Raw genomic sequence first — 72089 nt, forward strand, 5'->3', positions numbered from 1 at the left:
AACTGGAGGGAAATGGATGAGGTTAATTAAGCCAGGCTAAGGGAAAGGACCTGGAGCTCTCAGCACTTGGAACATATCTCCAAGGGTTAGGCCAACTTGCAGCATGAGTCCCCTGACTGACAAAACGGTCAAGGGAGAGAAGGGAGACTGCCTTAGACAATGCTTCAAACTCTGACACTGGTTGACACATACCTCTAGGTTTCCTTGTGAAGGGCAGGTGCTTTCTCTTAATATGGCACTGCTTAGTGATCTACAGCGCTGATCTTCCTGAAAAGAAGAGTGAATTGCATTTCAGTAACAACCAGCTTTTAAAAGAGAAAATAATAAAAATGCCTTTATTTGAACACAGACCGTCTCCCTGAACAAAAAAGATGATTCCACAAAATTGGTATGTCTTTACTGTGGGCTTCATGCTGCTCTTCTACTTCAAGCTCCATTGTACTTGTTTAAGTTTGATCCACTGAAGAGTAAACATGTTTTAAGTGAGATGGAAATTAAAGTAATGTTTCTTAAACTACAAAGTAGCTTCTGATTTGGTTTCAGGCAATCTAAGAAGGATGAACACCTCTGTGAATACTGCTAGTGAAAAACCTTTCAAAATGAAATAACTGAAAACAAACTAGCTGGGCTGGCTCATGGATAACACAGGTGGCTTGAGGAAAACTGTTGTATTTTCTTGGAAATACTTCTACAGAGACCTTTTGGCATAGCCAGAATAGTTTAAAAAAATAAAATTTGAATGAATTCTCATATTTTAGTAAATTTGTCTTCGTTTCTGGGCTTTGAGAGCTGGATGCACCATGCTCTGCTGTGCCAGATAATGCAGAAAGGACATGTGATCAGGTTTCAGGAAAGATGGAAACAAACATCTGAGGTTGGGACCCAGCAAGTAATGCAGCTGCCCTGTGTGTGCAAAGTGAAGCACTGATTTGCAATCCTGAAGGCCTCTGCAAAAAATATTCAAAGTGAATAATGGAAGATTAGAAAAATCTTAATAAAAACTTGTGAGATATCATAGAAATGTATGCATGTTTGTTATTAAAGGATTATTTTTCTTTATGTCATCAAAACCTTGAGAAGAAAACTAGGGAAACCAAACTATGCTGAGGGATTGCCAGTAGCAGCTGAATTGCTCTAGAGCAGTGCACCTCTGCAACTGCCTCTCCTATCCCACCTTGAGGAACTGAGCTGTTGCCAGCAATTAAAAGTGTAAAGGGTGTAGCAGGGTTATCTCAAGAAGACAGGTGCAGTGGAAAGGGTTTTAGGCTTGCAAAAGTTTGGGGAATAGTAGTTTAGACCATCAAACTCCTTTGGATGCATACTTAGAAGTAGCAATGGATGCATCAACCGATATGCTTTGTCACCACAGGCAACAGACAGAAAGCTGGAAAAGGACTTAGGTCTTGTATTTTCTTAGCTGCCTTGCCTGCTGTTCTTCTTCTGGATTAGATTTAAGTTGGGAAAGTCTGTTTTAAGTGAGGGCTGCCTAGACAGTCCAATCTGCCCTTGAGTTGGTCTGGTAGCAATCAGAGTTCACTGGTTGCCAGTGAAGTGGACACCCTATGAGGAGACTCTTTTCTGGTATCTTTTTCCAGCATCTTTTTGAAAAGATGTTGATTCCAGAAAGGTCCCTGGGATTCCAGTGTGGTTCTGACTGGTCAGGCAACGGTAGCGACATGTCCTGACTTGCTGGGGACGTCAGGGAACAACTCCAACTTTCATCTCTCCACTTGCCCATGGAGCATGATGGCTTAAAGCCAGTATGTTTCGTTCCTAGGACAAAATGAAACATATTCTTAAAATGTTCCTTTTTTTTTTTTATTAGTATTCACTATGCTAATCTGGTAGCCTTAAAAAAAGCATTAAAAATAGAAAGAAAACTTGTAATTTCTAAAGTAGTCAAACTGTGTCAGCGTGTACTGCAGAGCAACATTTCAAAAGGACAGCAGTCTGTAAGGGCTGGGGCATAGGACCTTGTGGATTCTTACACCCCATCCTTAATCAGGGTCAAATATTTACATCTGGCTGCAATAATATCTTTTTTTTTCCTTTTCCTTAAAGACACTGTAAAAGCAGTCCATTTCCTCCTCCTCCTCCTCTCTTAAGCAGTGTTTCAAAGCAAGTTACAGCATGGTGCAGTTTTATAGGGCAGCAATTTTAGTGAGAAGTTTTACAACAGATGGAAACCATGAGCTCTTTCCCCTTTTCATTTCCTTATTTGGAGAGTCAAGAGTTGCTGTAAAATATAAAGGAAACAATAATTCAGTAAGATCTAGCCTTGTGCCATCATGGTGAATGAGAAAAGGAAAAAGTAACAAAAGTCACCAACGTCAAGAACTATACAGTGTTTTTATCAAACAAACAAAATCTGAGCAGTTTTAAGGGAAAAAACCTTCAGATGTGGATGGGCCCAAATAAACCAAAGACACGTATACAGTCACATGCCAGTCTGTTTATATCCATAAGAACACAGACGAAGTCAACACAAAGTAAATAAACCCAGAAACTAATTTCAGGATACGCTTCATTTCCTCAAAAGCCCATTGCTGCCCTAAGGGAGAACAGCTGGGGAACATGTAGCAGGGTCCTGGGGAAGCTGTGGCAAATAACATAGCAAAGGCAGCCCTGTGCAGGTTGTATTTTACCCCTCCTGTTTACCTGTGTTGTGCTAGTATTTAATCACAACATTTTATGGGTTTTTTTTTGCCTTAGGACACTCACTCACTGCATGCCTTGGATGGCATTCAGCTTATGAACAGGAAGTCAACATGTTATTCTTGTCTTTCTGCTCAGAGTTCACCCCTTGACACATGCTGCAGTATTTAAGCCCTGCTCTGACTGCCAAGATGTTTGTATGGACCCATCATTATCACATTGATTTCTTCACATGAAGCCCCTTTGTGTCACGGAGCATTTTCCCATTCCACAAGTTGGAGCAGAAGTGGCAAGACAAGACGCTGAGGGACATTCGTGAATTCCAAGTCCTCAGGTTGGGAAACCCAGAGTCGGATCTTTGAGTAGTTGATATCAAATAGCCCTGTACATCACAGTCCAAAAAAACCCATATCCCGTTGACCAAAGTTCCATCCCTTAGCATGCAGGCTGTGAGTCATAGTTCACCTATCCAGAAAATAAGGAGCATGTGAGCAGGGAACTGTTCAACTGAAAAACATTCATATCTTGCACCTATGGCAGAGGCAGGGTCAGAATCCAACTCCCCGAGGAAGCACTGGAACTGTTTCTCCATGCTCCCTGCTTTGCCCACTGCACACCAGCCAACATCTCCCACAGAATGCATGTTATAGTCCTGTCTTCATGGTCTTTTCAGAAAGCAGATAATTCGTTTTCAAGGTTTTATATGTGAAAACCTGGAAAATTGGTAAAAATCATTCCCAGCTGACATTCAATGAATGCGAATGTAGAGTTCTGTGGTAGAATAAACATTTAATGCACAGATTAAAAAAAAAAAAATGGGGGAACTCTTCTCCTAATATTTGGCAAACATAGTAATAATAGGGAACAATTCTACCTGGGTTCCTCACATAGCATTAGCCTCAACCACTGTTACACAAACAGGTGGTTTTGGTGTAAAACCTGTATTTCTTTTCTTTGGCAGAAAAATATATTACATCCTCTGTCTTTCAGTGGTGACTGCTCAGTTCTTTCAGTGACGCCACATCCCCTGGACTGTTTAGAGATGGAAAAGGTCATAATACCCATCGTCAAGACACTTTAGAGGCCTCTCAGCACATAGACATTTGGCACCTGCCCTTCCAGCACTCTCCCAGTGCTTGAGTTACAAGGAACATGGCAAGCAGTTACACTTCTCCAATAACCCAATATTTTAGTCTTGCATTGGCAACTGTGGGACAGTGGAGGCTTTGCCTGGACCTCAGTGTAGTTTTAAGCTGTGTGGATATCCTGGGATTTGCATGCTGTAGTAGATCACTTATTTGTGCATCCATTGTGTAAATAATACATGAGTGAAAGACACTTGAGGCTCCTTGTGCCATAATGAAAGTACATCCATTATAGCCTGCTGATTGATTCTTGAATTTCAGCCTGCCAACCCAAACAAACAAGGTAAACATTGTAAAAACAAAACCAGAACTTATGAATTGGCACTCCTCCACTGCCCACCTCCCTGAAACAGTGCTGACATTTATGATTATTTCTGCCAGTCTCTCTAAAAGCCTTCATCCTGAGCCACTACCTAGACTTTTGAATGCTTTCAGCAATGCCTTATTATTCACAGGATTAACTACTAAATAGCATCCTCAAATGCCATTGCATGAACTTTGCATCTAAAAGCATCTATTTATTCAGTCCAACAGCCCCCTTGAGTACCTAACATTGCCTCTTCCCATGTGTGCAACAAAAGAGACACAGGAGAGTTACTTTGAACTGTCAGCCTTGGATTTCCATGGCTGCTGTAGAGTCCTAATGTGAAAGCAAGGAATTGTATAATTCATGACCATGAGCTCTCTCCATTTGGGATTTTCTCCCAAGGACACTACTCAGACAACAATGCAAAAGGCAAAGCAGTTGCTGTTGCAAGAGCCTCACCTCCAGGCAGGATGCAGAAGGTGCAGATCTCCTTCACCCCCCAGTGAAGCCATGCTGAAGAATGAACACGCCAAAACTGAGAGTGCTCAGCTCCTTCAATGAGCCACCTGAACCACGGGCCTTTTATCTAAAGAAAAAGACTCACTTTCTAGCTGTGCGTGTGGTTTTTCTGACTGCTCCACACTGAATACGTACTTTGGCAGGGTTGGTATCTGAAGCTGCATGTTGTAAATCAAGCCATTCTACATGGCCAGTAAATGAAAAATATCACTCTGAGTAACAGGCCAGTGAGCCCACACTGTATGATATAAACTAAAAATGAGTTTATAATCCTTTTAATTTGTTGTGTAATATGTCTCTGTTTTGAAGGCATGGTCATGCAAATGCTTTCAAGCACAAGATGCTGAAAAGCCCTGAGCTGACATCAGTGTGTCATTAGCTACATTCATTTTACCTTTCAATGACAAATTTTCTGTCTGTGTAAGTGCTCAAAGCAGGCCAGTGTACGGCCACATGCTGTGCCACTACTTCCTTGTATTACCCACAGCCAGGCTGCTGTTTTTCATGCAAATATTCTTGCTACAAGATGTAGATGGTGCTCTCTGCTCAGAAGGAGCTCAGTACTTGGAGAAGACAAGAGTTGCCCTGTACATAGGAGCCTTGCAAGCCTGAGCAACCAGCAAAGGGCACAGGAGCTGCAAATGTGGGAAAACCTCCCAGCTCCTCCTCCTTCCTGACCCCAGCAGATACCTGCACCAGGCGTAATGCCTCCAAGCAGCTGTCAGCAGTATCTTCCTTCTGTGCAAGGGTCCAGCTTGCAGTCATGGAAGGCAACAGCTCCTTCTCAGACCCACGGCAGCTCCTGGGCCAAACCCTCATTCCATACCCTGTACCATGTTCTGTGGCTTAGTCATCCTGTCCTATACCCTTAGGACTGAGAGCCCTCAGGTTTTGGGTTAAACATCCTGATGGATGTAGGTGTTGAAGAAGGTCTGGCCTTGGTTGACAACACAGGACAGAGGAGATTTCCGGAGGGCACCTTCTGTCTCCTCCTATCTCACGTCTCCATCTCTTTATAGTTGCAACATTATCATAATGCAGCGTTTGGAGCCAGGCTTTTCCATGGGTTAAGTGGCTACCCTCAGTGGATTTTTTTTTTTAGCTATTTTTCTCTGCAAGTTTTAGCAAAAATGCAAAAAGGGCAACATAGATTCAAGCCTTTTTAGGTTAAAGAGGACTTAGAAACCATGTCTTTTATTTCCTGAGCAAGAACCCAAATGAGTTACTAAAAAGTGTTCAATCTTTTCTCACACCCTCTCTTTTAAAGAGAAGAGGAGAAGGTCTCAAGTTATGCATATCAAAGAGCAGGTATAAATACCATGGTAGCAGGTAGAGAGTTATTTCAGGAATACCTTCATTCTTTCTCATTTCTCCGCTCCAAATGATAAAGGATGCTAATCCTGCTTTGAGGCACACAGCTCTCCCTCCTTCGCTGGTTAGGTGTCACTCAGCCTTGTGAATTCCCCTCCTGGAGACAGCAGCTCTGTTCTGGGCACTGCAGCACTTGAATATCACACTACGGAAGTCCGCTTTTCACACGTTTCTTCAAACAGCCACAGGAACAGAGTTTTATTTTTGATGCTAAAGATGCTCCCCGGGCTTCTGGCTTGAAGCATGTTGGCAAGGTCTACCAACCTTCATGCTACAGGGATGCCAGTATAGAAGATAAAACTTCATGAAATGAAGTGGATGAGAACAAGAGAAGACTCTGCTTTAAAACAAAATAAAGCAGCTGGCCTAGAAGAATACCCTTAGCTCTCCTGGGTGTGTGGGTTCTTGCTGCATATTTTTTTTAAAAAGCAGATTTTAGACATTATTTCCAGTTGTCAGGAAAATATTATTGTAAATGCAAAGATGATCATGAATGGGGCAGGTGGCAGAAGGAGGCAGAGGAAGGAAGAAAGGGAGAAAAAGATGAAGAGTAGAAGTGAACATGATGTATTCTTGTCCTGGATGCAGATGGCTCCATGCATAAGCACTCACATGGACGCTGAAGCAAAGATTTTTTTATTTTTTTTTCTTCAGGGTATTGAAGTAAAAAGCCTTTCTCCAGCTCTGGCAAACCCAAGGTCTGATGCAGCCTCGCCCCTAAAACCATCCAACCCTGCTGGACTGGCCACAGCACCTTTGCACTTTTCCACAGACACAGACGGCCCATAATCTGGGAGATCTAGCCCCAGTGGAGAGAGCGGATCAAAGACAGAACAACAGTATTGCAAAAGCCCCTCTTCACCTTGCAGCTTGAACAGGGTACAGGGAAGGGTCTCCACTGTGCCTGACACTCTTTGGGTGTCATCACGGTTCCTTGGCTGCACTGATACCAGCCGCAGATTCCCAAATGCACAGGCAGCTGGGTGGGGGAAAGCCAACCCCAGCAGCTGCAGTGCTTCTCCTCCTTTCCCAGCTTCACTGTCCACAGATGCTGGGGATATTTCCACACAGCCACCTCTTCCCCAGAAGATTCAACACTGACCCAGATGCTCAGCATGCTGGATGCAAAGCTTTCTTTCAAAATACTTCTCTTTTAATAGTAAGGCATCATAATATATTGTGCACTATTAAATTAACGATTTTTTTCTTTCTCCTGCTGTCAAAACTAGACAGTATCTGGAAAAACTCAGAGGAATGAATGAAGGTTCACATACAAGAAATTATCAAGGTTCATAGGGAGAGATAGCAATCCTGAGGAGTTTGGGTGGGTGCTCTTCCACATAGACTGAGCTAACTGGTCCCTTCCTCCTCTGAGCAGAGGGAATTAGAAAGAAGGCTTTGCTAATTGGATTGCATCTCTGCACATTGCACCAGGCAAGGCACTAAGTCTGAACAATAAGGTAAAACTCAACACTGCCATCCAGCAGCAGCTTTTTCTTGAAGGTCTACCCATTCCTGTATCAAAAATAATCTTTAATACATAGAAATTAAACAAGGAAGCACCTACCATGCTCATTTGATCTCCCTTTCTCCCTTGAGCTGTGTCGCAGCAATAGCTGCACATTTCCTAATGATTTCTTCCTTATGCCTTCCTTCTTAATAATGCTATCTCTGTGCCATGGTTTCAGTTTTCTTTAATTTCCTTCCTTTCTCTAAGGGAAGTTACATTCTTACCACCTTTTTCCAAAGCATGCATTGGGTTATTGTGCCCATAATTTCATTTTGCACTAGTTCTTTTGGACCATAATCCACAGTTCCCTTGGAATGGAAGAGCGAGCCATAGCTCTTTGAACCACATTATGTAGCTATTGCTTGGCTGCACTTAAAGGAAAAGGTCAGCCTGAAGGAGGACACAGCCTCGCAGTCAGTCCTAACCTCGTGCCATGTAGTACTTCATTGCATTATTCATAAATAATGACCTCCTGCAGAGTGGTCAGGAGCAGAGCTGAACAGATAATGCTGGGATGTGCCACGATGGTGCAGCGAGACTTCAGCACAAGACCCTTAGAAAAACTTTTAAGAGGTGAACTAGCACTTTGTCGATGGACAAAACTGGTGGGGGGAGAATAGCAGGAGTTCTAGGAAACAAGAAAACAGGAAAGTTAATTAATTAAATTTAATTCATTTAACCACACAGGAATTTGATCCCCCATGTGTGACTATTTTTTTCTTCCCCACAAACTAGACATTTCTCTTTTATTAATTGTGAATCTTTTACCACTTGACTGAAAATTACATTGACTTGATACACAGGACCCCAGAAACCCTGTGTGCCAAGAAACTTTAGAAGAGCAGGGTAGAAATCCTCCAGTAACACTAAGAGCATTAAAAATTGAGTTTTTACTGAATAAAACATGAAAATGAATAATGTAGGCTGCACAGTATTCCTTGTGTTATTAATTTGATGATAAGTTTAATTACCTTAATGCTGCCCTAAATTTTCATTTTCCTTCTGCTGTAGAATCTGAGGCTAGAAATGCGAAAGGGCATTACTGAATTTTTAGAGAAATCACCGGGTATTGGTGTGGGTGAAGAGACAGCCGGAGTTGTTGGGGATGTAAGGCACAGGCGACTGTGCAGGAAAAGGGAGCACAAGCTTTGGTACCTGGGTCTTCCAAAATCACCAGTAATTAAACAACACACAAGGCTAATGCTGGCGGGGACAAAAAAACCCACCAGCTGGGGTAGGCTGAGGTATGTGGGGAGGATATGGGTGCCCCATCAGCCTATGCTTAAGGAGGGTTGCCAGCTGAGATGTGTGTCATTGGAGTCACATAATGATTATTGTTCCAATAAAAATTTACATTTCTGAGCCCAGCACGGTGGCTGACTCATCACAAAGTCCAGAAAACTGACAGGTGTCAGCAGGCAGCGTGAAGGGCAGTTTTTTATGAGGAGACTGTCCAAAAGAAAGCATGCTGTAGCAGCAAGGGCCATCATTAATAAAATGGTCTCTCCCCAGTCGCTTGGATGTGAGTGTCCTGCTGATGTGGCCTCTGAGATCTCAGCAATGCTGTGATCTGACAGGTTTTATCTCTGTGACGACTTGCCCACAGGGCTGCAGTCATCATCCTGCTGCTGGCACTGGTGTCTGTGTACAGACATCCAGCCACTAAAGATCTGATGTAGGGAAGATTTTTCACTTGCTTTCCAGGCAGTGAGATATTCAGGAAAAAAAAAAAAACAACATTCAGGAAATTACCTGTTATCTATATATTTATTTGGCAGGGCTCCAGGTGTAGCGGGCTAGAACCAGTGTACCCTTATACAAAGGAGGTCCAAGGTAGTCCAAGGGCTGTCAGTCATGGACAAAGGACCCAAGAGGGGAGAGACTAAGGTAAATGCAGAGTTACTCTGCACACTCTAGTTACTCTAGCAGCTATATCTTTTGTGGTTCAGTAAATCCGGGTACACAAAATATATTCCTGTGACCCTTCAAATTTTTCTTGGATTTTCTGTTGCATGAAGGAGAAACAGAGTCTGTTGTATTGCAGAGCTGCTTTTAGCAAACTTCCTCCATTTCCTTAAAGTGTTCATTGGCAAATTAAGTAGCTGTGCTTCTGGCTGGCTGCCAAGCGGCTTATTTCATTTGCAGCTACAAAACAGGACCCTCCTAAATAGGAGCTGTCACTGACAGCCAAGAAATTACTTTTGTCTAGAAAACAGCACATCTGGCTCTATGAGAAGCCAACCTTTTTTGCCCTGGTTTTCTAGGCCAGTGGAGCACAATTCCAGCATTTTCATGCATATCTGACTCAGTGGGTTTTGATTCCCAGCCTTCATCCTTCCTGCATTACAACAAAGATGCTTGGCCCCCATCTGCAGTCAGATGGTGGGTCCCTGTCTCCCAGGTCCTCCCAAGACTGGGGCTGCACTGTAAATGAGAAAAGCCACCACAGTCCTCTCCCTGTTCCCTCTGTCACAGTATATATCCCTCTGAGCCAGAGACAGCTTGGCAAGAAGTCACTTACTCCCAGCTGGTTGCTACTTCCATGAGGCAAGAGGATACCAACATGCCTGGTCTCAGCCAGAAACTAGCAGTAAACAACTCATATTAATTTCTTATATCAGGTATGACTGACAGCTTATACAGTAATAGGAAACATAAGGTCAAGAGCTTAGAGATATTTCACTTTGCTATTTCCACATTGCCTTCCCAGGGACAGGAGAACCTTCCAGCTCTTGGTAGATTAATGATTTGTTCATGATCTCATTGAGAACCTAAGAGGATACCTGTTCTGCTGCAGGAGTATGAGTACTTCCCATATAAAGAAGCATGACCTCCACCATGGGTTAAAGATCCATCAGAAGTGGAGGTGAAAGAGGGACCTGGGGAAGATGTAAATCCAAAGGGGATCCCATGAAGGCCTCAAAGAAAAGTTTAAATACTAGCATATTTAATCAGTTTTAGAATACAAAGTGTGAGCTGGGCAAGCAAGCATGGCCAAGTGCAGAGAAAAAGGAGACATGATATTAGAACAAATCAGCAAAATGTAGTTTTCTTTTGTCTTCCTAACATATCTTTAAAGACCTGTATGGCAGAACCACAGAATCACAGAATGGTAGGGGTTGGAAGGGACCTCTGGAGATCATCTTGTCCAACCCCCCTGAATGAGCAGGCACACCCAGAGCAGGGGGCACAAGAACGCATCCAGGCAGGTTTTGAATATTGCCAGAGAAGGAGACTCCACAGCCTCCCTGGGCAGCCTGTTCCACTGCTCTGGCACCCTCACAGGAAAAGTTTTTTCTTATATTGAGGTGGAACTTCCTGTGTTCCAACTTGTGCCCATTGCCCCTTGTCCTATCGTCGGGCACCACAGAAAAGACCCTGGTCCCGTTGTCCTGACACCCACCCTTTAGATATTTGTAAGTATTGATGAAATCCCCCCTCAGTCTTCTCTTCTCCAGGCTGAACAAATCCAGGTGTCTCAGCCTTTCCTCATAAGGGAGATGCTCCAGTCCCCTGATCATCTTGGTAGCTCTCTGCTGGACTTGCTCAAGCAGTTCCCTGTCCTTCTTAAACTGGGGGCCCAAAACTGGACACAGTGCTCCAAATGTGGTCTCACCAGGGCAGAGTAGAGGGGGAAGATAACCTCTCTTGATCTGCTGGCCACACTCTTTTTAACGCAGCCTTATTGGCCACAAGGGCACATTGCTGGCTCCTGGTCACCTTGCTGCCCACCAGCACTCCCAGGTCCTTCTCAGCGGAGCCACTTTCCAGCAGGTCAGCCCCCAACCTGTACTGGTGCCTGGGGTTGTTCTTCCCCAGGTGCAGGACCCTACACTTGCTTTTTTTGAATTTCATCAGGTTCCCCTCGGCCCAGCTCTCCAGCCTGTCCAGACTGGAGACGCTTCTTCTACAGACTTCTCTAGTTGAGGTCCATTAAATAGCTGCTTTTATTTGCTTTAATTAGAACCTGGCTTGCCTTTTAGGGTATTTCATTCAGTTTCCACCAGCGGAGGGACTGGCATTTTAAGGGTGTTCATGCAAGGCCCCTGAGGTCTCTCCAGGGCATCCAAGAGCACCATGTTACATCACAACCCAGCTAGACAATCTGCAGGGCTTACTTCTGCTCCTGGTATTTGGTGTTCCCCACTCCTAGTAAGTACCAGACATTTCTTCAGTAATTGGGTGGCATTTACAGTGAAACCAAGAGAGAGCAAAGGGCCTGTCTGTTAAAGTTACTTAGCTACCCAAATAAGCTGCCAGGCACTGGTAGCTTCTGAAATCAAAGAGAGGCATTAAGCGTAATGCTGACAGACTCTCATATCATCAGCAGAGACAGGCTCCTCTTAAGCACAGACTTAGGACAGGGGCCTGACTTGGGAGATCGCAGGCACCTTTGGAAGACCTGGAGTGAGGCTGCTGTTCCCCTTGATTAAGTTCAATTTTCCCCTCTGATTATCAAGAGAAACAGACATTGGCCTCCTGCCAATGAAATTAGCTTTTTATCCCTTCCTTCTCCCAGTACAGCATATACTTGCAGATATAGTCAGCTACATGTACTACAGTTCTGTGCAAAAAGCCCTCATATCTTGAAAGCAGACTTTCAAAATCTAGAATGAATATATTTTAACTCAGTAACATTTAGTCTGACTCCAATATTAACTCCAGCATAAGCAAGAGAAGATGTACCCATAGCACAGCTTTGCTTTATGTATTTCAAACAAGTCTATCTGCAGTTATAATAGCTCTGGTTTTACCTTAAAACAAATGGTTGCCACTTCTTTTAAAATTTATTCTTTTCATTTAGTTCCTTTTTCTAGAGGATGGTGGATATTCCTTCTCTTCACGCTTCTGTGGGAAGGTGAATAGCTCCCTCAAGTGCCCCATTCAGTCCCTCTCCTGATGGAAAAGTAGAGCTGACACCTCCCTTGGGAATCCCTCTGTCTGTTCTGCAATTCAGACTGCTACTTGTGACCCAGCAGCTGGAATATGTATCAAAAACAGCCCAGGAGAGCAATTGCCATCCAAGCTGCAGCTTTTCCCTCCTTGTTTAATTGCAATAAAAACAGGGAAAATGCTCATCCAAAAATCTGGAAGTTTGGGTAAGTGCTGGTTTTGGCTGGGAAAGAGTTAATTTTTTTCCTAGTAGTTAGTATGGGGCTGTGTTTTGGATTTGTGCTGGAAACAGTGTTGATAATACATGGATGTTTTCGTTACTGCTGAGCAGGGCTTACACAGAGTTAAGACCTTTCTGCTCCTCACCCCACCCCACCAGCGAGTGGGCTGGGGCTGCACAAGAAGCTGGGAGGGGACACAGCTGGGACAGCTGACCCCAACTGACCAAAGGGATGTCCCACACCATATGGAATCATGCTCAACATAAAAAGCTGGGGCAAGAAGAAGGAAGGGGAGACACATTCAGAGTGATGGCCTTTGTCTTCCCAAGTAACCATTACATGTGATGGACCCCTGTTTTCCTGGAGATGGCTGAACACCTGCCTGCCCATGGGAAGGAGTGAGTGAATTCCTTGTTTTGCTTTGCTTGCGTGTGTGGCCTTTGCTTTGCCTATTAAACTGTCTTTATCTCAACCCAAAAATTTTCACATTTTTTCCCTTCAGATTCTCTCCACCATCCCACCAGGGGGGAGCAAGCAAGTGGCTGCATGGTGCTTCATTGCTGGCTGGAGTTAAACCACAACAGCCTTTACATTTAAGGCCAAAAAAACCCCTAAGAATATGCTTAAAATAATTGTTTTGTTACAAGAAATTTTTCTACGTCTCATTTTGGAAGTGAGAATATGAGAATCCCGTGTTTCAAGCTAACCTTTCTTGGTCCAGCAAGAAATACTGGTAAAATAGATATGACAAAAATAAATCATGCTAAAAAAGCCTTTTGTCTCATTGGAAAACTATTCTTCATTTCAAGCTGAATTTACCAGCATGCCAATAACTCTCTTTCACAAAGACTCCTTTCACCCAGCAACTCTAGAGGTTGCTCAGGCGCATGTCCTGGCAGGTTTTTAATACCTCCAACCCTGGAGACTCCACAACCTCTCCAGGAAACCTGTGCCAGTGTTTGACTGCCCTCACAGTAAAAAAGTCTTATATTTAAACAGAATTTGCAGTGTTTCTGTTTGTACATGTTGCCCCTTGTCCAGCCCCTCAGCACCAATGAGAAGAGCCTGGATCCATCTTCTTTACTTTTCGCATCAGGCATTCATCTACATGGATAAGATCCCCTGAGCCTTCTTTTCTGCAGGATGAACAGTCCCAGCTCTCTAAGCCTCTCCTTAAATGAGATGCTCCAGTCCCTTCATCATCTTCATGACCGTGCACTGGACTCACTAGAGTAAGCTCACATCTCTCTTGTACTGGGGAGCCCGGTGCTGGATCCAGCACTCCAGTTGTGCCTCACCACTGCTGAGCAGAGGGGAAGGATCAGCTCCCTGGACCTGCTGGTGACCCTCTGCCTAATGCAAACAGGAGGCTGTGGGTCATTGCTGCAAGGGCACATTGCTAGCCCACAGCCAGCTTGTTGTCTGACAGGAGCCTCAGAGCGTTTTCTGCAGAGCTGCTTTCCAGTCAGTCTTCCCCCAGTGCATAGTGGTGAATGGGGCTGTTCCTCTCCACGTGCAGGACTTTGCATTTCACATGGCTGAAATTTATGAGGTTCCTGTCAGCCCATTTCTCCACCCTGTAGAGATCCCTCCAGATGGCAGCACAACCATCTCATTTATCAACTGCTCCTCCTAGTTTTGTCATCAGCAAACTTGCTAAGGGTGCACTCTGCCGTCCCTGTCTTTAACAAAGATGTTAAACAGTATTGGCCTCAGTATGGACCCCTTGGGTCACCACTAGTGACTGGCCTCCAGCTGGACATTGTGCCACTGATCACAGTCCCTTGTGCCCAGCTACTCAGCCAGTTTTGAATCCACCTCACTATCCCCTTACCTAGCCTGCATTTCATCCCTTTCTCTATGAGGATGTTATGGGAGACAGCATCAAAAACCTTGCTAAAGTCGAGATAAACAATACGCACTGCTCTCCCCTTGTTCTCTGAGCTAGTCATTTCATCATTTCATTGCAGAAGGCAGCATTTGGTCAGGCATGATTTCTCCACCATGTCCCCTCCGTTTTGGAGACCAAGAAGGTATAACAGCATGGGCACAGGCAATCCCATGCCAGTCAGCCTCAGAGCCAGAGGTCCCATGGCCATTTCATTGACTGGTGTGCACCTGGCCATATAGGTTTAGGTGTGCTGAAACAGAGCTTTCCTGAAGCAGGCATAGCTGTGTGCTGCACTTGACTGCTGTTCAAATACCGCAAACAAGGGGACAAGATATGTTTCTGTTTTTTTAATTGCTGCCTAGCAGCTGCATCAACTTGGGGCATTTGGTTTATTTTCATTATCACTCCCAAAGATAATCCATTTGCTCAGCATGTGCATGTGAATGCCTCTACGCATGAGGCAAAGGTAGAATACCAAGAAAAACCAGTTGCTGATGAAAAACTCACTCTGGAATGTGACCAGAAACTCATTCTTGAATTCAGTCAGGTTTCAGATATTTGAACAAGATGAAAAGAAGCAAAAAAGGCAAGTGTCAAAACTTTATTGCTTCTGGCCTTAATCAGTTTGAATACTTATATTTGCTAACAGGTAAGAAATTCATCACGACAGCATTGTGTTTTGAGTCACTTAGCATCATCTCATCTCAACTCTAGTCTTGAGGCCAGAGATGTGTTCTTCGCAGCCTACTCCATTCCTTCAGGATGAACTTCTAATTCCGGAAGGTATCCAGGAGAACAGCACGCAGCCACAATGCTGCTCAGCCACTTCACCCTGGCCTGCATGGCATGTGGGACCTTCGAGAGCAGGAGGACTGGGTCCCTGGCATGCAGGACCTGCAGGACGGCCGCCTTCCCAGCAGGCTGGTGCTGCAAACAGAAATGGTTTGATGGCACAGACCTCCTACAAGATGTGGGACTGTTAAAACTGTTCTCTGCAGCCTGGTTTCTATCTGCCAAATACTCCATTAACTTTCCAGGCTGCATCCAAATGAAAAGCAAGAGAGTTCTACTTATTCCAAGGAACCATTGCCATACACTTGCTGTTTGCTCATGCTTAGGGCAGAAGGTATTGCCTGAAGCTGCCAGAAAGCTCCAGACTTGGCCAACTCCCTACTAACTAGCCAAGTCCTGCATCCCCTGCCCCTCTTGAAATGGGCAAAATACCTCAGAATGGTCAAATATGGACACGTCCAAATTAATAGAGGACATGAAAAGGTGGCGAAGGTGGAAGAAAATTAACTCTGAAGATAGATAGAGCCTCAAATAAAGTTGTGTCTGTGTATTAATCTAATGAGTGAGGTAATTAGAAGGTACTTCTGAACACTAAATACAAAGTCACACCACTCCAGCAGGTTTGGGCTGATTTAATTCCCTCAGTGTGCATGTCAGCTGGTGAGAATGCTTAAATGAAGAAAACTACAGATCTGGTATGAGAAGCTGTGCTAACACTGATAATACCAATGACGTTGTGTAATTACAGGCGGGAACTAGTAAAGCCAGGATGTTTCCAACTGACTTGCACTTTTCAGAGCAACGTAAATGGGTGGACGTGTAGGAAGCCACGTTAGCCTGCGTGAAGTGTGCGAATCAATGAAACAGCAAATGGATAATACAGTGCCAATGCAATATAGTCTGCATAAAAGGGGAGGCAAACCTCTCAGCTTTTGGTCTGTTAGCTGATAGAAAATGATGTCATGTGCTCTCTGCCCCTGCTTTTGCTTGCATGTAACATGCCCACGCTCTGCTGCCAGGCACATGACTTGAACAAGGGAAACCTGAGCCCAGCAGCCATGCTGTCCAGAGGAGTAGGTGGCCAGAGAGAGCTGATGGCAGAGGCAGAGTCAGCTGCCTTCTGACAAGGTCACAACTTCCCACAGTGGAGGACAACAGAGCAACATGAGCTTGGAAAGCAGGAAAGACTTCAGTAAAACATTTGAATGATGTCACCGAATATGATGCAGCTAAACCCAAGGGTCATCCAGCTGTAGGACTAACCCACTCTCCTCCATTTTTTCTGCATTATCATCTTTTTACATCACAATGGTTCTCTCTCCCTTTAAATTCTCTGTAATTAGGGAGCACGGACCAGCTTTTTGAAAGCAGGAGTCTCAGGGGATTTGAAGGGATTTATTTTTTGCTGTCAAAGCGGCTGAATATTTGAGGGAGGCAATGGGCTTCCCTGCCAGCTAGGAACAAGGAAGCATTTTCAAACAAGGAAGGATGTGCTTTGGGGGAGAAGTGAGATCTAATGTAAGTCTGCTCTGCCAAACCAAATTAAGCTGAAGATCCCTCACTGCCCACCCTGATTACTTTTTAGACCACTGCCTTTCTGTTTCGGACTGCTCTAACCTACCTTCTCCAAAACATATCTGCCCTGGTGAAAGATATGTTGAAAATTGCCTATGTTACCCCATTGAAGATATCAAGGAGAGCAATCCTTCTCTTTATTTATCCTTTTAAAATGTGCTCCTTTTCTGCAATAATACACCTCAGCTACCTCCCCTTCTGCCTTTTCTGCAACTGCTGCCTAGCCACTGGTTCCCTGGTGTTTGTTACCACAGTCCAGGTGAAACACCTCAAGTTTTGCCTCTCAAATTTCACCCTGTAAATTAATTTTGAATTTTGTTCTTGTCTTCAAGTACACTTGCAGCCTCTCCTAACTTTATGGCACCTAGACATTTAATAAGCACATGCTCCCATCACAAATGCTATTAAGGAAAACACCAGCTAGAGTCAGACCCAGGACAGACCACAGCACGATCTCACTCCCTGGGTCTTTCCACTCTGCAGTGAACCGCTATTCCCTGACTGTGGGCCTGCCCAGCTAAGAGTTTCATCGCACCAAGCCCTCTGCTTGCATAGGGAAATATTGTATTGGGTAGCGCCAGAAACCTCACGTAACTTGAGCAAAGGGAAGCTGTAGATGTCATGTTATCTACAAGACCTATTACTCTGCTACAGAAGGAAATTACATGGTTTGATGCAAGTCATCCAAGGTCTTCCATCGAAAGCCATGAGTGCTTATTTTCCAGCATGTTTCGTTGTGTTATATTTACATGCCATTAAGACAGATCCAGACTTCCCATGAGCTGGGAAAGCATTTTCGATGGCACTGCCTCACAAGGCCCTGGGCCGATGGAGGTAGCAGCTCTTCAGTGGGACATCTTCTGTAAAGAGGATACACATCACAACTACTAGGAGCAGTTACCCACCAGCAAGCGAGCACAAGTGGGATTTTGGCTGAGATAGCACTTCAGAACCAAAGGTGATTGAGATGGTTTTAGCTTTACTTTCAAGAAAGGACAAGGAAGAGGTTGATAAACAAATGGAGGGTGGCTGGGAGATGCCTTGGCTTGTGAAGATGAATGTTAAATATGAAAGAAAAGTCAGCTGCCAATGAAAGGTGAAGAGAATAGAAATAGCTAAAAGGAAGGGGCTAGGAAGAAGGTGCCTTGTTCCTACTGTTGTCCCCTCTGCTCTGTGAGCTACACCTCTCTTCCTCGCCCTTTATTCTGGTTGAACTGGAAAGAACTGGGCAGCAACTGTGCGTTCTCACATGTGTATTACAGTTAAGTAATACAGAGCCCTGATTACATCTAGGACCCCCAAGCAACTCCATCACAAAATATCAGAGAAATTAGTATGTGTTGGTGAGGTCAAGCATACAAAAAGGGGGAGACAAAACAGTCCTTGACACCACACCATCTAAGTTTCCAAAATTCAGGCACACACTGAGATAGGCAGGTCATGCTCAAGCATGGGTCAGTTGCTATAAAAATAAGCAATTCAGATCTCAGTAGCCCTGTCTGTGCAAAGCCCTAGGTCAGGGGAGTTAGGTGATCCTTTCCCCTTGAAACATTCAGCCTGTGACTTCAAAACAAATAGGCAGCACTCACATCTAGCAGCTTAGCCATTTACAAAAAGCTAGGTAGGAAACAGGCATATTTCTCTCAACTTGAGAATCACTCCAGCAACAACTGGATTAGCCTAACACTTCTTTATTAAAAAAAAAAAAAAAACACAACAAACACCACCAAAACAACTAGGAACAATCTCTTTAAAGCACAGCTGTACAGATCTAGGAGGAAGCATCTTTTAACTTAGACTTAAATACCTCTTCACAATATACATATTCCAAGTGAGCTCTGAAGAAACAGTCTTTATGATGGGTAGAGCAACACATTTCAAGCAGGACATTTCCACAACTACACAAGCATCCACACATCCCCTCACTCACTGTCCCCCTCCCCAGAAGGTTGGGGGAAAGAACAGGAAGACCAAAAGCAAGATGACTCATGGGTCAACGCAGAGACAGTTTAATAAGTGATGCAAAGGCAGTCACTCACCACCCCCCACAAGCAGACCAATGCCCAGTCTTGGAGCAACCATCAACTTGGAAGACAAAACCCCCAGTGTTATTGCTAAGCATGATGTCATACGGCATGGGATATCTCTTTGGTCAGCTGGCATCAGCTGTCCCAGCCGTGTGCCCTCTCAACCTCTTGCTCATCCCCAGCCCACTCACTGGGGGATGCAGAGTGAGAAATGGAGAGAGCCTCAACACTGTGCAAGCACTGCCCAGCAACTGTCAAAACCTCAGGGCGCTATCAACTCTCTTTCAATCACAAATCCAAAGCATGGCACTATATGAGCTGCTCTGAAGACAGTTAACTCCATCCCAGCCCAGTATCTCTTGATAACAGGAATTTTAGATTAAGAAACCCTTTGCATAAGGCAACAATATATTAGGTATTACCTAAGGATATGTACACATGGATAACCTAACCAGCAAATGATGCATTGGTTAGGAAAGTGGGGTTATGGCATTACTTGTACTAGACTTGGTGTATGAAAGCAGCACTTGACAGACAGCTGTGGGGGAAAAACAATCAATTAGCAAAGTGACACAGTGCATGTGTATAGGCAAGGTGCAGAGAAGCAGCGGAGGAGTCAAAGGAAGGAAAGGGGCAAGTAAAGTAGTCAGCTTTAAGCACACAGAACATGCAGCTAAGCTGTTCTTGATGCAAGGAACTAACACCAGAAAATAGGAATATGTGGTTAAAAAGTCCGGTTTTGGTTTTGGGTTTGGTTTTTGGTTTTCTTTTTTTTTGGGGGGGGTCGGGGGAGAGGAGAGGATAGAGAGTTTTTCTTGTTTTCCTTTTGTCAGTGAGAGTGTCTGACAGAGAGCTGTGCTGTACTGGCATTAGTTTCCTTCCAGGAACACCAAGGACAGGAGCTGCTTAAAATCAATTTTCTTTCAAATGGATTTGCTCCAAGTGATTTGGTGTTTCAAGGACCCTGTCTGATAAGAGGTCGTGGGCCGCCATTGCTCTGGCAGGAAAAGAAACGGCAGGTGTCAGAGGTAATCATGTCTGGTCACTGCAGACACTAATCATGGGGCTGCTCCAAACTGCAATGGACCTGCCATGGCAACGACAGGTTGAGGACATGCTGGGGAGGCCAGAAGGATGAAGGGTACATTAGTCTTGTGACAGCAATGAGGGCACCATCCAGTATCCCACAGCTGCAAGTTTCACTAGATTTAATTTCTTTTCTTCTTTTTTTGTCCTTTCTAGTGTGAAGACAACACAGCAAGCTGTTTAGAATCATAAATAGGAACACTGCGGCTTGCTTACCTTCAGTATCATGGTAAATTAAAAGTGAATATAAGGAAAACATAAGAAGCATACTTGCTATTCCCCTGAACAACTTAGATCATCAATTCAGAGAGAAGGGGAAAGCAGCTAGCAAAGACTGCAAATTGCTGCTGAAGATTGCTGGCCAGGAAGCAGCTTTGGGCCTTCCAGCAGCTTTGGGCCTTCCAGCATCAGCCAGCTTTGCAAGGACCATGAATGCTGTCCACCTGCTCAGCACAGCGAACAGACCCAGCCAAGCCACAAGATCAGCTTACATCCAATACCTGGTATGGCTCTTTCCAGTGAAAAGATTTGATGTTGCCTAGCGCAGGGAAAGTCAAAAGTGTGGAAAAGAAGAGGAAACAGCTTTCTTGCTGCTAGCTTATAGGACTGAGGACCCCCAACTCCTGGTTTTGTCCTTCAGGTATGGTGTTATTTTTCAGTGAACAGAACTCTCTACAGCCTGAACTTCCCAAGTGCTGAGTGCACAGCTTGCTCCCAGAGCTACCACCAGCTCTGCTGGCCCAGACCTTCTGCAAGCAGTGCTTAAATGGATAACAAAGTTAGTAGTAGCAGACAGATGCATAGTGCAACAACAGTACATCACCTCCCTCTCTTAGATGATGCTCAGAACAACAAGCAATACTGGCTCTTTCCCCCAACCAATATATCTTCCCTGTTTAAATGGGCCATGAATGATGATAACACTTACCATTAACACAATGTACTTTGTCCCACAGCAAACTGATAAACACTGTTCCCAAATTCATACATATTAATTTCACTCTCAGTATGTTTATACATATACATCCACAGACACATGGACATACATAGACACATAAAACTACTAGCATGTTCTCTCTCTCAGAATCTGGGTGAGGTACAAAACCAATACAAATAGTAGTTTAATGTTTGCAGTGAAGTCTTTTATTTAGGCAGTAACCATTCAGATCCCTTCTCATTTCCCTCCATATCTTGCGCCTCGACATTTGTGGAAATCAGCCATCGTTGAGAAGGAAAGGACAGACCAGTGAACATTTCAAGCAGCAGCAGGAGCTACAGCAGGAGACACAAACTGGAGGAAATAGACACAGACAAGGCCCCTCACAGTGTTTTTTAATTTCCATGCAGATGGAGACCAAACAAGATCATTTTAGTCCAGACCATGATACAACTTCAGAAGAAAGGGGGGGGGGGGGGGGGGGGCCAAAACCACACAAAATGGTGGAAACTAATACACAGCACCTCGGACTCTCTTCTTGCGCTTTGAATTTCTGCTTTCCTACAGCCAAGGACCTAATTACTGCCTGTGAAGCCAAAGACAGCATTCCAGCAATTATCTGCCCTGCAGACACAAAAGACTACAACTCTGTATTAGGAATAAACTCTCCCTGTTGCTGTGTATCTATTGCTCACATGCCATTTCACCTGTCTCTCTAGACATCTGTAGTGTTTCTTGTATTTTAACACATTATATTAAGAGTCAGGTTAAAAAAAAAAAAACCAAAACCAACACTTTGTCAAGAAATCAATTCTCAGTAAGGTCTGTCTTTTAGATTTTGTTTTGGTGAACAAAAATGTTTACTGGCCACATATCATCTACCACACCTGAGTGACTTTACTCCTCTGTTCCCTGTTCTTCATGGGCGAAACCACCTGACTGCCTCACCATTCCCTGCTTACGGGAATATGTTGCCACTGGTTGTAATGGGAGCAGAAAACCCCCCACAAACCAAGCAGCTGAACACCTGTGTGTATAGGCTCTTCATTAGGTTTCTTGCACTTTAACACACACTTGAAGAAAATCTTTCATTACATTTTAAGGATTGCTTAATTATGACATACCGTCTTACAAAACTAATTATTTCATTTGCCTAAAAAAAGCCTGTAGTTTAGTTTGCAGGGTCTTTCAGCTATTCACCTCAAATGAAAATAAATGCACCTGATGTGCTACAGCTCACCTGCCGAATAGGAACTCCAGGGCACAGCCGCTGCCAGTATTGAGTAGTTTTGCCTTAGTTGTGTCTACCTCTGACTAACAGTACTCCAAACCCCAAATCGCTGCTGACTGGCAGAGTATATTTCCAAGGCATTGTTATTGCTTATCCAGACCTAATACCTTTCCCAGGCATCCCCTACCAGGTGAACCTTTTACCTGACCCATGCAGTCAGTCGCTGTCATGTAGACATGGAACTGTATGTAACATGTAGGTAACAGCAGTAACAATTTCAGTGGTGTTTACAGTTCATATTTCAAGTTTTGCAGAAAGGACACTCCAAGGCTGCCGATGTCTACCCAGACTGGCTGGAAGCGCAAGGCTTCAAATTAGATTAATAAACTCTTCTCTTTCTTCCTCAGGTGGTCAGTACTTCAGCTGACTGCCAGGTAACTTGCTGGGAGGAGCAGACAGTTGGTATCTCCTCCTTTCCCTTGGCCCCAGTCTCTGCTCACTGGGAAGGTCGAGCTGCACTTGCTTCTCTTCCCCACCTCCCCTCCCAAGATGAAAACCTTATGACACATCTTTCACGGAACACTGGCCAGTACAGAAGTTTTCTTACACTGCAGCTTCCCATGACTGGGGTATAGCAGATATTAAAGATACCACCTGTGGTGTAGTCTATCAGGCAAAGAGGTTCATCAGGCAGACTGACATAATGATTTAGAGGCAAGCCTTGGTACACCAAGGCACGGGATCCCCACTGCAAAAATAGTGGCAATTCATTACCTTCTGCCTACAGTCCCTGCAAAACTCAAAGGTGAGCTATTGCTTCATGCACATCCTACATCGACCTTCTCTTCTGTTCGTATCAACTTGATATTTGAATTTAAATATTTGTTTTTAAACTATTAGCTTGCAATTAAGTCTCCATTCAATCCAGATATTCTTTCATCTGCAGGAGGTAAGCAGCAAGCTAGCTACTTAAAGTTTAGCAGTGTCACCTTCATGAAAATGGAGTTTCTCCTTGCTGCAGGGAGTTCAAGGGGACACTTTACAGGCCTTCCCCACATGAAATGCATTAAACCTATTCATAATTTGACGTACAGCTTTATTCCCATCTCCTTCAGAGCTTCATTTTTTACTTTTCTTTCAAACTGTTCCACATTGGAATCCTAGCATACAATTGGTTGTTTTAACCAAATCTGAATACGTCCACCAACAGTATCCATGTTAATACTACTTAGAACCCTATTGCCTGGTTTTCTGTGAAGGTCAGTTATTTCACTGAAGTATCACAGTAGAAAGTGGTTTAATGCATTAAATAGAAACTGCTTCAGTAGATAACACCAAAAAAATAAAATGAGTCAATCTTTTTGAATATTTATTGAATAAGATTCACCCTTAATGTCCACCAGAGCCGTCTTCAAGCACGTTGGTCACAACGTGCCACAAGTGTAACACTAGAGGCAGCTGCCGAACACAAGAACAGCTAATTTCTGAATTTCAAGGTTGGTAGCGGTTATACTGTTCTCACAAAAAGGCATTTGCTCTTACGATATCTCAAAACAGTTACAAAACTCTGCATTGATAACAACTGCATCAAAAGGCAGCAAGTCATCTATCACAAACTCCTTTTACTGCCATTAAAATTCCTGTTCCTTTGAAGCTCTTATCTGTAAGAAGCTGTTTACACATTTTTCATGTTTTGTTTACTTTGGCAGAAATTTTGCTTTTGGCTATATAGACTAACTTTAAGTTTCCATTCTTATACATCTTTGATTATTAATATTGCAATACAGTATGGGTAAGGAGGTTGTTTATAAGGCTTTAGGTAGACTTAGATAGTTCCTATATCAGCTTTGGGCCTTTAAATTACCAACTAAACACCAAATGGATTAACATTCCTTGGTTGCAACATACTTTGATTTAGGTGAAACGGTCTGAAGTATGATTAAAACATACACATAATTAAAAGAATTAAAAGGTCCCATAGCACTCTAGTACCTTGTTAATTAAAGCAATCTCCATATGCCTTAGTTTCAAGATACTTAACACCAATCAGTCAATTGCTAATTCTGTTTCTTCATTAAGTGAAATAACAAGAAATAGTGTTTCCAGACCCCTAGCTTTGGAAAGGGGCATGCCTGCCACCTATGTAGGCCATCCTGGTCAGTCCTTCGTATTACTGTTGAGACTCCTCCCGTGCCTCCCACCCCATCCGTGACACCATATTCAACCCCTTACACGCTGCTATTTCCCAAGGGAAATTCATTTTTCTTCCAATTAGGAAGTATTTGGATTACAAAGCAATAAGCATTGCACAAGTAGCTTAAAGCAACTACCTTCCACTCTATAGATTGTTATTTCAGCATTAAGAGTGATTTGGTACATTCTGAACACTCTGGTCAGGAAATCATATGCAGCCACCTTCCTATCCTACATCTATTCTTCATCCTTTGCTAAAGGAATACTGTGAGCTTTAGAATTACCCTAATGGCAAAAACACTGCTTTCCGTCGAGTCTATTACCTGTGAATACGTTACTGAGAATGTCAGTATTTTACACTCCTCTCAAAGATGGAAATGACTTTGCCTTGGCTCCCTCTCCCCTACTCAGCTACATTTAACTGTTCAAATACGGTATAAGAAAATTCTGGACTAACAGCAGGATCTAGTTTTGCCTCCATTGTAGTCCAGTATTTGTACTAAAAGACCATTTCCATTTATGTCATTTATGGCAAGTCAGGTCACTTTTGTCATGTTGCCCCTCCCTCTCATTTAGAGAGAATTAGGCTGGTATTTTAGGTATGTTTAAAAAAAAATTACCTCCTGTTGAACCTGGAACATTATCATTCCACACAGATTTTAAAAGTAAAAAAAAAAATAAGGCTAGAACCAAACCCACGTGCCAGAAATAAATTATATTTTCTAAGTTATTCAATGCTTAACAAATCTTTTCAAACTAGTTCTCTGCAAATCTATTCAAGGCCATTAAATAAAAGCAATTCCAAGCATACCCACAATCCCAGTCAACAGCATGCAGCAGTCAGTTGTGAGAGACCAACTAGGATCAAAAATAATTGTTTAAGTTCAGAGCGAATTTAACTTCTGCTGATTTTCTTTAGTAATGCCAAAACACTACTGAAATACACCACACTAGTTTAAAGTTTCTTCATTTATCACCCTATCTACCTCAAACCCCGTATGGTTGACTGTAAGTTTCCCCACATTTCATATAATCCTTTTAAGTCCGTAGTTCATGATTATACATTTCCCATTTTGAAATCCCACCAGAGAAGCCTTCATTATTTTGTGATAAAACTACACTATCATTAGCCAAGAAAACAGCATTTTAAATTAAAAAAAACACAACTAGAAAACACAAACACAAAATGAGTAATAGTAATTTAACCTTGTTTAGAAACTAAGTGGTAAATGGCTCACCATCCAAGTTCCAAGTTCTATGTAATGCCAAAATCAACAGCATTGTAAGGTGACAAAAATTAACGGTTAACACTATATTTGTTAGTAGAAGCAACATTTCCCCAAAAAGCAACATTTTCCTGCATATTTGTGTGTGCAGAGATCAGTTATGGCCATTTGAGTAAGATGTTATATGTATGATACCTGTCCAAGTTTTCCAACACAGGGTGAGTTCACATGTTCTCAGTCACACAATGCAATTTTTTTTCCTCCTTGAATAACATATGTGTTATTGTAAATTTACTCCTAAAAAGCTTTTAGCTTGCTAACTTAAATTATGGCTTAATCCAAGAGTGTATGTAAATTATCAAAATGGTGACATATCAAGAAAAAGACAGTAGAAGTTTTGAGAGACGTTTTATTAATGTACAATTTTTTTAGCAATGTACAATAGACTTTAATTCTCTATGCATTCTGCCTCCTTGAAGTTTGGTAAATGCCTGTTCATATATAAAACTACAAGATGCTTTTTTTTTTTAAGGACCAGAAATCGTGAAAATCTAAGTGCTACAGTATATTTTGTAGTGATTAAACACGTTGTCCAGAAGAGTTACCAGCCACTCCAGTGAAGCACTTCTAAAAACGTTTCTGATCAAGTTCAAATGCACCTGTTCATAAATAATGATTGGTTTGCTCATGTCCATTATTATACTGCTAAGTAGAACTGCCTCCAATATAAAATACCGTTTCAATACATTTCTCCACATGGACAACTAGATAATCTAGTCATATTTACTTTTAACCAAGGCTAATACAAATTTACAAGTAAAGTAACTTCAGAATTTATTCAGAATAATTATTTTTCAACCAGAAGCTTTACTTTGGACAACGCAGAAGTATATTGCAAGTGACATTCTGCAGCAGAAGCTTGAGGCTTGAGAACAACAACTAGGAAGGACTATATTTCAGCAATACACGCTTTTACAAGAACTCAGACCATTCTGAATGTTAACATTAAAGACCAGGTACTTCAGTTTGTGCGCCTGTCAATCAACACCTCCACACAAAAAAAAAAAGAAAAATATCCCACAGAGCACAGTATTTCAGAGAACATGTTGGACACTGGCATGACATTCCTCAGATCAAATTGGCAACTGAAATTTAACATCCACCTGAGCTTGTTTTGCTAAGGTTACTATTTCAGAGAGTTTCACCACCTGAAAAACAGAAAATAAAGACTTAATTTTAAAAAAGATCCTAACTTGAGTGAGCTTGACCAATCTTTTTAAACAAAGTAATGCCAGAGAATCATCAGCAAGATCTTAAAAGGAAGAGGGAGGGGATTCTGTTTAGTGCAGTTCTTCCTAATCACTTTTAAATGAAAGATCAGTCAAATCTTTTAGAAAACATCTTACACAGTCATACAATGTCTGGTTCTCATTGACAACCAAATATCTTCATAAAATGCTACAGGTTTTAAAGTTTATGTGCCATCTTGTTTTCTTGGGAGGTGCTGGGGTACCTAACTCACAAGAGATTCTAAGTATATAGAAGCGATTTCCCTTGAGTTTTTCTTGCAAGCATTTCTGGATCTTATTTTGACACCTTATGGAGCATCAGCTTCTCTTGCATTGTAGCTCAAAACTTCTATGAATTTCCTGCTTGGAATCAAATATTATAAGTAAGTGGTTCTTTAGGAAAAAAGATTCAGAACTGTAAGTTTCCCCATGATACAAAATCTACCAGATGCCCTCTAATTTTTTGCAGATCAAAAATTTTCATCTTCACTGTTGCTACATATTTGTAGTATGTTTTTCTTACCCACATTACTTAAATTCAAAAGCACATAAAATACTAGTTAGCTAGAATAATTTACAGACATCTGTTGAATATTTAGGTAGGTAAAAAATACTTTTAACATCACTGGTTATAACCACTGCTTTGATGCTCAGTTTATTACTCTGATCTATCTTCATCGCTTTGTTTATCCCACTCACTGCATCATCTTATATAAACCTGTTTAAGGAATTACCTACAGGCAACATACAAAACCAACTATAACCCTTTCAAAAAGTGCTTCCACAGATACAGATAATTTAAGATTACAAAACTAATTTTAACTCCATGTGCATGGCTCCGTGATTCAGCTGAGAATTTCAGATTCAGCAGCAGCTTTAGCAGATGCATTATGTAGATGCAATATAGCTTGGACACCTATGCATACTCCCCTAGGGAAGACTTCCATTGACCTAACCAAAGCTCAATCAGCCTAGCAGGACGTAATATTATTCCTTAAAACAGAGGGCCATACTGCCAAGCTAAGCAAGTTCTTCCTCCAAGCAATCCACAGCTGCTTCTAGAGCTTCAACCCCAGGAAACAAAGCAAAACAAAACACAGACACGCACCCAGAAAAAAAAATCACAACCAACCTGTGTCAATGATTTTTCAGCTACCTCAATTTAAATATTTTCTCCAAATAAATACAGCTAAGTCTTAGCCATTCCCCTAGCAAGGAGAGGGACTGATCTGGTCATTTACCCTTTTTTATTTTTTAAACTTATTTTTAACCTGCTTTTCAAAGGGGGGGTAAGAGAAAGAAGAGTCCTAACCACAGAAATTTCTGACTGTGTAGTTCTTTCCTTTCAAAATATGTACTTACTAATTTGTAAAACATTTGCTTCAGGCCCTGATAATAACTGGCACTGTGACTTATCCTAAGCAACCATTACCTGATTGAATGAAGTTTCCGCAACAGACGCTACATTCTGAAAAGAACATTAGTAACGAGCTATCTTACCATTTTTGCAGCTTCATCCAAGTCATCACACGCAAGGATTTTGAGGCCACTAGCTGTTATTAAAGCTTTGGCATCATCAACCCGTGTACCTTGAGAAACAGATAAAACGCCACTCTTACTGAACAGGAGACTACTACGAGAGTATTCTCATATTTTCTGGGAAGCCTGTTCGAAAAGTTAGTCAGTCAATAAATCTAGAAGACAACAACTTTAGTAGTTATAAAAGCCAGAAATCTCTTTTTATTAACTTGCTAATCCTCACCATCTAAATTCACAGTTTCCGTTATTTTTCCATTGTCTTCAGCTTACAGGCAACTTGCTACGCAATATATAAGCTCAAGGACATTTGCCAATATGGACAGAAATATATTTAACATGTTCTGAAGCACACTCACTCACCTTGCAACCGTACCACAATAGGTATTTTTAGGTCCAAATCCTTTACTGCCATAACAATGCCTTGTGCTATCACATCACATCGCATAATGCCACCAAAAATATTTACGAGAATAGCCAGTACCTACAGAATCAATGACAATATTCACATTAAAAAAAGCCAGAGACACATTGAAGAAAAGCACCTCTCAGCCTAAGGAAAGTTCAAGCTCCATAAGTACAATAAGGGACTCTGCAAAAGAGAGGGAACATTTCTGTTCTAGAGAACATCAGCAACAGAAGTAGTTCTATGAAGTCACATACAGCAGAACAGTTACCTCAGGAAAACCCTACTGCAAAAACGCCCATCTCAGGAAACTTCCACATTGTCCTTCAATCCAGCATGTATGACAGGCAATAGCCATTTCTCTTACTCAGAGTGTATAGACACTTGAAAAGACACACACCCATTTTCTGTACAAAGCCAACACTGTACATTACTTCAGAATATTCTGAGCATGATTAAAGAAAGCTGTTTGATTTGCTTGAAGAAAATCAAACAGATGAAACTTAAAGTCATTTAGCAACTTCATTTGTCAACTGTTTATCTTTTCATTTTTGACATTGCTCCAGCAGAGGTACTTCCCACACTAGTATCTCCACGTACTGAAGAAGCCACGCTAAAGAACACAGAGAATTTACAAAACTCATACACAAGACACTGTTTATACAGTTTACTTAAAAGCTAGCATGCTTAGAGATAAGCTATCTGGAAATATGTTGCATTCAGGAGGACTAAGCTGAGGTTAAGGGAAAGTCTTTTCCTACTCAAATGGTAGAAAGGAGGGGTAAAAAGATTGCAGTCAATGGTGAAAGCTGGAATAAAGTAGGAGCAAAAATGGGTAGGCAGCCTTGGAGAACAAAATAAAGTTAACAAGACAAAACATTAATATGCAACTGGTTAATAAACTGTAGCTTGCTTCTCATTATCTTGCAATTAGACCAGCTCATCTGTGTGACAATGTTCTTCCTCCTGCTACTAATGGGTAGAAGCAACTTAGACTGGCACCCCAGAAGGCTGTTCCAAATAACCCCTGAACTGAACCCAGAGCACAGTCCATGACACCAGTGTGCTGTACTGCTGTTTGACTTTACCAGGAATCCCAGCTACAGTCATCGTTTTTAATAAAACAGTGAGCAGCTGAAGGAAGGCAGAAAGGGAAAGATATATTAAGAACTCTGGACACCCTCTGCCCATGCATCAGCAGAGAATTGGCATTGCATGAACTTGTCCCAAACCAACAACCCTCATTCTTCCTTGTTTCTTCTCTTCTCTCTGTAATTCAGGTGCTCTGTGCTTGTGTCCTTCACTTTTCCCTCAGTTTGATGAAACAAGATAAAGAACAAGACTTATGAGGAACAGCTGAGGGAGCTGGGGTTTTTTTAGTCTGGAGAAGAGGAGGCTGAGGGGAGACCTCATCGCTCTCTACAACTACCTGAAAGGAGGTTGTGGCAAGGTGGGTGTTGGTCTCTTCTCCCAAGTAACAAGCAATAGGACGAGAGGAAATGGCCTCAAGCTGCATCAGGGGAAGTTTAGATTGGATATTAAGAAAAATTTCTTCACTGAAAGGGTCACCAAGCATTGGAACAGGCTGCATCAGGGAAGTGATCAAGTCACCATTCCAGGAGGTATTTAAAAGATGTATAGATGTGGTGCTTAGGGACATGGTTTAGTGGTGGACTTGGCAGTGTCAGGTTTATGGTTGGACTCAATCTTAACATTCTTTTCAAACCTAAACTATTCTATGATTCTCTAACACTCTTGCAGAGTGTGTCAGACACTGCATTTGTTACCAAGTCTTACTAATGGGGAAGAGACTAAGCTCCCCTGTAACATCACTAACTGTTTCTGTCCCTTTTCAAAGATGAACAAGTGGTGCATGAAATTCTGACACAAAACTAGTATACCATTACCAGGTCTGCAAGTCACTCCCAGCTTTTTTGGTTGTCTCTTTTTCATATTTTTCTTTCTTTTAAAAAAGGTCGCAAACTTTCATTGAGTTCCCACTGGGATTAACACCTCTATTTAGACCACCAACCCAGTCCTCACAGTTTTTATGGGGTGGTAAAGCTCGTATTCTAGTTTCAACTGATTTATTATTTTAATAATAATCCAACACTTCTGATAAACTTTCAATAGGATAAAACATTAATGCCCCTTGAAGCCAGTTACAAAGTTATTTTATCTTACATTACATATAATTAGTACCTTAGAAACTTGTTTGTGCACAGCTCAGTGAATATTCATCTCTACAATTCTATGCGCAAAACAGACCCAGCTGCAAAACAGGCCCAAAAGCAAAAAGAAAACAAAACAAGAAGAAATGGAAGCCAATCTGAATATGGGTTTCTCTTTAAACAGCAGGCGGGTGCAGTTTCTGACTCAAAGATTTCTGGAAAGATTCAAATACAGCTGTAACCTCAACCAGAGGACACATAATTGCCTATTCAGTACACAGCCAGAGAACCTATTTTTGAAAAAGGGAAAAAAAATTCAACAGGTTTTCAGGCCTTCTTCATTTGCACCAAGATTAAGCTAACATCTCCATTTTCTTCCCTCTTTAATTCTGTGCTTATGAAAACATGTTTTCTGGAGAACATGCATTGTCTTTCAAATCACAGCCTGTTTTACCACTGTGTAGGACCTTGATATGCCAACTCTTCCCTCACCTTTTTGTCAGAGGTAATAAGCTTAAAGGCTTCTGTCACTTGCTGCACTGTAGCACCACCACCAACATCAAGGAAGTTTGCTGGAGTTCCGCCGTGAAGTTTAATTATATCCATTGTGGCCATAGCTAAGCCGGCACCATTGACTATATGAGAATAAAGATAACATTTAGGAATTCAGTTTATAAATCCATTAGGTCATTTAAAATTCATTAAACAGAACATACCTAAGCAGCCTATGTTTCCATCCAATCCTATATAGTTGAGATCTGCTTTTGCAGCGTCCCTGTCTCTTTGATCTTCCTGTGTCCAATCCTGCATATCAAAGATCTTCTTCTGACGATAGGCTGAATTACTGTCGAAGTTTATCTTTGCATCCATACACATCACTGAAAGGAAAAAAACCGAAATCATCATTTAATACTAGAATAATAGCTCAACTGCTACATGAATATGTATGATCAGTCGAACTTGGCAGCTAGCTCATGCAGTCCAAACAGTTTTGCTGAAAAGACACACTTAGCACTGTGTGCAAATACAAGATTCTCTCCAGTTTACCCGCACAATCAGTTAAGTCCCTTTAACTGCACAAAAAGGAAAGATAACTGTATTTCTTGAGACACTAAAATCAAAGCAGCTTACAACAAGCTGTTTGATAAGTCTGGACAAGTTATGTTTCAGTAATTAGCATAAAATTAATCCCTATGGAAGGTCTCTGTTTTGAGGGTTTTTTTTAATCCCTCTTAGTTTTTTGCTTTCAGATTAAATATATAGTGTGTACGTGCATGCATGTAAGCACACTGAAACACAACAAAAAAATATCTGAGTTGGAAGAAAAGGTGTCAGAAGAATACACACAAAAGTAACTTTCACTTAGATATAGGCGGTGACACATAAAACCTAGAGTATTCTTTACATCAGAATTTAGTTTCTGTCTGTACAAATGCAGGACTTCACTGCTACCCCTCACTACAGATGATACAAAAACAACAAGACATGAGAAACAGATGGGAGAGACGGCTCCATACTGTTCATTTAAGCAGTATTATTTTAAAAACCAACCCAATAACAGTAGAGTTACTGTAAGCTTCGATGAAGGAGCTACGTCCATGTTTAAATTTAAAACTGTTGTACCTGAGTTCAAGTACAAATATTCTCCACAGATTTATCTTTCAGTAAGAGGGGAATTGGCTGTGATTGAATATTAACTAACTATTCTACAGCTAGGTATGCTAAAACACTGATAACATCAAGATATCACTTAAACACTTACAGTCTTTCAATACATCAAACATCAAACTCAATCAGTCATTCTGATGCCTGAGTAGTAAAGGCAGGAGATTTCTAGGAGATGCTACTATTCTGGTTACCTTTTCAGTACCAACTCTGAATACAGATGGTGGCTCAAGTTTCAATTCATGAATTTTGAAAAGACCCAATTTCCAGGAATGCCTTATGCTGGGTAGCCAAACACTCAAGAATGGAAGATGTGTTCTTTTTAAATAAATAACAAGATTTTAAAAAGGAAGCTATTTAAACTTAAGATCCTACTTAGCAAGTAAGAGCAGATATCTACTATGCTTAGATTCTCAAATTTATATGGCTTATTAAATTTGTTTTTCAGCATACCATGTTAATGCTAAGTCCTCTTGCTGTACACAGCTGAAGTTTTAGAAGTGCAAAGCAACTAAGATATACAAAAATGTCAAGCTATTACACAAAGAACAAAAAGAAGAAACGTTACCAACTCCTGATGCATCTTCCACCATAGGATTTATTTCTATCATGGTAGCATCATACTTCAGAAAGAGATTATATAATTTGATCATATTTTCAGCTGCTTCATCTACCAGATTAGGAGGAAATCCCATTTTTTGGGCAAGCTGAAAGTAAAAGATTGGTTATCAGTTAACTGATGTTCAGGGTTTGATTTAGTTACAAATTAGGAATGTCCCAGTTTAGCTATTATTTCAGCATCAACTGAATTTGTAGATGTAGAACCTTTCCTGTCTTCCGGGGGGGGGGGGGGGGGGGGGGAAGTAACTCTTGAGTTTGAAAAGATTGTTTTCAATACAAAACACTGCACTTACCCTAAAAAAGAGCCAGTAAAAAGTCATCATCATATGCCTTTACAAAGCTATATAAAAGTTAGATAATGCACTGCCAAGCAGAGTTGGATTAACATTGACTATCACCTGGAAGTACTTAAATATCTAGTTCAAATCTGTTCCAAAATGTCAAAAAGGTTTAAGACAGCTCAGCAGGATGAATGCACGGACACTTTACAAAATTTAGAAGCAACCCTCCCATCCTCACTAATGTGTACTTTTCCACATTAACAATTACCCTAACAGCTTGCTCCTTTTTTATGCCTTCTACTATATCAATGGGTTCCTTAATTATCGCATCAGGATTCTCTGCAGCAACATCTTCAATATTAACACCACCCTGAGAACTGCCTATCAGCACAGGTCCCTAGAACAAAAAGAAAAAAAAACCATAAGTAATTTTATACCACACAATTGAAACTTAGTTCTTCGTGTAAAATACCTCACAGCAATAAAACCTTGTTGTTAGATGGAAATTTTTTTATTTGGGCATTTTACTTGAATGCTCTGAGGATAATGTTACTATCTATTCAATACATCTATATAAAGCCTTTTGATAATATTTTCCAAATTTTAAGGTGTATGTTGGGTCCAATTTCTTTTAACAAGGAAAACTTTTCGTTGTATACACTGTAGCAGAGCAATTAACACAGACATCCTAGTTTTAAATTTTGATAGAAAGATTCAACTTAGTAGTCACATGCATTTTATCGTCTAGGTTGTCACCAGAAAAAGAACAGCCTTCTCATCTCCCCCTTCTCCACTCACCCCTACACAGACACACACCGAATGCCAGACACACCCTTATTCATTTCTGCCATGCTCCAACTCCAAGGACAAATCCAGGTCTGCAGAACCTAGTGACAAATTACTGCAAACTATTCCTGTTCAGTAGAATCCCAAAGCTCAATAACTATAGCCATCACTGAAAGTAAGCCACAGAGCTCTGACAAAACAGTGCTCAATTATTCAATAACAGAAGAAATTAAGAAACCAGAATTTATATTTGCAGCAGAGATTTTTTGAGAAAGCTGTCTAAATCTCAACAAAAGCATCAAGGACTCTCTGCCACGGGACCTAGAAATCTCTCCCCATGGGAACAGTCCTCCAGTCTACAGTAAAGACATACTCTCTTGTATCATCTCAACCTACCCTCCCTTATTGCCACCCATGCATGGATTATGACAGCTGGTGTACTAAGGCAGCATTTCGTATCAGCACAGGTCTTAAACATTAAAACAGCCTTATAACTGCTGACAGTTAGCTGGAAAAAGTATGACACTGGTTCAGAAGACATGCTTAATAACCATACCATTCCCCTCCCACCACCATCCTTTCAAATTGGAACTTATAGATGGTGAACTATCCTACATCTAATAGCAAGGTTCAACACAATGAACATTTCTGGATTTTCCTATCCTGAACAGTCAGGAAGCTACAAACACATTATGAAAATAACTCATCACTCCACAGAATTGACCAAAGTGAACAGTTGTGCTTAAAAATATAAGAAGTCTTGCCCCTATTGGCAAATAACATCAAGTTCCACTTTCAACTATTTTACAGACTTTTTTCCCCACTTTAAAGGAAATGGTTTGCAACAACATCAGGAATACACACTGTGTGCTATTCAACCTTCATGCTTCCTTCTTTTGAAAGGCATTTCCTCATCATAAGCATCCTAGACAAGTTAAAGCAATTACAAGGACATTTAAAAACATGCCTTATGAAGTCAGCGGTAAAAACAAAGCACGTCCCTATCAAAGACAATAATTCACACAGTTATGCTCAACATACACTAATAAGATATTTTTTTTATACAACAGCAAGAACAAGTCAGGAAAATATGTTTCGCTTCTTTATCTAATTTGCATAAATCAGTTACAGCAAACCTCATTTCCATAAGGATGCTTGCTTATTGCTTACACAATTTTAAGATTAGAAAATCCAGCTCTTAACAGTATTTTAATGCCACCTTGTGGTAAATCTAGAGTGCATACTGTAACTTTTGTATCTTCCCTGCTCTATTACGAGTACAACAGAATGTAGGTACCCAAGTCACATAACTGTACTAAAAACCAATACAAGTGATACTTTCCTATCAGAAAGAACACTACAGAGGAAGAGGAAGAAACAAGTATAACATTAAACTCCTAATCTTGCAACAAAAAAAAATGACTAAGACTAGTTTCCTCATTCCTCCACAGAAAATTATTTCACAGTCATGTCAGCTACTCTTCTAATTACTAAGCACAGTGCCTCTGCAAACTCTTAAGCATCTGGATAAACCAAACTCAGTTTTTGTTGAGTTTCAGAAAATAAAGTTCCAAGGTCTGCTTTGCCCTGGATTTGCTGAGGTTCTCTTGTAATTCATTCATCCAGTAATGAATGGAATCAATTATCTAGTAATTCATGCTCCATAAGGGAACATGTCTGTCAGAAGACACACTGACACATTTCAGTAACTGGGTTTGAATTACAGCCTAAAAAACTACATACCCACACATACAGAACCTACAAGCAGGAGAGACTATGGCTTTCATCATCTTGAAAGCTGTGAAGACAGACCTCTAGGCCCAAATCTTCTTATCCATTCCTGAAGAATACTGGCATAAGAAGGCTACCAACACTCTAAAAACTGAGGGCCACACCTGTGCACCTCTAGGAGCTCCACGCACTGGAGAAAAAGGATGTTTGTTTTATCCAGGACCCTTGGTTCTTCCAGAAGACTTTTATTTATCTTGTTCCTGACACTCTTACATAGCATGTACACATACATGCACACACATAACTGTATTTTTACTAGGAGCATCTGGTCGACAAGTGCAAACTAAAACCAAAAGGAAAATAACGCACTCATTCCCCCCATCTCCCCTTCAGCCGTATGACTCTGAACTTCAGCTGGGGCTGCCAATACTCACTTATTATTCCTTAAATTTAAATTGTATCATTACATTTTTAAAGCATTTAAACACTAAGGCAATCATACAGTCAGAGATACTAGGAAAGAAAATTTAGTTCATGTATATTTCTGATTTTCAAAAGCAAGTGATCAGTACAGTAAACAGTTTTGTGGGTTTGGTTTTTTTTTTGTTATTATTTCAGCTATAAAAAGTTAATTAGTTTAGTTCTATTTCTAACATTACTCACTTGAAAAGACCTTTCCATTGTTATTGCAAAATAGTATTCTCTCCTGGGATATCTGCGCTCACAGATAAATACTTGATTGCATATCCTGCCCTTTTCTCCTGTCTGCTTGGTAAACAACTTCTTTCCAATCATTCTGGAGGAGATATCTTTTGCTTCTTCTGGACTAGAATAAAAGAAGCTCAGAATGTGACAAAGAAACTGCTGGAAAAAAGAAGTAGCACAAAAAAATCTTATCTAATTTCTGTTATTTTAAGGTTAATAATTAAAACACTGATTTTAATCTAAGCAATAGGTTCAATTCATAATGTGAAACTGAAGTTTTTCCACTTGGTCAGATAATTTAGAAACAACTTACGAAAAAACTATTTTCACTCCTCCTTTGAGGCCACCTTCAAATGTTCCTTTTCCTCTACCACCAGCTAAAACCTGTGCTTTTACCACAAGATCCTTTGAACCTAGAATGAAAGAAAACCCAAAATTTGTCATCTGTGACTACACAAACGAATTGCCACAGGTAGAATAATAAAGGCTGTTTTCATTTTATTGCACTTTTCCATCCCCACACCCTCCCGACTCAAAACACAAATATGTGAATCAAAGGCTGTACTGTAACTCACGTAGGTTATTCCAAAAGTCTCAAACCATCCACAAATTGCAGCTTTAGGCTGTTCTGTGAACAAACCTTGGTGAGTCAGTATCCAAAACTGTTGATACATTCAGTGTTCTGATACAAATGATTAAGCACACAGTAAGAATTGGTTAGTACCTCACAGACTATTAACAAGACTAAACTGAATATCTGACACACCATAATCCATGGTTTGCCTCAAGTCAAGTACAAATACCCTATATCTGTAACCACTATCTTCTCAGCAATGATATGTAGCTATGGCACTTACCCAAGTCAGCTTGCGGGTCCACTATGGCTTCCATTCGCAGAGCACTGATGCATAAGCTTGAGTGCTTTGCAGAAGTCAGAGGCCTAAGCAAATCCACTATTTTTCCCAGAACAGGCAGAGTAAGCCCTTTAGCTGGCAGTAACTGTTTAAAAGTCCTTTACAGTATATTCTTCTAGGTAGGGGAGACCGTGCATTTGAGTTTAAGAAGTGAAGTATGAGAATATAATCAAAAACAACTGGGATATTCTGGAGTGTCATTGAAAGTCAAAAAGCACAGAAAAAAGTTCATCAAGTCATTCAAGGTGATAAAGGAAGAAAAATACAGCCCTGAGTTATTATTCAAGTTCAATTGCACTGAATACACTGCAGAGAGCAGCTAGACTGCAAGATGTTAAGAGTTGCCCCATTCACATTTGTGCAGCAAGCCCCATCTTTTCTCATGCCACCATTAGCTGAGCCACTCTGGTCTTTCTGAGCAAAGACAGACCTTGCTGTTCTCTTTGATATGAAAAGGCAACCATGGAAAAGCATAAAAAATACAGTACTCGAGCAAAACTAGCCACTATGCATACTGAAAAAGATGATGGCAGACACAAAAACAGTTGTGTTGATTCTCATTTTGACCTGCATCCTGCCTGGCCAGATAAAATTAAACTTGCATAATATCACAAGCTAGGGTGCCTATAAGCAAAGGGAATGCTCAAGTTACTACTCCCAACTAGCTACCGGTAGATTTTACTTCTTGACTGTCTACCTAACAAAAGATCTCTGAATTCACAACTGATATTAAGTTCTTTGGCACAAGAATCATGAACGTTATAAACGCACAAATATATGTTGATTTACTATGGTCTATTACATAATATTTAATTCACTTCCTGAAGATAACTACTTTTATTAGAAGTCCTAAGCTACTAAATACTAGCAAACACGTAAGTTAACATGCTTTATAGAAGCCACGCAAAACATGACTTAACTTTTATGCATTACTTTAAGTACAAAGCTTGCTTTAGGAAACACTAAGCCTCATGTATGAGTAAGATTATAGTGGCTTCATGGATAAATGAAGCCACATACTGCAACATGTGAGCTTAAAAAAGTTCCATCCATTTGAAAACAATTTCCACTGTATGTACATACAAACACAAAACTGGGACAAGCATAACTTCTTAGTGTTAGTATAAAAGAGAGAGGAAAATACTTTCTCTTCTGTGAAGAGATTTAAAAAAAACCACCACACAAATCCCACACTTGCTCCCTTGCTCACAGAGTTTCCACCTGGGCTCCTTCACAATGATCTGAAGTGACTTAAATATTTGAGATTTAAAATATTCACAGCATTATTTTACTATTTTGAACTTTCTACAGAAGTTTTGTATCTGAAAGATTTGGAAGTTATCTACTTAGTAATCAAGACTAAGAGATTTAACTTACAGTCTGCTAGGAAGTTCAGAAGAGATGGTGCTATTTCCCCACCCTACTTTTCAGCTCCTACACTAAGTCCAGAAGGTAAAAGCTGCTTCTACAGAGAAGTTTTCAGGAAAGCCATGGATTTCACCCACAAGCACCTTCTTTTTTGCTAGGAGGAGTAATTGCGACAAAAACCAGAATCTGAACAAGTCAGGACCAGACGACAACTAAAGCTCCGGTAGGATCTCAGCTGGAACAATATGTTTAGCTCTGGGCATGATCATAGTTTTCAATGGGAAAGACTGGTTAGTAGGATGATCACTGTAATGAAGACCTCCCTTACAAGAATAAACTAAAGGAGTTTGGCACTTCTTTAAATCTATTAAAGGAGAATAAAGCAAGAACATGATCATGGTCTTTAGCCATACCTGGTGAGGGACAAAGCAAGTACACACAACTACACGTACATCATACATTTAGTTGCCTGCTCTACACCAGCCAAAACCAAAAGTCACCTACCAAGGGAAGTCAGTTTTTAAATGTGCAAGAAAAAAAGACATTTCTTTACACAGAAGATAGTGAAGCCTGCCAGGAGACATGAAGGAAGAATAGGAGATTCAAAAGGAACTGGGCAGAGATGTTCCCTCTGATACTCCTATTGGGCTAGATGCCCTGATACCATAGGATATTTCTTAAGAATTTAATTATTACACATGACTACACTTTAGCAACATAGAAAGACAAAAAAAAAGTGTCTGTAAAACAACTTTAAGCTTTCTGCAATCAGTTTTGGCCATAACAAAGTTGTCATCGGACTATCTCTTATGGAACAGAATGCAACGATTGTGGCATTAAATAAGCAGGGTAATAATGATTTGTAATTTGTTCTCCTACAGCACTGCAAGCAAACTAGCTGCTTGACTGCATAAACACATAACACTTTAAGGGTTATTTGACCAGCTATGTTTACAAGCAATTAAGCAGCATAGATGTACCTGAAACAAAATTTAAGATAACATGTCCTGAGAAAACCTTAGCTTAACCCATGCAGAAAGTTTATCGTTCCATAAACATTTTTTGCTACAGCTCCTACTTAAAGTGACCCTAAAACTAGAGGACAGAAACGTTTGGTCACACACCTCATCTGCAGTGTTACAGCTGCAGCACTGACACAGTCTGACACAGCAGAGAACTGCTGATACGCAGTAACCCAAGAAAAAACGTGGAAACCAGCAGCTAACATAGTTTCTACTCAGTATCAAGAGTTGTGCCCTTCTGTTTTGCCTACGCTGCTTTGAAATCCTGCTAGGCTTTTGTTTCAACGAAAAATAGCAGTTTCTGCCCTAGAGCAGGTATCCACATCCAAAGTTAGGACAGTTTATGCCAGCCAACGCTACACCGCAGCAGTTGCCCTACCCTGGAGTGAAAAGCTTAGGACAGGAGGCAGTCTCCTTTCTTGTGCCAGCATAAGCATTTGCACAATCATGCCTTGAAGCATATCAGAAGAGTGACTCCGCTGAAGACAAAAGCTCATCCAGCGGACAGTACTTTTGCAAGCCTGCGCACCGTGTGACAAGCACAGGGACACTGAAGTGAGCAGGACAGAAAGCAGGACATCTGCTTTCAGCAGCTGTAAAGCCTTAACACAGGGCACTAGAAAAAAAACAACAAACCTTTAGTACAGCTGTCTCAGGCAAGCAAGCTACAGACCAATGCACAAGACTCAGAACAAGAGTTTGTTAAGAGCTGCATTTCCATATTAATGGAAGTTGGCTCTAAAAGCCTATGTAAGCAAAACAGCCTGAAAAGAATCAGGAAATGTTTAGAAATCTAAGAGTAGATACCAATGAGAACAGGTGCCTGAAATCAGCAGAACACTGTGTTAGCGTCTGTCTCTTCAGGACAACAAAAATCTATGCAGTACGAACACTACAGGCTTCACCATCAACAATGGTGTATTATCTAGACAGTAAAAGAGTAATACAGCCAGGAAACAGCCCTATCTTCATTTCCAGCAATACTGATATTTATTTATTTATTAGGAGTAATTTCTGATTCCATAACCTAAGCTTTCAAACTGGGAGAAAGGGCTCTTCTCGCATGCATGCGTTGATCTGTGTAAAATACAATCTTATCATAAGCTTATTAAGACGCAAGCACGCTTGTTGTTCCGTTGTATCTCTGAAATTTTCTCAGCAAGTCTGATGATTAGGGCAGACAACCTTTATTAAAATGTTCTGCTTTACAAGTTTCCCTTCTGATTTTTGTCAAATCGTTTTAATTGCCACTTCTCTGCCCAATATTAATGGTAGCAGCAGTACTGCTTTCCACATATTATAAACACCTTCATGATAACTATGCAAGCCTAATGCGTTCTGACAAAACACACAACGGTAAAAGGCAGTGACAGGTTAATAACACAAGTGCCAATCACGTTCTTGACTACCATCCAACTGCAAACTCACCCTGGGAGAGAGACAGAGACCCACAGCTTTTGCCTCAGTTACTCTGTATTTAAAAGTTTTAGTTCAGGAAGAATATCTCTCCGTTTATAATGCAAACCACTTTTTTTCTTGTTGCACAGATATAATAAAAACTAAGTTTAAACAATATTATTGTATTTACTGGAATTAGAGAGGCAAAAGATAGGCTTGTAACTAAAAACGTATCATCAACAGAAGTCTTAACATAAAAAGTATGCCGACCCTAACTCTGCCAAAACAGGCAGAGAATGTCTTCAGAGTATACTGTCTGTGTTTTGTTAATTAGTTATTTAGCATTTAACTTCAAAATTACTTTTTTTTTAGCATTTGAAACTTTTCAGTGTTAGAAGAATTTTTGCATGCAAATCAAAAGTATGATTATGGCAATAATTATGTGCCAGGAATCATCATACTTTCACTGAAAGGACTATACCAGTTAGGAGAGCAAACAAGATGTTTCACGCCTATTACAAAATACTATTTTCTACACAAATACTTCATGACATTAATCAACTGCATCAAGTTTTTCATCAACTCACAAGACAGGTTTAATTTTGGCAATAGCTTAAAATAAGCAATTAAAATACAATGGTCAAAATTCTAATTTGCTGGTTAGATGAGTTATTTGAATTAGTATATTATTATCAACACCATGCTTTGATATTAGAACTTCAAAGAAGTGAAGTGCTATAGAAGAAAGAAAAGGCTGATGCAAAATGTAAGCTTTGGATGCCAAAAAAGTAGTGTTTGCTAGAAAGCAAGTAAATGTTTGGTTTCTAGACTACTAATGCTGGTTATCTAGAAATTTTGACCAGGTAAGCAGGAAAATAATTGGAAAAAAATTACTTGGCACTTATCACTACAGCACAGGTTTTATTAACGTTAGGGAAATTCGGCACAAGTTTGCCACCTTAGATTGTCATCCATGTCCTACAGCAAGTGAATAAATGCTTTGGAGCTTCAGTTTCTACGGACAGCCTAAAAGACATCAGTAACATAGTCAAGCAGATAATTCACAGAAACACAGAATCATTTAGGTTGGAAAAGAACTTTAAGATCATCCAGTCCAACCATTAACCTAACACTGCCAAGTCCACCGCCAAACCATGTCCCTAAGCACCACATCTATACATCTTTTAAACACCTCCAGGGATGGTGACTCAACCACAAGCCTGTTCCAATGCTTGATGACCCTTTCAGTGAAGAAATTTTTCCTAATATCCAATCTAAACTTCCCCTGATGCAGCTTGAGGCCATTTCCTCTCGTCCTATCGCTTGTTACCTGGGAGAAGAGACCAACACCCACCTTGCCACAACCTCCTTTCAGGTAGTTGTAGAGAGCAATAAGGTCTCCCCCTCAGCCTCCTCTTCTCCAGACTAAATCACCCCAGCTCCCTCAGCTGCTCCTCATAAGACACGTGCTCCAGACCCTTCACCAACTTCATTTCCCTTCTTTGGACATGCTCCAGCACCTCAGTGTTTTTCTTGCAGCGAGGGGCCCAAAACTGAACACAATATTCAAGGTGCAGCCTCACCAGTGCCGAGTACAGGGCCACGATCACCTCCCTACTCCTGCTGGCCACACTATTCCTGATACAAGCCCGGATGCTGTTTGGCCTTCTAGGCTGCCTGAGCACACTGCTGGCTCATGTTCAGCCGGCTGTCAGCCAGTACCCCCAGGTCCTTCTCTGCCAGCCAGCTTTCCAGGCACTCTTCCCCAAGCCTGTAGCGTTGCATGGGGTTGTTGTGACCCAAGTGCAAGACCCAGAACTTGACCTTGTTGAGTCTCATACAACTGACCTCAGCCCATCAATCCAGCCTATCTAGATCCCTCTGCAGAGACTCCCCACCCTCAAGCAGATCAACATTCCCGCCCAACTTGGTGCCGTCTGCAAACTTACTAAGGGTGCACGTAATCCCCTCATCCAGATCATTGATAAAGATATTAAACAAGACCGGCCCCAATACTGAGCCCTGGGGAACACCGCTTGTGACTGGCCACCAACTGGATCTAGGTCCATCCACCACAACTCTATGGGCTCTGCCATCCAGCCAGTTTTTCACCCAGTGAAGAATATGCCCATCCAAGCCATAAGCAGCCCGTTTCTCCAGGAGAATGCTGTGGGAAATTGTGTCAAAAGCTTTACTAAAGTTCAGGTAGACAACATCCACCACAGCCTTTCCCTCATCCACTAAGTGAGTCACCTTGTCGTAGAAGGAGATCAGGTTAGTCAAGCAGGACCTGCCTTTCATAAACCCATGCTGACTGGGCCTAATCCCCTGGTTCTCCTGTACCTGCCACATGATGGCACTCGAGATGAACCTGCTCCATAACCTTCCCTGGCACTGAGGTCAAACTGACAGGCTGTAGTTCCCCAGAACCTCCTTCTGGCCCTTCTTGTAGATGGGCATCACATTTGCTCACCTCCAGTCAACTGGGACCTCCCCAGTTAGCCAGGAGTGCTGATAATGATGGAAGTGGCTTGGTGACCACTTCTGCCAGCTCCCTCGGTACGCTTGGGTGGATCCCATCCAGCCCCATAGACCTGTGTGTGTCTAAGTGGTGTAGCAGGTCGTAACCATTTCCCTTTGGATTATGCGGCTTCATCCTGCTCCCCATCCCTGTCTTCCAGCTCAGAGGGCTAGGTAACCTGAGAACAACCGGTCTTACTATTAAAGACTGAGGCAAAGAAGGCATTAAGTACCTCAGCCTTTTTCCTCATCCTTTGTCACTGTTTCCCCCCTGACATCCAATAAAGGATGGAGATTGTCCTTAGCCCTCTTTTTGTTGTCAATGTATATATAGAAACATTTTTTAATTGTCTTTTATGGCAGTAGACAGATTAAGTTCTAGTTGGGCTTTGGCCCTTCTCATTTTCTCTCTACACAACCTCACAACATCCTTGTAGTCCTCCTGAGTTGCCTGCCCCTTCTTCCAAATGCCATAAACACTCTTTTTTCCCTGAGTTCTAGCCAAAGCTCCCTGTTCAGCCAGGCTGGTCTTCCTCCCCACTGGCTCATCTTTCGGCACACAGGAAGAGCCTGCTTCTGCGCTTTTAGGAGCCCAGCCTTCCTGAACTCCATTGCCCTTCAGGACTGCCTCACAAGGGACTCTGCCCACTAGGCTCCTCAACACGCCAAAACCTGCCCTCCGTAAGTCCAAGGTAGCAGTTCTGCTAATCCCCCTCCTTACTTCTCCAAGAATCAAAAACTCTATCATTTCATGATCACTGTGCCCAAGACGGCCTCCAACCATCACATCACCCACAAGCCCTTCTCTGTTTCCAAACAACAGGCCCAGTGGGACACCTTCCCTAGTTGGCTCCCTCACCAGCTGTGTCAGGAAGTTATCTTCCACATGCTCCAGGAACCTCCTAGATTGTTTCCTCTCCTCTGTATTGTATTCCCAGCAAACACCTAATAAGTTGAAGTCCCCCAGGAGAACAAGGGCTAGCAATTGTGAGACTTCTCCTAGCTGTTTTTAAAATATTAGGATATTTCATCTGCCCCTTCATCCTGGTTGCGTGGTCTGTAACAGACTCCCACAATGACATCTGCCTTGTTGCCCTTCCCCCTGATTCTTACCCGTAAACACTCGACCCTATTGTCACCATTATTAAGCTCTGGACAGTCAAAACACTCCCTAACGTAGAGGGCTACTTCCTTGCCTATCGCTTCTGAAGAGTTTATAGCCATCCACTGCAGCACTCCAGTTGTGTGAGTCATCCCACCATGTTTCTGTGATTGCAACTATATCACAGTTTTCCCGCTGCACAATGGCCTCCAGCTCCTGCTGTTTATTGCCCATGCTGCATGCATTGGTGTAGATGCACTTCAGTTGGACTGAAACAGGAAAAACGGATAATGGCAAAACAACCAAAAAGTATTAGCAACAAAAAAACAGGTGTGAGCTTTCAGTGTGACACAGAACAAAGGAAAAAAAAAACTTTATCACAGACTACCAAGAAGGTGAGGTGTGGCATACACTAAGGCAAAAAAACACCCCAGCTTTTGTGCCACTGTGTCTGAAATACCTATTCTTTTGAAGAGCTAATAAAGAAAAAACTAGTATTCTTACCTAAGAAAATCATTACACAAATTGTAGTAAACTTCAGTTTCTGACTAAGTCAAGCCTGAGATCAACAAATCTATTTATAAATCTTCTCAGGTTTACACATTACTTCTTTTCTTTTTAAACAGACACAGCTTGTGTGCTTAAGCAATAGATAGAAAAATAAAATAACAATGAAAACAACTTAAAGGGCCTGAAAAGAAATATCTATTAATCACAGAACTGTCTACAGGAATACAGCTAAGCCAATCACTTGAGTTATTCTGTAAAAGCATACCAAAAAAGAACATTCATTATAAACCACACTGCTAAGGAGATGGACTAGATCTCTTAAACTGCAATAGCAGAAGTAGCAGCAGAGAAGACTCCATTGTTTTCAGTTTCCTTTCAAGAAGGCTGCTGTAGAAAGGTGAAATGTTATGCAATCAGTTTCTCAACGCCTCCTACTCTGTACAGCTTTTTATTTTACTAAAATTTGACAGTCTGTCACGAGCATAGAGCCGTGGGATTCACTACCTTAAAATCCTACAAAACTACAGGAACACAAAACCTGCTTCAAGTTATTCATCACTTCAGAAGTCTTACCTCTCCAGTCATCATGAACAGGAATAGACCCTTTACATTAAAAAAAAAGCAGGCTTTTCTACAGACATACAATATGTCACACAACTGTTAACAGAGGAAGCCATCAGGAAACATCAAAACTTCAGTTATGGCAATACATACACTTTCATAGGTGTTGTCTTAAACAGCAATACTATACATTTCAAAGAGTGTGTTCTGCTGAGCAATCTGCTATTACACTGACGAAGCATCTGTTCAAGAAATAGTCTTTAGGTTCATTAGTCATGTTCTTGGTAACAAATGCATATCAGCTTCTAAAGTAGCATCGATCACAGTCCTAGCTGGAATGTACACACAGGCTGAGAGTAAACCATAAACTCAGCAGCAATCATTGAGACATACTGCAGGATCTTATCAACACCCTGGAATAGAATTTACTTAGCTCACTTTTCCAAAATTTAAGTGAGATGCTTATGTAACATATGAAAAGCCACATATTGCAAAGTCCACAAATAACTGGAAATACTTCTGTCTGGGGTTTTTTGTTTGTTTGTCTGGCAGTTTGTTTTGGTTTGGGGTTTTTTTTTTCATTTTGGTTTGATTTTGTTTTGGTTTTAAATCAACAAAGTCTTTAAAGAATTCAACAGATGCAAGTCTTCTCAGCTCTGAGTGGAATGCATTCTTTCAGTGATACAAACGAGATCTGGAGGTCTTAAATGGAGACAGTGAACTAGTGGAGGAAAAGTAAGCAAGAGTGACATTTACAGGTAGTCCAAAGCTACTCCCAGGGACCGAATTACTCAGTAGTAATTATTTTTAAAAAATAATAGGCTTCATGAACCAGTATGTGATAACAATTTCCTTGAAACGAGATGGAGGGCTCTTTATAGGGAAAAGCTGCTTGTGATAAGTAACAAATTCCAGCAATGACTCTCAACAACCAGACAAATATGAAAAGGAAAAGCTACATGCAAAATAATATTGTAATAATTACAATGGCCACAACAGAAAATATTTTTTAAAAATAGAAGAAAAACAATAATCATGTGCAGAATCCAGCTAGAAAAGAAATCTGAGTTGAAAACAGCACTTAAAAAATCTGATAGCTGCAGCAGAAATCATTTTTTTAAAAAAAAGGAAAAAATAGGGTTTTTTTCCTTAAGACTTTAACCGTATGTGATCTGTCATGACTGCTCAAAAGTTGCTCACAGCATCTAATTTCATCTCAGTTTCCTTTAAAAATATTCATAAAAATGTTATAGGGAAGAAAACAATGCAAGCTCGAATACTGTACTTCACATGTTTCAAAATTACTTCACATATAGCTAAATAATTTGCTCTTTTTACAACACTTTGTTCTTTAGCAGAAAAAATATTTAGTAAAAGAAAAACTGAGGGCAGGAGTATGGAGAAACAGCAACCTTTCTGGCTTCCAGACTATTTCATCTAACTTCAGCCTCAAGACAAGCATAACTTAGAAAGAAATTCTAACGAATTTAATTATTTTTGTTATTTAAATAATATTTAGTGTACTATTCCATCTAGGCTCTAAGACAAATTGCAACATTCATATGCTTCAGTTTCATCCTACTGCATACTAGTTACCTTGCAGTAGTAATAGTCCTCGGTTTGGTTAAGCTTTGGCTTCTTCATACAACAGGGTTACACTGACTTAGCTACAGCCACAGCTAAACTATGATAATCTCTGTTAATGAGAAGGTTGTATTTGTTATACACTAGGATAAAAAGTCACCCATTTCTAACTGGAGTGAGGTATCTGCAGGGAAAGAAATCCAACGCCAATCTCAAGTTTACAGAGAGCATGTTTCTGACTAAAGGTTATCAGGAGCATGTGGATCAGCACTAGGGAGACAGAGCAAGCAGTGTCACCTACTATCTTTGTAACTGTTTAGACAAACATTTGAAAAACCAGTTTAACACATAAAAAGAAGCAAAAGATAATCTGGTATCTACCAGCAACGACTCTTACACAACCAAAATAAACAATGAGCAGGTGGACAAAAAAAAGCAAGTTTCCTTTCCATTCTGCTAGAGATTCTGTTTGGTTTTCATTTGTCTGGGTTTTAAGTACATACTAACTGAAAACTAGTGGAGAAATGGCTACAATAACAAAGAAATCAAAAACACTGGAGGAAAGGATAATCTGTCACCATTCAGAACAAGTTCTGGACAATGTTTGAGCAATGCCTCAAAAACTCAAGCTCCTTCAGCATGTTCTCCTTTTGGGAAGTCTTCCCTTCCTCACCTCTAGTATCAAACAGCCATAGTGTCAAATACACACCAACTTAAAGTATATAGCTGACAACCAGAAGCCCTGAATTCCTTAATTCTAACTTACTAAAGGATGCTAACTTGTATAGTTCACAACTCCATTTTTCTGACTCCCAAGAAACTGCCCAGGGTCACAGGCTCCAGATAAAAGGCATACCTACAATGTCACATGGATGAGACAGAGCTACAAACCAGCAAACATACCTACTTTGCTACAGGACCCCTCTCTGAACAAGGAACAAAACCAAAGGAAACCTGACCTGCAATTCTCCCTGCTGTCTATTAAAGAGCCACAGGCAAAGGCTGTCTCATTTGCTGCTAGCAGGAGGTCTGTGCAGATATCAATGTAAACAAAGGGGTATGTCTGATTTATGAAGTTTAGATCATGCTACAAGCTCACCCCTAACTGAAGGTGATGGACTGAATTTTAAACCATTCTCAGAACAGAGGTATTTCAACACCCTTCTTTCATACTAATGAAGTTATAATTTTGTATCACCTGCTCTCTAATAGGAATAAGAGAAAGGAGGCAGGCAGACAGTATCTTAATTTCTAGGACACCAGATCTGAAGGAAAAGCAGCTTTTCAATTCCTTTCTACGTTACAAAGCAGCATAACTTGCTGTAGAAAATAAGTATCTTCTTTTTCAGATCTCATTTCTTGCATTAAATCTATACATGAAACTGAAATTAATATAAAAAAAACCTATAACCTCAGGAATCACTACAAATGTATCCACTTGGAAATGAAAAGAGATTTAGGCATTTGCATATGGGAGTGGAATATGACAAGCAACATCCTCCACTAAAACTGTGTGACTAACCTACTACATTTTTTCCCAGGGGAAAAAGCTCTAAACTAAAAAAAGAAAAAACTATTAAAGCCACAAATTACAGTAGCTGAATTCTATATTATATCCACATTAAACCCCAAAATTTTAAAGACACCCAGTAGGTAAAGTGGCAAATCAGAAAGTATTTAAGCACCAGGCAAAGGAGATTGGATGCCTTCTCCATCACCAAGCCAGGAATTTATAATATAACTACAAGCCATCAAAGTCCTCCCATCCTGCATGAAGTAGCTGCATTCTGCCAGAACAGCACATTCACAAAGGAACAGGATTTTTTCTTCTACAGCCTAAAGGGAAGTATCCTTTGCATCTTATGCTCTTGGACTACAGAAGCCTTACCTGCATCACCACTGAAGCTCTTCCCCCAAGATTTCCTTTAACCTTGCTTGAGAGTGAAAAGAAATACTAGATTTGCACAAAGTAGGGTCTATTACTCATCTCAAAGAAGTTCAAGTAGTTGTATTAGTCTATGCTAATACAATTTCTACCTGCCCTATTCCTTTTAAACAAGACTCATGGGTTACAGGGAAAGTATCTGCAGCATTTGGGATATAGGAAGGATGATGCCTGAAATATACAGCCTTCACTGGAAGTAGGGTCAAGCCCTTCCTTATTAGAATTTCAGGGACACAGTTTAGCTTCATAATTCAGTCTCGATACACAACCAAGTGTCTTTGCAACTAGGTCACTTAACTGATTTCACTGTGTGCTTCTGCACTGACCAATCTTAAACATTAGAAAACTTTGTATTAGGAAAATATCAGCTCCAAGATAAATACTCAAAACTGCAAGAAAGTTGCTTCACAGGAAAGGCTCTCTTTAATTAAAGAGATGGTATATTCAGAACTCCAAGAAATGTCTTACCAGGAAATACAGAAAAAGTAGTTACACCTTGTATCAATCCCATGCCTATATTGTATATGTTCTCTTTAATATTATACCTATTTCTTTTGCTATTTTGAAAGCTTCATCTGGTGTCCTGGCAACTAGTCCGTGTGGAACAGAAATGCCAGCCTCCTGCAACAGTCCCATGCTCAAGTATTCATGTAGTGACAGCCTCCTCTGTTGCTGTTGTTGCACCTGAAAGCCATGATTATTTAGTAGTCCTGGACTTCCACCAAGTACCTGAAGGAAAATAGGGGGGAAGGGGAAAAAAAAAAAAAAAAGAGAGAAACAGACAAGAAAAAGCACATGACCGTGTTTTGAAAAACTGCCCTCTTTGTTTAGGTTAAAAAAGTCTACATATTAAACAAGCATAGTTTAGTGTACCAATGCAAACACCTGAACACTTAATCCTACATTTGTGCATTATTACTCTTCCACATTAGTCATTCATGTCAGGTCTGGTTTTGGGAGGTTTTACTGGGGAGTGGGAAAGAGCTGGGGAAGCTGCTAGCAGTGACAAGGACTGGCAGGGTTAAAATGCTCGAGTATTTAGTCAGCATTTACGTACTTTAAGAAATATATCTATAGGGAGAAGAACCTTGAGGAAGTTTGGAAGCATAAGAGAACAGATAAAAGCATGCAGAATGAGTTCATTCACAAGTTTTGGTAGGTTGCCCCCTTCAGCCAAAGTAAGAACTAAGCCTTGGGGAGAAAGGGCAGCAGAAACTAAGTTATACCACCTCCAGTGGTTTGCTACAGAACAGACTCTTCAGCCTTCATATGACTATCATGAAAGAGAAAAAAAATAGCTATGAGCCATTTCAAACATCTACACTGAATTAGAGGGTTGCCAAAAGTGTGAGATAGCTTCAACATTCAAATGCTAAGTAAAATAAAGCACACCTAATATTCACTCCTGGAAATTCCAGTGTGGAATGAGTCTAAATTTCATTTCCAAAAGTGATGTAGAGAACCCCAAGAATTTATGATACATATTTTGTATAAAGCAAAAAATGAAGATAACTATTTTTCATTATAAAATATCAGAAGTGGTACTACATGAGCAGTGCCTTTCAAAAAAGAACAGCCACCCTACGGACTTTTAAGAAGACACTGATTTCCAAAGTATTCCTTGTAAAGTAACTATTTCATAACAAGGAAATTATCAAAGTCAAAAACGTTTGCGGCCTTTTTCATATTTCACTATATAGGAACAAGACCTTAACTTTACACACACACAAAAAAGCAAACCTACTGAATTCAGCTAATCCATGCACTGAAATTAGCACTGAAAGATTCAAGCCCAAAAGACTAAAGACCAAACTTAGATACCAGCAAAATTTTGCATTTATTTTTAATATTTTTTTTAGTATACACCATTGGCACAAGTACCACAAAAATCAGCCTGTATTAGGAAGCTGCTAACAGACTGGGGTTTTAAGATCCTGTTTCATTTTAAATAAAGCACACAAACAACACAAGAGCTTTACTATGGCATTTCAAGCTAGGGAACCGACAGAGCCTATTTAAGCTCCAAAGGCTTCCTTCTGCAAACAGGAGGCCCTTTCCTTGGCATGAAACCTAAGCGAAAGGTGCTGACTGCTGTAGCTACTGTTTCTGGCACTGACTGACCGGCCAGGCCCCAGGAGGCCGTGTGTAACACGAGAGGGGAACTCAAAGCGACCTTCCTCCATGTGTGGAAGGATAAGAAAGTCGCACGGCGAGTTACAAACTTCCAGACTCCCTAGCTGTTTTGTTTCCACTGCTTTCCAGGTGTTCTGCAACCAAAAACAAGACCATACCCCGAAGAGGCATTCACAGGGAACAAGAGCTAAGACTGGGGAGATGCGAGCTGGAAGAGTTTACTGGCACAGCCCGAACCCTCGTAGGCGTAAGGTGACGGCAGAGATGGGAACACTGGGATTTGCAAGCAAGTTATGGGAAGCGGGGGTTTGGAAAGGAAGGAAAACGGAACCAGGCCGGGGAAACCTGCCACAAACAAGAACATCAGCTGCGGGGGGACGCAGGCCAAAGGCGGGCGCAGGGCTGCCAGTCCCGCCGCCGCGACAGGGCAGCAGGCCAGGGCGGGACGGCAGCGGGAGCGGGATGAGGCGGCCGCTCCGCCCGCCGGCGCCTCGCAGGGAGCGACCCCGACCCCAGCTGGCCCGGGCCCGGCCCGGCCGTGCCCGCTCCGTCCCACCCCTGCTCTCCCGCTCCCGAGAGGCCGCTACCTTCGCCGTGGCGGTGCCCAGCGCGGTGCGGAGGCCGTTGCCCCTCAGCCCGGCCGACACCCGGCTGCAGATCATGGAGGCCGCCATGGCTGAGCCCCTTCGCCCTCAGGTGCCCCTCCCAGAGCGCATGCGCTACCACCGAGACGGAGGGGCGGGGCAGAGGGAACGGGGTGGGGCAGGAAACGCTCGCGCCACTCCTCTCCCTCAATGACAACAGCCCGAGGCGTGGGGGGAAGGGCGACTCTATGCTCCCCGAGGGTCCCGCCCGCCGTGCTGCCCCCTGCCGGGGCGGACTGAGGGGCGGGCGGCTAGCCGTCTTCCCAGACTCTCCTTTTTCAACGACTTTGTTTTAGGAAAAAAGGTTATTTTCCGACAGGGATCCTAAAAAGGGTTGTAATCCCCCCCACAACCATCCCGCCCACGTCGGCACGTGATGGTCAGATGAGAAGAGAGGGTCCCAACTCCCTTGAGCCATCCCTGCCCCAGTTCTGCTTCAAAGTGGAAAATTTGTCAATATTTTAACTCTGAGGATTTTTTTTTCCTCGATTTCAGGCTGTCTTCGCACAATAACTCAATTACCAAACTGAACTGAAGACCAATATTTCTAGATAATTATTTTGCAGCCCATCTTCATCCCCCTGGTACCAGGCTCCTCCATCAGGGCGCGAAACCATTTCTGCCCCACACAGCCAGAAGCTGCCCCTCTGCCTTTGCAGTTTGGTATGTGTACTTTTACCGTGGCCACTTTGAGTTCATGTCACTAACCAACCTGAGTTCATTCGCACAAGCAGGCCTTGTGAGTCACAAGGCGGCAAAGCTTTTTCCTTTAAAATAAAACAGTAATTAGAAAAAGAGCAGTGTCCTGGGAAACTAGAACAAGAAATGTCCTCTACCAATAGTAAGGAAAAACACAGTTATTTCCATACATCATGGATGTCAAAGCTAGACCTGATCGGAAGGAAAGCCATGTCAGATTGTGATTCTTGTGAGTTTTGCAACTGGAACTACCCAATAACCAGACAAGTTGCATTTATTTCTTCTGAAAAGGAAAGTGCACTATCATAGCTTCTCCTTGGGCAAGTATTGCAAAAGACAGAGTAACCATGGTCCTCTGCTGTTTGCGTATGGTGTTGTTGTCACCTGTTAGCATTGCAGTGAGCTCCGCAGAGTGCTTAGATCTGCACCTCTGATGTTCAGACATGCAAGGTAGGAGTACATGTCACTGAGCCTGCAAGCAGCTGCAAAATTTTGATAGACTGTCCAAAATTTTCCACCACAGCTGATAAAAGACTTCCCTCTGCCAAGGGGGAAAAAGGAAAAAAAAGAAAAAAAAAAAAGAAAAAAAGGAAAAATAAAGCATTGTCATTTCTACACACAAATTTCAGGAAATCTCACAACTCCGGGAGACTCTCCAAAATTACGTCCCCCCTGGAAAGGGGAAGAAAGGGTATGCAACAAAGTTTACAAAGACAATGTAATGAAGCTTGGCAAAACTTAAAACCTCAAGCTTAAAAGCCCAAAGCTACTGTTCAGAGATCAGTACAGGCTGCAGGTCAGGACACTGGACTTATGTCCTCACTTAGTTGCCTGCTACAGCAAGAAAGTTGGGCAAATTTCTCTGTGTTTAGAATTCATTCTTCCCTTTGCAAAGAGCTATAAAACATTCAGAGTACAATTATTATTCCATATTCTTCTTCTCACTACGAGTGACTTCTTCCAGTTTCAAGATGAAGGAGCTTCTTACCTTATACATCAAAATAAGAAATGTTACATGGTCTGGCAATATTGAAGGACTTCTAGAAAGATTGTGGCAGCTGCCACCATTGTCTATAGTCCGATAAACAGCTGTGTGGAGAGCTTTAGTTATTTGGATGTTGTATTGTCTGGTTGCCTTGTCAGCTGTGAGGACTGGTCTAAATGGGATTCATTGTAAAAACACATGATTTTCTGTCTCCTTTCTATCTGATCACCAGTGCCACCATCCAGCTCAGACTGTCAGTACAAGGTGGTCAGGAATTAACGTAACTCAAACCTTAAAAACGTCTGTTCTTCAAAATGACATGTTCACCTTTTCTTTGCTTTCTTAGAGAGAGGAAAAGATAATGATCTTGGCTACAACTAGGCAAATTCCTAGTGAGTCCAGATAAAGTAACAGGTTTGCACAGGCTCAGCCTGGTTCAACACCTGACCCACACTTGCAGAGATTGTGCAAGGGAAGAGGAATGCACTGTAGGATTTGGATATATATTCATATGTTTTGCTACATCGCCAGAAAGTTCTAGATGTAGATTCCTTCCTATCTGAAGTTAAAATGGTGAGATTTCTTGCTAAAGGCAGAATAAGGTTTTTAAGACAGGATTGAGGCCCTCTCTGAAGCTGTATTTAAAACTACAAAGAAGGAGGAAAAAGGTACATTATAAATGAGGTAGAAGGAGCAAAGATGTTTTAACAGACAGACAGCTGTTTGAGGCCAAATAAAGCATCCCAGAAGGCCTAGGCATTATGAAATAGATATGAATTTGCTTTATTATGGATTTACCACATCTACCTAGTGACAACAGTATAATCTGATTTGCTTCCCAGACCTTGTAAGCTTCACTGGTTGCCATTTAAGTCGAAAAACACTAGAAAAGAGGGTCTTGTCAAGGACATCTCAGTGAGAAAGCCAAAGCCTCTGCCAAGGCTGTGAGTTCAGAGGGTATAAAAGTTCCAACAACAAAAGAAGAGATTTAGCAGGGGCTTAAAGAGCATCCCAGCACCTGTGGAAAAAAATTTCACTGAGATTTCCAGAACACTTTTAGTTGAAGACAGGAGAGAGGAGCCCACTTCTTCAGTATGGCAGGTGAGTAAACCGGTTTAGCTACTAGACCATCCAAGGTCAGAGCAAAAAACCTAACCTGAAGCAAAGTGAGAATTCTTCTTCAGTGGTGTCTACACCGCTTTACATAGCACGTCTTGCAGCCAGTGAATTCTCTCTGCATTTCTTGTCTGCCGGAGTACCCTCAGGGTTGACTCTGGACAAACTGCAGGTTGCTAAGGGGACCCTCAGGAGCATCTAATAACACAAAACTATTTACCACACACATTTGCAATATGAGCAGGTTATTCCATCTGTTATTCCAATGATTGTCATACAGAAAAGGCAATCCAGGGTCCTTCCCCGAAGGTGCTCCAGTGTCTTTCCTGCAAGGATTCTGACATCTTCACCTGTCCTTGCAACAGGCATTTGTATGCAGTCTCAGGTCTGGATAGGTGCAGTTTTCTACAGGGGACGGTATGAACATTAAGTACCAGCTCACCATCTCTCCCAATACAAGAACTGGGGAACACCAGGGAAGGCTGGTAGGTGAAATGCTCAACGTCTTCACATGACTAAGCTGTGGAGCATTTTGCCATGGATGCTGCAAATGATGGAAGTTTACATGGGCTCAAGAGGAATCTTGGTCAGTTTAAAGAAGAGAAACGAGAAGAGGGTTAGTAAATACAATGAAGCCACCTCTGCCTCAAGAAGTCATTGAGCCACTGATGGCTGTAGAAGAGTAGTCAAAAGTGCTGTCATGATTTCCCATATGATTTTTCATATTCCAGACATCCACTCTGGACCACCAAGGACTGTCCTAGATGGATTTTTGTCCTGAGCTAATGGACACTTTTATATTCTTCTGTCTCAGTCTACCCTGGGATTGAATACACTCAGAAATGTCATAGAAGCTGAAGCACAATCTATCTTTGCCAGCATATGAGTTGCCCAAGGTCACTTAAAATGTAATGACAGAGCTACAAATAAAAGAGAATTGTGTTACAACCTACACTCATTCTGATCTGATGACTCAGTCTTCCCTGTAAACAGCAAAGAAATAATTAACCAGCAATTAAGACAGTAAAACTCTCTCGTCACAGTACAGCTGTAATTTGTCCTATCGCTCTTGTATATGCACACCATTATTCTCTGAATTGTTGCGAAGACGGTGACCACTTTTGGGCTGACAGCACGTCTTGATGACAAACAGTGCTCTTAATGGAACCAGATATAAATGATAATTCCATCACTGATATAAAAAGAATATTCAGGTATTAAAAAAGTACAGGAATTCATGATAGTCAGTGAGTGTTATATGAACCAACCTTTATTTTGCTCAGCTAGGCCCTTTCTGAAGTACAATATTAAAAGCAAGGATTTTCTGTTCTGTGATAAGGCACTATGTTACACAGAAAATCTCACAGGTCTCATAAATTCTGATATGAAAAGGTAATGAAAAAACATTGTTTGGAGTTCAGTGTGAAGCCAGGATTGTGGAGAATGATGCAGATCATAAATTTATAATAAAGGTAAGGTCAGGGCATAGGCAAAGGTGAAGAAGGCTAACTTCTGCAGAATTTCCCTTCTATTATTTGGGGATCCTTTCTTAAGCTGAGAGACCACTTGTGGGAATTCCAGTATTTTAGCTGGAGGTCAACAGCCTTTATTTCTTTTCTTTCTCAATGTTCTCCATTGCTTCATTGCTGGTCACTCCATCATATCACTAATTACTCTGACACACAAGCCAGTGGCACTCTAGGGATACTTTGAACCCTTGCCTACTTTTTATCCACAGATTCCCTAACAAAGAATTTCTCTAGGAGTATACTATTTGACAGCCATGGAAAAGGAAAAGATGAAGTTTAGAGGCAAAGCCTGGAAAGGAAGTCAGGCCACATGGGACCTAACCAGTGACCCCACCATATCAACTCGTCTTTCTTTTCCTCTAGTTCCCAATAATTTTGGGTAGGCAGATCAAGTTCCATTTCCTCTCCTGCAGTGAAATTTGGATAAACATTGCAGCACTGAACCATGAAGCTGGTCTTCATCACTGTAATGTACTGACTACATCTTTAGGCCTGAATCCTATATAAGCTTTGGAAATCAGATCAGAGGTACATTGTTCGGGGTCAATATTCAATTGCTTATTGTTCATGCTAAAGTAAACCGTCTATTTGCAGGTAAGAATCAGTGCAAGACGTTAACAGAGAGGACCTGCACAAGTACTAAAAAATACAGGTATTACTTCTTAGTGTTGGGGGGTTTGTAAAGAGCTGGAGCAAAAGCTGTTTTCTCACCTGTCTTCTTTCCTTTCTCATTACTATTAAAATGCGTTTTGTGGACTTCACAAAATTCTAGACAGAGACATACAATATATCAAAGCTGTTATAAACTGGAGGGAAAAAAAATTATTTGACAAGCAATTAATTATCTGTAAGATAGTATATTTGCAATTGCAGAGAACTAATATCAAGGAAATTAAATGAAACAATCTCAAATTACAAGCAAGCAAATCAAAGCAGATCCAAAGATCACAAGAACTGTTTGCCACATGTATATGGGGAAAAAAAGAGTGGATTTAGGGATCAAAAGAGAACATATTTGTCTTGGTAGATGCACTTGCATGGTAGCGTGTCTTGGCTTAACAAATTGCATGACAAGCTATTGATTAGAAAATAACTGCTGTCAGCTATTCTGTGATGATTTACGCAAGTAATGATAGGAATATATAAAACATTCAGACATATCTGCAAGAATCTGAGTTCTCTTAAATTATGTGGGAGCAAAGAGCAAAGTGTGTTTTACTGTGGTAGAACCAGACTCTATTGGAGAATCCTGTTTTATCTAAAACCTCCAAAGCACTTATTGCACAATATCCTGGTAGAAGGTACAGCTACCAACTCCATCCAAGACTCTGCTTAAAAGCACAGCAGCATTTTTTCCTGTTGAATCAGGACAATTTAGTGATTGAATCTAAATGGAAAAGGCAACCCAAAAAAATTGCATTCAGTTTCTCTCCTTGTTTTGTCTAAAGCAGCTACATTTGGACTGCAATATTAAAAAAAAAAAAAAAGAAAACCCAACCCAAAACCAAAATAAATGCGTAGGTAACATTTTCATTGGCACTTTCAAGTGTAAAGCTTTGTACCCTTATTAGTATGTTTATCTTTGGTGCAATTTCATGTTTTTAAAATAGCAAGCTTGAGGAGAAAACCAGGAAAAATACCAGTCATGGAATTATATTATCCCCATAGAAGGAGGAAGCTGTAGATTATCAACCTCTCCTAATTACCACCTTTCCTAATGTTAAAAGTGGCATGGCTGGAGTGGTGATCTAGCTATATTTACATGGTCAGTGTGGAACCATAGCTGCATAAAGCAGGCTGGCCATCCTCATGGACAAGACTGGCACATGATGAAACTAAAGCTAGTGTCAATAAAACAGCCCAGCAGAGGAAGGGGACAAAAGCTCCTGTCTTCGAGATAAGCGTGCAGCATCCTACTGTGGCAAAAAGGCCAGGACTTTCACCTAGAAACACGGAGACTAGATGCTTTCTTGCCATTGCCGCATCTCAGAAGCAGCGGATGGCAGCTCATTAGATCATGTCTTACCTTTATTGACTATGTGAGCAGTTCTTGACTGAACACTCACTTCTGGTGACTTAACTCGCTGATACTGAACATGACAAGGGCAGAGTGTCCTGGTTTCTCAGCTGTGAGGCAAAACTACCACCCAGTTCTGACAGCGTCTCAAGGAAAAGTAAGTGAGTAAATTTAAGCTGAAGGGACTGGAATACGCCACATGAGGTGAAATACTCAGGTAGTAACAGCAAGCCTTTAAAAAGCTCTGGGCACAAACGGCATGGGGGTTTACCGACACTAACTTGAATAGATTTTCATCCTTTGACTGTTGAGTCTCTTTTTTCCTCCTGAAAGGCTTTTTGATCCCAAACCCAAATTATATTTCCCCTATGTATCTCCTAGAAATAACTGAATTGGCTTTGCTGAAATTACCCCCAAAGTTGACGCACAAAGGCAACATGCTAGAAATCTATGGGACTGATATTTATGTTTTAGTTTAGTAAACTTGCAAAAACTAAACCCAAGGAATTAGAAACTACTAAGCAATTTCAACTATACCTGGCATCTCCACAAGAAATAAAAATAATCCACACATGTTCATATTTCTGTAGCACTGTATGTCCCAGGAGATCCAAAAGGACATAACAGATCCAGGCCTCTCTGATCTTACAGGCTTTGTCATCCTTTCCAGGCTTTAAGATGAATGGTCTTCAAATTACTGTAGCTGCTCATATCAGCATTAGGAGCTACTTGCTTCCATGAAATTAAAAAGCAAAATCATTATTTAAACCAAAAAGTGCAGACCTTTTAACAAATTCCTGTATTTTTGCAAATACCGAGTACATGAGTTCGTAAGCAGAAATCTTACTGGCTGCCAGAATAGAATCATAGAACAGTTTAGGTTGGATGGGGTCTCTGAAGGCCATCTGCTCCAAGCCCTCCTCCTCTTCCCCTCATGCCACCCCTTGCTCAAAGCAGGGCCAACTTCCAGCAGGTCACTCAGGGCTGTGTCATTAGGTTTTCAGCCTCTCCAAGCAACCTCCTCTAGTGTTCTGCCACTCTCACCCCAACACTCTGCACTGGCAGAGACAAGTCAGTCTCCAGGAGACTCACTTCAGCTCCTCATCAAAGGAGTTCTGGCACTGCTTCATTAGGTGAGGCTCAGCTCTCTGCACAGTAACACATAATGGTAGAAATGCACTTTCTATCGAACCAAAATTGCAACAGAATACATTACTAATTTACTTTACAAAAATTTACAGGATTTTATTATGTATATGTGATCAGAACTTATTTATGTTTCAACACAAAAACAACGTACTGTACATTTCCTGATTTCTGGTATTAATTTCTATCAATCTGTAACATTACAGCAAGGGATAAGTTATGCAAAGAGACTTGGCAATTTAGTGGAAGCATGAGGTGTCACAGAAATATTTCTGCTAGAGTACAAGTGAGGAAACAGTTAACAATGTTAAATTTAAAATTTTCAGTATGAGGGTTCAGGATAACAACCAGCTGCTTGAACGCAAGTGAGGGAAAATCCATACATCTTCCCAGGTCACGTTTCAGTCAGCCTGCTGGCAGGACTTTGATGCCATGCACTGCTGTCACATTCCACCCAGCTTCTGAATGCCAGCTTTGCAATGTGAAATATTTAAACATAATCCTTACATCTTCCAGCCCATATTTCTGCCAAGTGAATGTGAATATGTAGTAAATTCCACAGCCAGGCAACCGCGTGCATGAAATTCTCAGAAAGACATATGTTTTCTGGTTGGGTAACTGCCTTTCAAGCAGCTTTATCACAGTGTGCTTTTCTGACCTGGTTTCTCTCTGTGTGTTAAGGCACAGCTGCATAGTCATTTTAATCTGACATAAATCTGGCCTGTCACTAACATGGTTAGTCCCATCATTCTTGTTCCCAGCTGCTCATACTCACTGCCTCCCTTGTGCCAACTCAATCACTCTTATACCTGAGCCGTAAATTGTATCAGGGAACCCACCTTGTAAAAAAAAACTTTCCCAGTTTGCTGAATTAGGTTTGGCTTCATGCTACGTTTAATCTGATCTACCTCTGTCCCATCCCCTCCCTGTGATGCCCGCAGCATGCTAGAAAACAAACTCATTTTAAAAGATATTCTTTACAGAGCCAGATCAGTTCACTCATCCAGTTCACTGCACAGACACTTCAATAACAGCACTAGCATGAGGAACAAGTGACTGGGCCTGTAAAGGAGGTGCCTCTCTTTTATTAGCAGCATGGTTGCGTGCTGGTTTAAATACACTGTTTTAGCTGTTTATGTCACAGAAGTACTTTGTCAGATGAAATATTAATAAACAAGTTTGCAAGAGCACATACATCATAACCTTGCAAGCTTTTCAACATAATACCATACTAGGAGATGCATTTTTACTTTCTCATTCTTTGCTTGTTCTCATGTCTTTTCTTCAGCGGACGTCTGTTCACCATCACGCTCAGAAATAATGGCCTACATTTACATGTTTTGTGTAAAACCTCTGAGTGCATGCCCACAACCAAAATAAAACCTGAGGAGAAACCAATTAGAACAGATTCAGGCAACAAAACGTCTTTTATTTTCACACAGTATTATTTACGTTAATGATCACAAACATAAAATGATGAAATGGAAACAATCAAATACAAACAGATTTCAAAACATTACAAAAAAAGCTATTTTAAAGTCCTGTAATGGAATTATATACTTCATGTCTGTGTTGTGATCAATAGGGTGGTAGAGAGAAAGAGTAAATCTTAGCCTGCTAACAAATATTACAGTTGCTTATAAGAAATATAAATTTTTATGTTCAACGTAATTATATAATAACGTATTTGTAAAAAATTATATCCTGCTACCATTCTGACAAGCACAATAACTGTATGAATTTTTTTTTTGTATTTAAAAAGGTATTAGTAGAATCACCCTTGAATTTGTACGGGAAAACAGTGGACACAGAAAGCAAAAAGTTTTCATTGTTCAGGTGAACAGCTTTGTGGTCTTTTGATATATTGGACCAGAACAAGCTTAGTGGGTGAGGATAAGTTTTTTATAAGATTTTTGTAAGATCACTGTCATCTTAATTTGTAAATATAGAAGCGGCATAATTGACTGATGTTTAAGCTGGGGATTAAAATACTCTGGCTGTACTGGAGGATGGATAGAAACTAATGAGCTTGGTTTACAAAAAGTCAGTTAGTTTGGCAATTTGCCCAAGATTATTATTTTTTTATTTACTAACGTAAGTAATTGAAGGTGTGGGCTGACATCACAGCTGAACAAAACAGCCTTGCTTCTAGCGTACCCTGCCATACACCCCTCTGTCATTTCTTTCATGCCAACACTGGGACTCATCTGATGCCATACTGAACCAGTTCAGGCAATTAAATGCCAAAAAACTAATCCCGTAAAACACAGTGATTAACTTTCAGCCAATTTGGCCCTATGACCTTCATAAGTAAATAAAAACATCTGTATGCAAGTATTTCAAAACCTTATGAAAAAGGTATTTGGAAGTCCTGAAGAAGAATAATACTTCATATCCCTGTTGCAATCAATAGGCAGAGAGGTAGAAGAGGAAAATCCAACAAATATTATAGTTGTTTATAAGGAACATTAAAGTTTGTTCCTTACCTGCTACATAATTGTCTTCCTACAATAAAAAATTGTGAAAATGAAGGTAAAGCCCTGATAGCAGAAATTTTGATTTCTTCTTTATCAGTCAGGAACTGTTCTTTCACATCTGGATCTCTGCTTAGCTAAGGTTTATTTTTTGACTATTTCTTAGTGACTTTTCAGAGCCAGACTCTTGACCCAGCAGGTTGAACTGCAGACTGATCTAAGAGGGGCCACTTTATAAGTTCTGAACAAACCTGCAGTCAGAGACCAACTGGCACCCTGATCTCCAAGAAACCGAGTTGTAACCATTGTGTTTTTAGGCACCCCTCACTCGCACATACTTGTTTTCAAGTCTCAGTGACCTCATCAGCCCCTCTGTATTCAGAGGCCAAAAAAAAACCCAAACAGAACTACAAAATGCAAAACCGTACCGCCACGCGGGCGGTATATCTCCCTTGTGCGAGCCTGCCCGGGAAGCTCGCTGCTTTCCTCGCAACTGGCAGCTGTTGCCCTCACACTTGCTGGCAGCGACGCCCGGCAGAACCGTCAAATAGCGGCTCCGGCTCAGCCACGTGCCTCGCCGCGAAGTGACGTCACGCCCAACGCCCACGCACGTCTTGCGCACTGCCGCGACCCTCCCCCCTCCCCGGGCAACGGCCTCCCACCAAGCCGATTGGAGGAGCCGCCCCCGCCCGTTCCCGCGCTGCGGCCCCGGGGGTTGCGGAGCCTCCCCGAGCGCCCACGGCCGCCATGGGAGAGACGGCGCAGCCCCCGCGGCCCGGGATCGGCGTGGGGGTGGTGGTCACCAGCCCCGCGCACCCCGACTGCGTCCTCCTGGGCAAGAGGAGAGGCCCGGTGGGGACCGGCACCTACCAGCTCCCCGGAGGCCACCTGGAGTTCGGGTAGGAGTCCCGAGGCCCCCCCGCCCCCCTCGCCCCGGGCCGGCCATCTCCCCTCCTCTCTCGTCCCCTGTGCTGAGGCGGCCGTGTCTCCCCCCGCCCGCAGGGAGAGCCTGGCGGAGTGCGCCGCCCGGGAGACGCTGGAGGAGGCGGCGCTGCGGCTGCGTAACCTCCGCTTCGCCTCCGTCGTCAACTCCGCATGCGCAGCCGAGCGCTACCATTACGTCACCGTCCTCATGAAGGGGGAGGCGGAGCCAGGGGCGGAGCCGCGCAACTGCGAGCCCGAGAAGAACGAGGGTGAGGGGGGCGCGCGCGCGCGGCGGGGAGGGGGCGCTCTTCAGAGAACTCTGATTCGGTTGTGTCAAAATGCACGTTTGAGTTTAATTTCTTTCATTTTTCCCTTTGTTACCACATCACTTCGACGTAACGAGGTCAGGAAGTGGCTACAGGTACAATTGTCCTGCAGATGTGAGAAAGCACTTGTTTCCCCTAGGGTTAAGACTTAAGGGGAGGACAGTAATAACTTGCGTTGAGCCCTCAGCACAGGGAGGACATGGACCTGTTGGAGCAGGTCCAGAGGAAGGCCACAAAAATGATCTGAGGGCTGGAGCACCTCTCCTACGAGGACAGGCTGAGAGAGTTGGGGTTGTTCAGCCTGGAGAAGAGGAGGCTCCAGGGAGACCTTATTGTGGCCTTTCAGTACTTAAAGGGGGACTATAGGAAAGATGGGGGCAATCCCTTTAGCAAGGCCTGCTGTGACAGGACAAGGGATAATGGTTTTAAACTAAAGGAAGGTAGATTCAGACTGGATATAAGGAAGAAATTTTTTACAATGAGGGCAGTGAAACACTGGCACAGGTTGCCCAGAGAGGTGGTAGATGCTCCATCCCCAGAAAAATTCAATGCCAGGTTGGACGGCGCTCTGAGCAACCTGATCTAGTTGAAGATGTCTAGTTGATGGTTGGACTAAAGGTCCCTTTCAACCGAAACTATTCTATGAAAAATAACTGTGTATGCAACAGAGACCTTGAATTGGTGTTGGCAATTTCTGCACAATCCACCCAGACCTGCAGAGGCAGAATTGTTACATGATTAATTTCATACTCTGGCTTTTTCTTTTTTTTTCCCTACAGGTTGGGAATGGGTTAAATGGGACGAATTTCCTCCAGCAGATCAACTGTTCTGGGCCTTACGCTGTTTAAGAGAGCAAGGTTACAATCCTTTCACAGAAGAGCTTGATCATCTGAAGGGGTACACAGGAAGTCACCAACTAGCGTGAAAAACTAATTGTATGTTATGTAACAAACCAAAGGACAGACCTGCTCTTTTGGTGTAAAAGAGAAGAGGATGTATCACGTCAAAGTATTACCCTTCCTAAAGCCAAAAAGATGCCAAATGTTTCAGTGCTTTTGCCATATTTCACATGACAGCTGTCTCTCATTCTGGAGCTATCTCTAGGTCCAGTGGTTACCGATTCATGTTTTGTTTTATAGAAAACTCATAGTGTTTTATCTGGTTGATTTTGCTATAGATGAATAGCCCTTGGGAAGTCAGAACTAGGCAGTGAAGCTTCCTGACTTCGAAACAGTTACAGCATCAGGCCCAAGAGAAACTGACTTGTTTAAACCACTGTCCTGCTTTCAATGCAAAACTTTGTATGTCATGCTGCTTTCCGGTGATTATAAATCTCAGACCAGTTTTTACACTTAGCCTTCTCTCATTGCTTCAGTTAAGATACTGTCCTGAACAAAAGTCACATTTTACAGACAACGCCTCATTCTGCAGACAGCAGTATATACTTGAAAATCAGAATATTAGAAACATGAAAAGGTTGTGGTGGCTTGCTGCAGGGATTGAAAATTCCCTGGCCCTTCTTGCCACCCCCTGTCATTACAGGCTTCTGTTTGCGGCCTTGGTTACATTAGAATTTATCTGCAGAAGTGTTTCAGATCTCTGCAGTTGATCTTAATTCCTGATCATGTTACTAAATTCTTAATAGTTTAATGGAAAGGTGCCTACAGTGTTCTACTAGACTGACAAATAATGTGTCATAAATAATATTTTCATATCACATAAATATTTGTAGGTGTAGCTCTATGGTAGACAGTCATACTTTTTGGCTAAAGAGGGTTGTCAGTATTAAACAGCACAGATGGGTGTAATTCTGTATGGCTACTGGGATTTGATAGAAATTGTTATTTTTTTCTATTTGATAGAAATTGTTAATTTTCATTTTGATGTGACTAAATGATTGAACAGGTAGCGAATGATACCACAGTACACAAAGATACATACAAAACCAAGGAGTTTATATTTTTCATTTTTCTAGATCTGTAACCAAATTTGATTCTTTTCCAGCTGTAGTCATTAGGACATCAGCCTAATCCTAACCTATCCTAATTTTAGGATAAAACTTTAAAAACAAAAATCACTAATTGGCTTTTTTTTCCCCTCTTCAGGGTTCTTTTAAAACAGTTTTTGTCTGTTTCCTTTAGCTATACCAGTTGTACAAAGTGTTCTGAGATACCTTCAATTTCTTTTGAATAAAACATAAGCACAATATTGAAAGATTAAAATTGTCTGAAATTGACTTGTCAGTTCTTAAAAGAAATGAGCTTGAAGGGTTTAAAGCTCTTCCTCACTTTGCACATATATTTTCTTAAATGGAGATGGCTCTTTTTGCTGAGAAGCAGAGCGGTATGAGCTGTGAGGATGCTGCTGCCAATCGCAAGCCTCCTGCTTCGAATGTGAAGTATTAACTACGTGCAACTTCCCTTAGGATGGATATTCTTTCTCTGAAGTGAAGAAAGAAGATAACATTATAAAGCAGTTTTGAAATCAGAAATATCACTGAAAATTCCTTAACTAATGTATCTTCTCAGCTGTCAACAAAGAGGCCGTAGGAAGAGTTGACAGATGTCCTGCCCATCTGTCCCAAAGAATAATGGAAAAAAAAGATATTGAAATGATTCAGTGCAATTTTAAATTTTAGAAGGCATCTAGCTCCTGATGGGAAAACCAAGGTAACTGTAAAATGGTTTGTCATGCGATAAATATTTTGTTACCATTATTGCTTATATACATTCTATCTGTTGTAAATATACAAGTAGTTACTGAAATGGGGGCACAAACTGTACCTCCATATGCCAGGGTTTCTGTATCCTTTCTGAGAGAACTGATTAAGCGACTACAGTGTTACTGCAATAAGCTGTCAGCTGTTTTGTACTTAGCATTCATTTGTACACACACCCCCATCTACCCCCAAAAAAATGTTATTCTAGGCAGTTTTTAGCTGCTAAGATTGTCTTTTCAACTAAACGTTATGTTTACTTTGATTTTGGGTACGTTTGCTAAATAGGAAAGTCTTACTATGTTCACATCTAAGCCACTGAATAACAGAACATGTGCAGTTACAGCTTTGTTGTTTGCTAAATGGCTTATAATAAACAGAATTTACCTAAAATGGCATTAGTTACCCAAATTTGAGAAAAATACTCCTGAACAGCATATAGTTTGGAGCACTGATGTAAAAAAAATTGTTAGGATGCATCTTACGCCCAGAGTCTGATTTTATGCTATGTGAACAGTGGGCAGAGCTGTCTTCTGACCTATTTCTTAGATGTAACTCATTGGTCTCATTTAATCCTTTAATACACGAGCAAACCATCCAGAAGAAGCAGCAGTCATTGCTTCTGTTCGCCCTTATTTAAGTCTGGAAACAATTGCCCACCTCCATGATATTTCAGTTAGTGAATCACATGATATACCCACGTAAGAGTTCTGGGCAAACTGTATAGTAGTCACGGAAAGTGTAATAATCATCTCTATTTGTATTTTGTTCTAATAAAAGAATGTCCTTATAAATGACAAGATGAAAGACTGGTAAGCTGTGGCTGCGTTGTAAAATGCATTAAGAGAGGGTCCTTTAGAGAAGAAAATACTAATCCTGTGTTACAAAGCATTAAGAAACTGCACTTTGCAATATTGTGTATGATTCTGATCACACATGTTTAAGAAAAAACAATGTGAGCTAGAACAGGCAGGCAAGGTTAACTAGGACGATTGAAAGAGGCCGGGTGTATTGGGATTAACAAGAATTGAAGAGGAAATAGTTTTCTGTGAAGACATTGGGGGTAAGCAACAAAGAGGAAAAGATGATACTGAATAAAGGTTAAAATATAAAGGTATATGAATCACTTCAGACTGCAAAATAGAGGTGAAATTTTAAATAACTCTGAAGATACTTCCAAAAGGAACAGCTGAGACAAACCCAAATTCCCCATTTCTCTTTTAAAACAAAAAAACCCACTGCCCCATATTATGTGATTGAACCTGACTGCAGAGGTCCTTTTCACTTCTGTATCCTCATGGGATTTATATATATTATTGGTCATATGTGGCAGCATTACTTACAGCAATATTTGAAAGATTGTCTGAGCAAATGAGGAAGTACCCAATCTATCAAATACTTCCTGCAAGGAATCTACGAAATGGAGAAGTGGAGAGAATTGGGATCTGTGCTTCAGGAAACCTGGTTGCAGGGCAGAAACATGTAACTGCTACGAACACCAATTCACATAAGTCACCCTTTGATGGTACCAGAAAACTAAAGAGAGAAGTAGCCATCATAAAATGACTACTTAAGCAAAACAGAACAAGGAAAGGAAAGCCAAGGGAAGTGCCTTTGGAAAGATGAAAGAACTTTGTAGCTGAGGCAAGAAATGCAAGGGATGAAATAAACAAATTAGCAGGTTCAAAGAACTGAAAAAAATATAGATGGCAAGAATAGAGAATCTGTGAACACTCTGAACTGAAAGGAGTTGAACCTGCAGCGTGCCCTGAAGTGTGCCATCCCCCAGGTTGCTTAATCAAAGTACTGGTGAAATCATGCGAATGGGCACTCTACATCACTGCCTCAGGGTCTGCCCAGTTCTGTGTGTACCTAGTAAAGCTCAGCTGAAAAGGACAGACTTAGAGTTCCTGACTGCTCAGCTGCTTCTAAATACTGACTTGGCATTTTGCAGAGGGGAAGATGGAGTACAAATTTCTGAAACTGAATCAGAATTCAACCACATACTAGGATAAAGTGTGCTGAGTACTCAAGTTACACAATAACTCATCCAAGATTTAAGTTTGCAAAATGAAACAAAGTTACATCAAAGCTGAGTTTATTTATGACAAATCATTATATATTACAATAATTACAAATTAATTTTTTAACACCTTATTGCCATATTTTTGTTCTCGGCATACACAAGATGATCAAGAACATGGATTTAGGCAGTAACAAAAAAAAGATACTAAAATTACAAATTTCATGCCTCATTTCTGTGCCATAGAAAAGGCTATCATCAAAAAAGTAAAGTTACTAACAAACATACGAGGGGATTCCCCTTACACCTTTTTTCCCAGGAACTTTGTCATCTAATGTATAGTAAATATATAGATATATATACACGCGTGTCTCTTGCAAACATACGCATTCACATAATCACTGGAAATTTGACATCTCTCCTCCAGCAGAAAGCTCCCAGTCATTTTACTTGAACATCTAATGGAAAACAAATTCTAATGTCCATGGTTTTAAATTAGTCACCCCATTTCTGAGCCAGCTGTTATCTTCTCCCTACACAGGGACACCAGCAAAACAAAAGGGTGTTGCAGTTTGTGAGGAACAGCATCCAACCTACCTTCACCACAGGAAAGGTCTACTAGGGATACTGTCCCTCTTGTACCTAGTCTGAGTCACTGCTGCTGCTTGAGGAATCTGTTGACATAACTTCTACATCATCTTCATTCTCTTTATTGTGTCCTGGAGGCTCCAACATGAAGTCATTACTATGATTAGGAGGTAGCATGTTCATTGACATATCACTTGACTGCCAAGGATACTGAGGAGCGAGCACATCTGGAAAAAAGGGGCATAATCAAACTATTAGCTTTGTATATCAACAAATTAAACAAGACAGGTCAACAAGAACTCCCTTTTAAAATTAAATCTTAAAATCCTTCCTGAATTTCAGACAGATGAAACCCTCCAGTAACAGCTGGAAAACATACCATGATGGAGCCATTCTATCACTGTGAAAGCCTACTCTGCCAGACAGGCCCATTTATGTAGGTGGCTCTTGATCTGTCATCACTCCACTTCAAAACAGTGTATATTCATACAGAGCTTTTCATCTTCAAAGCACAGTTTGAAGTGGCTTAACATTAACAACCACCACTGGCAGTAATGAAAATGGTCACCCTCTGTCAGTATGCAAGACTACATGAAAACATTAGATCAAAAAAAAATACTCAAGGTAGGCCATAGAAATTCAGAGTAAAAGTTTGATCCAAATTTGGTGCTGAAACACCTTGGTTATCATTTTTCCAACAGCAAATACGGTGCATCAGGTGCAAAGGACAAGAGTGTCCTACTACAAAAACCAGGGCCAGCGAGATATTCAAGAGGCGGGAATGCCCCACTGTGCCCCAGCCAGGCCAGCCTCAGTTGCCTCTGACTTCTCTCAGCTCTTGCTGTTTCTTCTCTTCTACTTCCAAAGCCAACCCATACTGTACTCCCTAACAACCTGCCCTCCCCCTGCAAGACTTCCTAGTCTCTCCCTTCCTTGCCCCCAAAATGGCTCCCATTTCAAAGCTGCAGTACACATCTATATGCCATTTCTGCTCAGTTTTAATTTATGCTCCTACTGCTGTGCTTCAGTTATTCTCCACTTATTACCAGGTCCTGTAGCCAAGTCTCCCCCACAGAAGAAAGCAGCTATCTCCCACTTGCAGCAAGAATTAAAAATAATTAGGTAGAATCAGAAGTGAACAAAAGCCCATGCACATCGGACTTTGAGCACAGAAAAAGAGGGCACTGTCTAAGTAGGAGGTCACATAGACTGACTTACTCTCACTCAGGTGCTGACTAACTCTGAAGCACCCAGACTCCACAAACATTGTAGCTCTATATCTAAGTCTGCAGACACCTGACATTCCATGTATGAAATACATCCGCAGTCCCCTAACACCAGATGCATTACCTAGCTGTACAAATCCAACCCACCAGCAGATGCGAGGACATAATGCAGCCTTTTTGCCAGTTCTGGGCCCACTCTGGAAGACCAGCGATAGTACCAGGTGGTCTCATCCCAGCTGTGGTGAAGTTAACCAACTCTATTTGAATCAGCTGAGAACGTAAGCCGGTGTTTAACATTCTGTGGCAATGCTTCAATGCTGGAACCAGTCCACTATTAAACCAGGTTGAATACATGTGTTGAGCAGCCTCAAAATTTTGGGGCTACCAAGCAGCCCAGTGGCTGCCTTGCAGACTCAGTCAAGACTCAGTAACTGGACATCTCTCTGCAGATGTCTCTAAAAGGACTAGATCCCATAATTAGCATTCTCAGGACATGCCTCCACACGCCAACAGATTCAGAATCTCTACACAAAATGCTGGGGCAGGCTCTACTTTCTTTAAAACAAAGTTTTGATGTTTCCCTGTTACCTGACAGTCTAATAATTAGAGGATTTCCTCTAACATTGGAGGCCCAGATTCAATTAAGAACTCTGAGGAGTTTAAATTCCACGCTTTCCAGCTTCTCAAGGAAAAGTCCTAAGGAGTGGGCTTTGAGTTCTTACAGAGACAGCACTCAAAAGTAAAAGGAGCAAGTTTGCATCCCCTAAGGCAGGAGCCAGCCAGAACAGGCTCTACTGAAACAACTCCATGAGGAAGACACAACCTTGACATGTCTTGTGACCATATTTCAAAGGAACAGAAAAGATACACAGGCCCACCCTCAGCACTTCCCTGGTGGGTTGCTATGGACAGGTGTCAGGGTCCCACTCTTACTCAGCTCACTGACCCATTCTATCCAAGGCCAGAGGTTTAGAAAGCAAGATGATGCAGAACTTTAAGTCACATCCTAAGAAGTGACAAGAGGATTAGACAGATGATTGGAAACACAAAATCCAAGTTTGCTATTTCTCCAGTGGAGTTGCAATACAGGATTTTTAATATATTCAGTATAATTTTTGAAAACAGTATAATTTTCCCTAACATCTGCAAATGGCTTAACAGACATATAAGAACTGTTACAAATCCCCTATGAACCCAAACTAAGAATTTTTCCACAATTCAGTCTAGCCATGAGAGATCGATGCTGCACAGGTACAGAACCACGGAATTCTTGATTCAGTGACTGTGATTTACTGCTAAATTTTATTTTAGCATGAATGAATGAATCCCACTGAAGTCATTGGAAGTGCCCATTTCATTAAGCAGTTAAGGGATTAAAGCTCAATTCCTACACTCAAGGTACTACCTCACCAGCTGTCCTTTGCATGTGTTCTCAATCCAGAACTCCTAAGCAAACAGTCTTGCTATATAGAGCATAGACTTAAAAGAAAGGTAGGGAATGACAATAGACCCCTTTTCTTCTGAATACAGCTTTCACAGTTCCATACTTTGTCACCACTGCTAAGAAAAGTTTGCTTTGAAAATTACTCTTTTCAATATGATTTCATATTACTTAATTTACAGCAATTTCAAGTAAGTTAATTGAGGGGTAACAGTGAGTTTTGTTTATATTGACTTAGTTGTAGTGTCTGCAGTATGATTTAGCATGAAATAAATTTATGCAATTTCCAATTGTTAACTTTATTTACTAGATCTTCACTGCTAGGGAACAATGTTAGCCATAACTTTCATTATTTTAACTCTGATTTGCCTTTGCTAAGGGAAACACAAAATTGCTATGACTGTACAA

At 41.3% G+C, this 72089-nt stretch overlaps 3 protein-coding genes across 3 annotated transcripts in view; 1 reads left to right on the top strand and 2 right to left on the bottom strand.

Moving 5' to 3' along the window:
• Window positions 1-25970: 25970 nt before the first annotated feature.
• On the bottom strand, window positions 25971-52566 carry SUCLA2 (succinate-CoA ligase ADP-forming subunit beta). The gene is made up of 11 exons (XM_064440863.1): window positions 52415-52566; window positions 50240-50423; window positions 37084-37183; window positions 36729-36891; window positions 33817-33945; window positions 33215-33353; window positions 31698-31859; window positions 31474-31616; window positions 28768-28888; window positions 28369-28457; window positions 25971-26787 (listed from the first exon to the last, which is right to left on the bottom strand). Exons 1-11 carry the CDS (start codon window positions 52499-52501, stop codon window positions 26713-26715), a joined length of 1392 nt encoding a protein of 463 aa, XP_064296933.1. The 5' UTR covers window positions 52502-52566; the 3' UTR covers window positions 25971-26712.
• A 10117-nt stretch (window positions 52567-62683) lies between these two features.
• On the top strand, window positions 62684-65895 carry NUDT15 (nudix hydrolase 15). The gene is made up of 3 exons (XM_064440865.1): window positions 62684-63336; window positions 63440-63630; window positions 64467-65895. The coding sequence occupies exons 1-3, from the start codon at window positions 63185-63187 to the stop codon at window positions 64610-64612; spliced, it is 489 nt and encodes a 162-aa protein (XP_064296935.1). The 5' UTR covers window positions 62684-63184; the 3' UTR covers window positions 64613-65895.
• A 2589-nt stretch (window positions 65896-68484) lies between these two features.
• Window positions 68485-72089, bottom strand: part of MED4 (mediator complex subunit 4) — a 9100-nt gene continuing 5495 nt past the window's right edge. The window contains exons 7-8 of the mRNA XM_064440864.1: window positions 69069-69241; window positions 68485-68959 (exon numbers count right to left, since the gene is read on the bottom strand). Of these exons, the coding sequence (XP_064296934.1) occupies window positions 69069-69241 (173 nt within the window). The 3' untranslated portion in view covers window positions 68485-68959. The remainder of the gene's footprint in view (window positions 68960-69068; window positions 69242-72089) is intronic.

This window comes from Phalacrocorax carbo, chromosome 1 (assembly GCF_963921805.1).
Source record: "Phalacrocorax carbo chromosome 1, bPhaCar2.1, whole genome shotgun sequence".
NCBI classification, from domain to species: Eukaryota; Metazoa; Chordata; class Aves; order Suliformes; family Phalacrocoracidae; genus Phalacrocorax; species Phalacrocorax carbo.

What these genes read in the sequence shown, in the direction of transcription:
- SUCLA2 (XM_064440863.1), bottom strand. Translation starts at nt 52,501, where the DNA reads ATGGCGGCCTCCATGATCTGCAGCCGGGTGTCGGCCGGGCTGAGGGGC. An exon ending in TGGGCACCGCCACGGCGAAG is followed by an intron (nt 50,424 to 52,414) that starts GTAGCGGCCTCT and finishes ATTTTCCTTCAG; the next exon opens with GTACTTGGTGGAAGTCCAGG. An exon ending in TTATTACCTCTGACAAAAAG is followed by an intron (nt 28,889 to 31,473) that starts GTGAGGGAAGAG and finishes TTGATTCTGTAG; the next exon opens with GTACTGGCTATTCTCGTAAA.
- NUDT15 (XM_064440865.1), top strand. Translation starts at nt 63,185, where the DNA reads ATGGGAGAGACGGCGCAGCCCCCGCGGCCCGGGATCGGCGTGGGGGTG. An exon ending in GGAGGCCACCTGGAGTTCGG is followed by an intron (nt 63,337 to 63,439) that starts GTAGGAGTCCCG and finishes CCCCGCCCGCAG; the next exon opens with GGAGAGCCTGGCGGAGTGCG. An exon ending in CGAGCCCGAGAAGAACGAGG is followed by an intron (nt 63,631 to 64,466) that starts GTGAGGGGGGCG and finishes TTTTCCCTACAG; the next exon opens with GTTGGGAATGGGTTAAATGG.